At 47.1% G+C, this 71,877-nt stretch overlaps 3 protein-coding genes across 3 annotated transcripts; 2 read left to right on the forward strand and 1 right to left on the reverse strand.

Annotated features, from left to right (window-relative positions):
- Positions 1–24,151: 24,151 nt before the first annotated feature.
- On the reverse strand, positions 24,152–24,817 carry LOC143208167 (uncharacterized). Its single transcript, XM_076422314.1, has one exon. It carries the CDS (start codon positions 24,815–24,817, stop codon positions 24,152–24,154), a length of 666 nt encoding a protein of 221 aa, XP_076278429.1.
- A 4,871-nt stretch (positions 24,818–29,688) lies between these two features.
- LOC143208168 (uncharacterized) lies at positions 29,689–43,897 on the forward strand. The gene is made up of 8 exons (XM_076422316.1): positions 29,689–29,830; positions 29,902–31,300; positions 31,407–32,731; positions 41,519–41,625; positions 41,696–41,824; positions 41,876–42,852; positions 42,979–43,122; positions 43,237–43,897. The coding sequence occupies exons 1-8, from the start codon at positions 29,689–29,691 to the stop codon at positions 43,895–43,897; spliced, it is 4,884 nt and encodes a 1,627-aa protein (XP_076278431.1).
- A 3-nt stretch (positions 43,898–43,900) lies between these two features.
- LOC143208169 (uncharacterized) lies at positions 43,901–46,213 on the forward strand. The gene is made up of 3 exons (XM_076422317.1): positions 43,901–43,971; positions 44,129–44,299; positions 44,392–46,213. The coding sequence occupies exons 1-3, from the start codon at positions 43,901–43,903 to the stop codon at positions 46,211–46,213; spliced, it is 2,064 nt and encodes a 687-aa protein (XP_076278432.1).
- The last annotated feature ends 25,664 nt before the right edge of the window (positions 46,214–71,877 follow it).

Consider the following 71,877-nt stretch of genomic DNA (forward strand, 5'->3'; position numbering starts at 1 on the left):
ATAGAAAGAAGAATTGTGTTCTGTGCGATATATGTACATACTGTGACTCGCAAAAATTTTCGGACGCTCTAAAAATGATAACTTTTTTAATATTGTACTATACGATTTGAACTTTTTGGGAAGCTAGAACAATTAGTTTAGTACAGGATGTGAAAATAATTTTTTCAAAAATAGCAACTGATCGGAATTGTAGAAAAAATGAGAGACACTTGGGGAAACTAAAACACCTGGCAGAAGACTGTGAAGGGGTAGAAAGAATTAACATAGGTATAGAAAAGATAGTACAGGAGAACTATACAGGTACAGGTACAGGAGAGTATAGAGAAAAAAAGGAAAGAATTAATCACAAGGGATAATCAAGAGAGAGGCAGGATTAGCGGGGAGACATTGGGATAGATCAACATAGACAATAGGGTATTTGATGTGGCATGGGATATGGATGGATGGGTGGAGGAACGGATGAACGGATAAATAGAGGGATGAATGGCTTCGAGAATTATAATCCAAGTCCAATTTCTGGGCCACGAGGCTGAAATAAATAAATAAATACGTTTTTACTTACTTACTAAAAATTGCATTTTACAACATCTTTATATGGGCCGACATTGAAAATTTAAAAAATACGTTTTGTAAATCTGTGTCAATTAAACATATTCCGAAAATTTCGTCAAAATCGGTCGACGTTGCAATGAGCTACAAACGTTTTAATATAAAATAATAATTCTTACAAAATATTCTGTTATTTTACACCGATATACCCGACCCGACCCGTATCATGTTACAATGTTTCACTCCACTCCACGGCGACCGAAACCCTCGAGCTTCACTTCCCTTTCCTCCGTTCGTCATCATAGAATAGTGTTTCCTGAAAATTGTATGTCTCTGGCCAGACTCGAGTTTTCGACATTTATAGCAAGCTTGCTATAATCGTATCTTATTTGTCAAAATTTAGTTTTCCATTTAAAATATTTTGTTGTTAAAACTCATTAATAGTTTTAAATAGTACTTGAAAAATATTTAAAATGATACTGAAATATTGGAATATTACAATTTGGAATGAAGGGTCTAGCCGGACGAGGTAGTCCTCCGAATTATTTAAACAGCCGTTGCGCCATTCAATTTTCGGTCAATTTTCCCCATTTACTTGCATTAATTTAATCATATAATTGCATTTAATTGAAATTGATATTTGAGATTTTTTCCCGATTTTTTGGTTCAAAATGTTAATTACACAAACTGAACAACACGCAAAAATTCGACAAATGCAGATTTATTAGAGAAACTGAAAAATAGCATTGATCATATTTTTAGACTAGCAACATACCAGAACTTTTTTTACGACAGCGCGTAAACGACAAAGAGGGACTTTTCAATGACTCCAAGAAAAATGAAATACTTAATGACTTCGAAAAAAATAAAGAACTTACTGACTCTGAGGAAAATGAAAAATTTAATAACTCCCAGTTAACACTCAGTCTTCAATGCCTCTTAAAAATGCAATTAATCATGTAGGGATTGATCAGGTGTTTCTCGCTATATTAAAAAATATTTACAAATCCTTTGACAAATTCTGCTTTGTGGCGTCAGGATACTGCTTTCGATATTCCATCACAGTTTGTATAGTATACATATAATATTTCTCCTATTTCTTTCTAGATAAAATTTTATTATGATCCTCCACTAGTTTAACGCCCCGTTCAGCGGTATCATTGACCACCTTCAGTCCATGTTTCAGTCAGACTACTTATTATTCATAATAACTTCTTTTTCCGATATTAGAACTATTTTTGCCACGTTATTATTAGCTCGCTTTCTTGTTCTTCTGTAGATTGGAGCGTATTAATGAATTTATTTATATAATATCTCTGTCTGTTATGTATACATATATGAAAAAACTCTTCAAACAAAAGTTGTAGTATATAAGGAGGTGGATATAGTATCAAAGAAAAAAAATTTTTTCAAAGTCATTATTTAAAGTTTTCAAGGTCACGGATGTTTTTTCTATCAACAACTGTTTATGCTATATATGGATTCTTAAAGAGAAAAAAGACAAATTCAACGATATATCATAACGTCTATTTATGTCATGATTTAAAAAATTCTCATTTTCCATTAAAAACTCATTTTCCCATGATCCAAACGGCCCCAAAATTTTTCCAGACCATTTTCTCAACATTTGTCACAATTCTGGTTTACGGGACCAAAAAAATTTCATGGTCGAAAAATATGGTCCACCCTAATGTTGCATATACGTAAATTACGAGAAGCAGTAAAGAGTGCTTAACGTCGAAGAAGAAAATCCGGGTAACTAAAACTTAATATGTTGTAACGGTTCTGCTTCCGGCGAGATGCGTTTGCCACGGTGGTCGTGTCCTCTCGTGCGGAATAGCTCGCCGAGCCAGGTTCGTTCACTGGCGAGAGAATCGACGGAAGCTGAAAATGACTCAGTGCGCGGGGCGAGAAATAACGACGACGGATTTGTATATTTTCGGGCCTCACTACAGGTACTTTCGCGGAACCGGGTATAACTGGTGCGTGAATCTATCGCGGTTCGCGAGCCGCGGCGCGTGATCATCCATTCGCGTAACTGGTGCGTGTGTTTACCGGCGTCGTGAGATCGGGGCGTCGCGGCGCGTGCCCGGCGATCTGTACGGACAACGGCTCAGGGTACGGGCGAGGATGGTGCAGGAAACCCTACCACGAGTCGGGACGACCTCGTGGAGGTTCTACGATAGACGAAAGGGATGCTGTCCCTTTCATTTAAACGTCTCCGTGGCTGACGGAGTTCTCGAGGTGCTGCCTCGAGATACTGGGTTCGGCGGCTGGCCGAACGGCAGAAAAGATGCTGTCTTTTCCGTTCAGGATACAGGCGGGATTGGTCCGGGAAACCCTACCACGAGTCGGGGTGGCCTCGTGGAGGTTCTACGACAAACGAAAGAGATGCTGTCCCTTTCATTTGAACGTCTCCGTGGCTGACGGAGTTCTCAAGGTGCTGCCTTGAGAGGCTGGGTTCGGCGGCTGGCCGAACGGCAGAAAAGATGCTGTCTTCTCTGTTCGGCGAGTATGCTGTACCCGCCGTGGGAACTGTCGATGTCGAGGAGGCCGATGCTGTCGGCAGCTCGACGTCGAGAGCGTGGGAATTTTCAGGAAGAGTGAATAGCGATACGTACCACTATTCTGGGGAAGGTTCCTAGCTGCTGGCCAGGATGGAAAAGAGGCCCGTGCCTCGTTTGCATCGCCTTTTATAGGCCTAGGACGCTGGTGGGGGAACTGGTACGGGGGAAGCGGACGTGTGACGTCGTGTTTCCGTGTCCGTCAAGATGGCCGAGTCTCGACGTCCGTTTCCCGCCGAATGTGTTTCGGAGCGCGAGACTGTACTTCGTGACGCGGTATATGTATACGATGTGTTCGGCGGTTCTCGGCGTCGGTCGGCGGTGTTCGGCGTGTGTCTCTTAGTAACAGGCCTGCACCGTACAGGTCTGTTACACCCCCCTCCCCCTTCAGGACAGCGACAAGTAAGAGAGCGAGGCCCCATTTATTGAAAAAAAAAAAAAAGAACTGTCGTATCCGTGTGTACATGTGGCGGCGCAGTATCGGTCCCTTATATCTAGGGGTAGGTAACGAATTGAAACGGCACTGGGTTGGACAACACAATAAACATATATATTTATGTATACATAAACAAGCGATGCTACGTCGTTACTTAACGTAGTTATCTTCAGTCTTCGCATCAATTATCTTAGGAAAACAATGCAGATATCTTTGGTCTTCCGGTCGGCGCCGCGGCCCCCCGCGTAGTGACAGAGAGAAAAACAAAAAAAAACGCAGGGTTCTTTTGCGTGGGGCGTCCGCGTCCGAGTGGTCGTACCTTGCGTGCTCTTCCCCGGCGGGGAGAAGGGTTACCGGTGCGCGTATGTACCTATACGATGCCACGACGGAGAAAAAGAGGAAAGAAGAGGAAAAAAAAAATACTGTTTGGCGCGGTCAAAACGAGAAACAAAGTTAACGACCTATTCGCGCGGGTCCGCGTTCGAGCAGTGTGATTTCGCATGCCCTCCTCCGGCTGGGAGGCGGGGTTACGGCGCGCGTTTATAACTATAAGTGACGGGTATACAAATAAGAGAGAGGAAAAAAAAATATATTCTTTGGCGCTGTCACGGGCGCAGTCAACGAAAACAAAATTAACGAGCTATTCGCGCGGGTCCGCGTTTGCGCGGTTTTAATATCCCGTGCCCTTCTCCGGCTGGGAGAAGGGGTTACGGCACGTGTCTCGACCGGTTACGGGTGATTACCTATCGGCGTTGTCTCGGCGTTTACACCGTCGCAGTCGTCCATCCGGTTCGAAAAACAGCATCCACCGTTCCTCTTCGAGGGATGCGCGGTATCGTTTTGACTGCACGCAACGATTAGGTACCTCTACGTACCGGCCGGTGGGCAGCTGGTACCACGTCGTGGGACATGGTGCGTAGTTCCCGGAATACGTGATTGGGCGAGGGGCCCCCGGAGCCCTTCGCCAGGGTGCCACCGGCTGTCCTCCGTTCCCCGGCCGTTCCTCGTCCGGTAGTCCTGGGTTCGTTGCCGTCGCCAGGATTGGCCGGATCGTCCGTGGCGACCTCCCCCTGTCGGTCGCCTCCGTCGGGGCTGCTGCAGGTGGTGTTGTTGGTCCCGGTTGTGTGCGGGCGGGCCCTGTCTGTGGGTCGGGTCGGTGCTGTCGACCCGTACCCACCGTGTTGGTGGTTGTGCTTGCCGGTTGGGCACGCTGGTGCGCGGGAGCCTCGGAATCCCTTGGTTCGGGGATCTCCGACAGTTTCGGCTGGCCTGCCGTTGCTGCTCTCGGGGTGGTCCCGGTTGCGGTTCGCGCCCGCTGGGGCCTTGGCTGTAAGGCCGTGTGGCGCCGCGCCCTGGAGGTCGATCGGCTCCTCCGTTCGGCCTTGGCCGGCGATGGCGTGTTGAGCCACCACTTCGCCGGTTCTGGTGGTTCGATCCGGTGCGGCTGGATGGACGGCGGATAGCCGACCCGTTCCCGGTGGTCTTCGATCGTCATCGGTGGCGAGATGCTGCTCGTTACGGCGGGCGCTGGTCGTGCGGCCACGAGCTTTATCGGCTTGGGAAACCACGTGACCGCTCTTATCTTTGGTGTAGCGGGTTTCGGTCGTGTGGCGGCCGTCGTCCCTGGTGCCGATGTGGCTTCCTTTTCCGCCTTCGTGTCCCCTGCTGTACTTGTGGGCCCCGCGGTAGATGGTCGTTTTGGCGTGGCCACCGGCTGGGGCCGGGTGGCTTTCCGGGCCGTCACTTCTACCTTCCGCTCTGCCGCAGTGCGTGTGCGCACTACGTGGCGGCCGGTGGGCCCCTCTTCTCCCCTGGCGGTGGTGCGTGTCCGCACCGCTTTTCGTACGGAGGATTCCGTCGTTGCCGATGCTGTCGGCCCGCCGGTCTCCGTCGGTGTAGCTGTGGTCACTGGCGTCCGGGTCGCCCACTCTGGGATGGTCGGCGTGGGTGGTCTCTCGTCGACGTTCGACGGCTCGTCGAACAGGTCGCGGAGGTCCCCGTAAAAATCGTCCATCTTTTTCCCCGTGCTGGCGTGTCGTTGCTGCTGCTGCGGTGGATGCTGCGGTGTTGGAGCTGCTTGCCTATGACAGAGATGAACAATGTTTGTTATTTTCCGTGGTCGGCCGCGTCGCCGTGGTGGTGGCGCTCCGCCAGGGTCGGTGTTCGAGGCGGTCCCCTCTGCGGCGCCCTCCGCCGCACTCTCCTCGTCCTCTCCGGACCCCTTGGTGCCCCTCGCATGGGGTTTCAGGTCTTGCACGTGGATGTGTCGTGCCCACTTCCCCTTAGTGTCCCGGAGGTCGACGATGACCGGTGACACAATGCGTCCGACCGTGTACGGACCGCTGTACTTCGGAGCGAGTTTCGCGGCGATGCCGGCCCCTTTGTCCGAGAGCGTATGTTCTCTTTTCCAAACGCTCTCGCCGACGGCGGGTTTCCATTCGCGGTGCCGCAGGTTGTAGTGTTTCTCCTGGCGACCGAATGCTTTGGCCAGGTGCAGCCTGGCCAATTCCTGAGCCTCACGGAGATTTTCCCACCTCTGTGTTGCTGGTTCGGAGCTGTCTCCAGCCGGGTGGTCGTAGCTCCCTCCCTTGGTTGAGGTACGCCGGACTGTACCCTGTTGACTCGTGCCATGCCGTGTTAATGGCGAATCGTGCTTCGTCCAGCTTCTCGTCCCATCGCTCATGGTGGTTCTCGGTATATTGAGCGAGCATGGTCTTAACGACCTTGTTGGCCCTCTCGACCGGATTACAGTGGGGCGAGTACGGTGGCGTGCGTCGATGTTGAGTTCCCGAGGCTCGCAGCATTTCGGTGAAGGGTTTGCCGATGAACTGGCGTCCGTTATCAGTGATGATAATTTCTGGTGCTCCGTGTCGGAGGACGACATCCTTCAGAATGGCCGCGGTGACGGCGGCGCTGGTGGCTTTTCGGAGTGGCGTGAGTTCGACCCACTTCGAAAAACGATCGAGAGCAACAAGCAGCCATATGTGTCCCCGGCGTGAACGTGGCAGAGGGCCGACGAGGTCGATGGAGACCGTGTGCCACGGTTGTGTCCCAGGGTTTGCGTGCATGTGTCCCGCTGGCTGCTGTGGTGCTGTCTTGTATTGTTGACAGCTCGAGCAACAGCGAACATGGCGGGCCACCTCCCTAAACATTCCAGGCCAGTAGTATCTTTGTGCCAGGCGAACAATTGTTTTTGCTATGCCGAGGTGTCCGGCGGTGGGGTCGTCGTGGTGTTGGTGGAGGAGGGCCTCCCTTTCCCCCGCCGGCACGCACATCTTCCAGGCGTTGCTGGCCGTTGGTTCGTTGTAGTCGAGCTGGTGTAACAGGTGTCGAAACAGTTTCCCCTCGCGTATCTGGTAATCTGGCACGGACGCGGGGTTTTGGCGGAATGCTTCGATCTTTTTCTGGTACCACGTGTCGGTGCGCTGTTTCGACTGGAGCAGATTTACATCTGGTACTGGAATGTTTCTGGAGAGCGCATCGGCGACGTAGTTGAGTTTTCCGGGTCGATATTCAATCTCGAAATCGTACTGCTGCAGTTCGAGGGCCCATCTTGCGAGCCGTCCCGTCGGGTTGTCGATCTGCTGCAGCCAACGGAGTGCCTGGTGGTCTGTCACGACGGTAAACTGGTATCCTTCGATGTACGGTTTCATCTTCCGTATGCCCCATACGACGGCGAGGCACTCTTTCTCCGTCGCACTGTAGTTCCGCTCGGTCATACTGAGGGTGTGGCTCGCGTAGGCGATGACCCTTTCTTCGTTCCCCGGGCCTTGGGTGAGGACTACGCCCAGACCGTAGTCGCTGGCGTCTGTTTGGAGCGTAAAGCGCTCCGAGAAGTCTGGGCACGCCAGTATCGGGGCGGCAACGAGCTTCTGTTTCATTTCCTGGAACGCGGCTTCTTCGGCCTCGGACCACTTCCACTTTGCGTTTTTGCGCGTGAGTTTGGTCAGTGGTTCCATAAGTTCGGCGAAGTTGGGCACGAACCGCCGATACCAGGACGCCATCCCGTGGAATCGTCGTACGTCCCGGATGTTTTTTGGCGTCGTAATTTTAGCGATCGCGTCCGTTTTTTCGGGATCGGTGCGTATTCCTCGTTGGTCGACCACATGTCCCAGGTATCGGAGGCTGTCCACGCAGAAACGACACTTATCTGGGTTCAACCTGAGTCCGGCGGCCCGCAGGCGTTTGAAGACCTCACGCAGATGCTGCTGGTGGGCTTCGAGTGTCGGGCTGACGGTAATAATGTCATCTAGGTACGCGAATGCGTAAGGTTCTAGTTCGGGGCCGATGACTCGATCTAGCAATCGCTGGAACGTCGCTGGCGCCGAGTGCAGTCCGAAAGGCATTACTTTAAACTGAAACAATCCTTTCCCTGGTACCGTGAACGCCGTCAACGGTCGGCTACTATCTTCCAGCGGGACCTGCCAATATCCGTTCTTTAGGTCGAGCGTTGTCAGGAACTTGGCGCCTCGCAATTTGTCGAGTGTCGCCTGTATATGCGGTAGTGGGTACGCATCCTTTTCCGACCTCTCGTTCAGTCTGCGGAAGTCAACACAAAACCGGGGTTTCCCGTCCTTTTTCTTGACCACGACGACGGGGGAGCTCCAAGGGCTGCTGGAAGGCTCGATCACCCCGTCTCGTAGCATTGCTTCGCCTTCTGTGTCGATGACGGCCTGCATCGCGGGGTTCCGGGGACGGTACCGTTGTTTTATTAGTGTTTCGTCTGTCAGTTTAATCCGGTGTTGGATGAGCTTGGTCCGGCCGGGCACTGATTTAAACCGCTGCATTTCGGTGGCGATGAAATCGTCCAATCGTTCACGGTCGCTGGCACTGGGAGTGCATAAACCCGTCTCTGCGACTTGTCTTGTCTCGGTGATATATGCCACGGGCCAGGAGGCAATGTCGGCCGGTGGCTGTAATCGAATACCCAGTGCGGCAATTGTCTGGATGCCCAACAATACCTGCGGTCCCATCTTCGGTAGTATGGTGAACTCGTGTTCCCACTCGTATCCCATCGTGACGAAAGGTAGTCGCAATGTGCCCGTGGGGCGTGTGTTCGACCCGTCAGCCAGGCCGATCAGGCCGTTTGCAGTCCGTGGGGCGATGCCCTGTTCCCGGGCCCATTCCTGTACTTCTTCGTTGACACATGATAGTTGTGCTCCTGTGTCCAGGAGGGCCTCTACCTGTCTGCCAAGGATCAATATTGACAGCAGTGGTCGGGGGGTATAATTTATTGTGGGGGCCTGCGGTCGCTCGATTGCGCCGCGCCCCTCGGCCCGTTTCCCGGCGTGTTTCCGGCGTACTGGTTACCTGGTGGGTGACACTCCCGGGTAAGCACTCCATCTCGGCCGCACCGTGCACAGAACCGTCGATATATGTTGCGGCACTCGAAGCGGTTGTGGCCCCGTTGCTTGCACCGCCAGCAGTGCGTAACGGGGCTGTATGTGTCGTTCGCCGGGTTGACTGGGCTGGTTGGTTGCTGGCCGGCGTTGTATGCGGCCGCCACCCCTGATGCGCGATGTTCCGGGCCGGCTTCGTAGGCGGAGCCCCGGGCGAGAGGCTTCTGCATTTTATTCTTGCGCTCGAGGGCCCTCTCGATGCGTTGGACTTGGCCCAGTAGATCGTCCAAGTCCTTGACGTGAGCCGGGTTAATTACGACCGTGTGCTCCGGCAGCATGTTTTCATACACTGTTTCCAGGTAGTCGGTGGTCGGTATATCGGCCCGTCGCATCAGCGTGATGAGCGCGTTCATGTATTTCTGGAACGGCTCTCCCGGCTTTTGGACACGTTCGCGGGCCTCCCGTTCCCGCTGTAGCTGCGTCTGCTCCGCGGCGAAGTTAGCGATGAACTTCTTCTTGAAGTCCGCCCACGTGGCAATCCCGTGTTTGCTGTTACGGTACCAAACTTGCGCGTCTCCGCGTACAAGCTCGGTGACTCCCCGGAGTAATTCCGCGTCGGAGAGGCAGTACGTCTCTTGTAATTCGGCGAGACGTTCGATGAACGCATGTGGGTCTTTCCCGTCCGTAGTGCATGCCCACTTTCGCATGCGGTCCATGTTCCTCCCGGGGTCGTCTGGTGATTCGACGGTGATGAACGTTTGCGCGGGTGTTTGCGTAGACGGCCCGCTGGCCGCTGGTTTCGGTTCGTCCATGCTGAACAGTCGTTCGGGCAGACAAAACAAGTCCTCCGTCTGTGCACGGATACAATTTTCCCAGTGTTGACGGAGTGCCTCCGGGGTCTCGGGGATTGATATGCGTAGGCGTCGCAGTTCGGCGAGTATTCGTTTCACTTGTATTCTGGTGACCTGTGCAGGGCGATGTGGCATGCCCTGTCGGCTGTACTTGTTCCTGGGTTTGCGCGACGCGTTTGAATTCTGTCCGCGCGGTCGCGGTAACGCCGAGCGCCCCGAGATGGCGCGCACTCGCCCTCGTGTTCGTCGGCACTGTCACTGGCGATCGGCGCTAGATGTCGCGGCACTGTCACACTTGTCCGGTTTCACTGGTCCTCTGGATCGAACGCGAGATGTCGCGCGCGCTGCATCACTTCCGACCGGTGAGGTGTCCGCACGCTAACCTCAAAATTCTGCCACGTGGCCGTTATTCCGACGCGTGGTTTTCGCACCAAGTCCCTGTTCGGGCGCCATGTAACGGTTCTGCTTCCGGCGAGATGCGTTTGCCACGGTGGTCGTGTCCTCTCGTGCGGAATAGCTCGCCGAGCCAGGTTCGTTCACTGGCGAGAGAATCGACGGAAGCTGAAAATGACTCAGTGCGCGGGGCGAGAAATAACGACGACGGATTTGTATATTTTCGGGCCTCACTACAGGTACTTTCGCGGAACCGGGTATAACTGGTGCGTGAATCTATCGCGGTTCGCGAGCCGCGGCGCGTGATCATCCATTCGCGTAACTGGTGCGTGTGTTTACCGGCGTCGTGAGATCGGGGCGTCGCGGCGCGTGCCCGGCGATCTGTACGGACAACGGCTCAGGGTACGGGCGAGGATGGTGCAGGAAACCCTACCACGAGTCGGGACGACCTCGTGGAGGTTCTACGATAGACGAAAGGGATGCTGTCCCTTTCATTTAAACGTCTCCGTGGCTGACGGAGTTCTCGAGGTGCTGCCTCGAGATACTGGGTTCGGCGGCTGGCCGAACGGCAGAAAAGATGCTGTCTTTTCCGTTCAGGATACAGGCGGGATTGGTCCGGGAAACCCTACCACGAGTCGGGGTGGCCTCGTGGAGGTTCTACGACAAACGAAAGAGATGCTGTCCCTTTCATTTGAACGTCTCCGTGGCTGACGGAGTTCTCAAGGTGCTGCCTTGAGAGGCTGGGTTCGGCGGCTGGCCGAACGGCAGAAAAGATGCTGTCTTCTCTGTTCGGCGAGTATGCTGTACCCGCCGTGGGAACTGTCGATGTCGAGGAGGCCGATGCTGTCGGCAGCTCGACGTCGAGAGCGTGGGAATTTTCAGGAAGAGTGAATAGCGATACGTACCACTATTCTGGGGAAGGTTCCTAGCTGCTGGCCAGGATGGAAAAGAGGCCCGTGCCTCGTTTGCATCGCCTTTTATAGGCCTAGGACGCTGGTGGGGGAACTGGTACGGGGGAAGCGGACGTGTGACGTCGTGTTTCCGTGTCCGTCAAGATGGCCGAGTCTCGACGTCCGTTTCCCGCCGAATGTGTTTCGGAGCGCGAGACTGTACTTCGTGACGCGGTATATGTATACGATGTGTTCGGCGGTTCTCGGCGTCGGTCGGCGGTGTTCGGCGTGTGTCTCTTAGTAACAGGCCTGCACCGTACAGGTCTGTTACACCCCCCTCCCCCTTCAGGACAGCGACAAGTAAGAGAGCGAGGCCCCATTTATTGAAAAAAAAAAAAGAACTGTCGTATCCGTGTGTACATGTGGCGGCGCAGTATCGGTCCCTTATATCTAGGGGTAGGTAACGAATTGAAACGGCACTGGGTTGGACAACACAATAAACATATATATTTATGTATACATAAACAAGCGATGCTACGTCGTTACTTAACGTAGTTATCTTCAGTCTTCGCATCAATTATCTTAGGAAAACAATACAGATATCTTTGGTCTTCCGGTCGGCGCCGCGGCCCCCCGCGTAGTGACAGAGAGAAAAACAAAAAAAAACGCAGGGTTCTTTTGCGTGGGGCGTCCGCGTCCGAGTGGTCGTACCTTGCGTGCTCTTCCCCGGCGGGGAGAAGGGTTACCGGTGCGCGTATGTACCTATACGATGCCACGACGGAGAAAAAGAGGAAAGAAGAGGAAAAAAAAAAATACTGTTTGGCGCGGTCAAAACGAGAAACAAAGTTAACGACCTATTCGCGCGGGTCCGCGTTCGAGCAGTGTGATTTCGCATGCCCTCCTCCGGCTGGGAGGCGGGGTTACGGCGCGCGTTTATAACTACAGTAAATTCTCTATAAACGCGAAAATCTTTCAACGATAAACGCGACAAAAATATCCCCTCCAAACTAATACACTGACTCGGCTCGGTATATCGGTGTGAACCACTACAAACGCGACGCGGAGAGTCGCAGTCGTCGGCACAGTTCAAACGCGCCCGTGAGTCATCATAACGTTACACCACAGTCAAACTTCTTCATTTTCCATGATTCTGTTATGGGATTTTCACTACCTTATTTCTGGCATTTTTCTGATTAAACTGATACCAAACACGATATAATTTAAGCAGAATTTAGTGGTTTAATTGACGATGAAAGTTTCGAGCGCAAGGAAGGACAGCGTATGTGAAAGAAAGAGACGCAGAGTCGCAGCGCGCCGGCACAGTTCAAACGCCCGTGAGTCATCATAACGTTACACCAACAGTCAAACTTCTTCATTTCCCATGATTCTGTTATGGGACTTTCACTACCTTATTTCTGGCATTTTTCTGATTAAAATGATACCAAACACGATATAATTTGAAAGAATTTAGTGGTTTAATTGACGGTACGTACATATGAAGTGACTTTAGAACATGAAAAAGAAAGAGAAATTGCGATCTCGACGCTATGCAAAGATTAAAAAACGAGAAAAATTACTTTATAAAATATGCTGAACTGTTTTATATTTTTATTATTTAACATTCGGTTTCGCAAATATAAAGACGCGATGAACTATGACCGATCATGTCGCAAAACCGAACACCGTGTCAAGTCACGCGCGTCGCTTGCTCCATTACAATTTTTTGATAAGAAACAAAATTAAATAAATCTTGAATAAATCTTAAGTACATTACTTAAAACAGTTCAAAAACTACAAAAAGTGTGTCTTTTCCTGATGCATGCAAACGCTCCGATTCGATAGTTTTCCTTCGATGGTATTTAAACTGTAGAGGTTTAAATGACGATGGACGTTTCGGGCGCAAGGAAGGATAGCGCGTATAGAAAAGAAAGAGACACGGAGAGTCGAAGTCGCCGGCACAGTTCAAAGGCCCGCGCGTGGTCTCGCTTTACACGCGCTGTCCTTCTCTACGTTCGGCTCGGCCTTTGAAGCTCGAAAAAAGTAGGACCACGATCGAAAAACGAGACAAAATCCCCCCGGTGCGTTCGCGTTTATAGAGAATTTACTGTATAAGTGACGGGTATACAAATAAGAGAGGAAAAAAAAATATATTCTTTGGCGCTGTCACGGGCGCAGTCAACGAAAACAAAATTAACGAGCTATTCGCGCGGGTCCGCGTTTGCGCGGTTTTAATATCCCGTGCCCTTCTCCGGCTGGGAGAAGGGGTTACGGCACGTGTCTCGACCGGTTACGGGTGATTACCTATCGGCGTTGTCTCGGCGTTTACACCGTCGCAGTCGTCCATCCGGTTCGAAAAACAGCATCCACCGTTCCTCTTCGAGGGATGCGCGGTATCGTTTTGACTGCACGCAACGATTAGGTACCTCTACGTACCGGCCGGTGGGCAGCTGGTACCACGTCGTGGGACATGGTGCGTAGTTCCCGGAATACGTGATTGGGCGAGGGGCCCCCGGAGCCCTTCGCCAGGGTGCCACCGGCTGTCCTCCGTTCCCCGGCCGTTCCTCGTCCGGTAGTCCTGGGTTCGTTGCCGTCGCCAGGATTGGCCGGATCGTCCGTGGCGACCTCCCCCTGTCGGTCGCCTCCGTCGGGGCTGCTGCAGGTGGTGTTGTTGGTCCCGGTTGTGTGCGGGCGGGCCCTGTCTGTGGGTCGGTTCTCGGCGTCGGTCGGCGGTGTTCGGCGTGTGTCTCTTAGTAACAGGCCTGCACCGTACAGGTCTGTTACAATGTACTACATTCCACGTTATTAGAATAATTGTAGTTTAATTATGATACATTTTATATCCACATTTTTTATTTACACCTAGAAATGCCACTGTCTCGGAAGGAAATGGACATTCGAGAGAAGCAATGAAATTAGAGCATCATTGCGAAAAAGATGAGTTTGCAATAACCTCAATATACATTTTATGAAATTCTATTATAATTATAGTTATGACTGTATTTTTTAATAAATAAACTAGCGTATGCTAGTATAAAATCAATTTATATATATTATACAATTTATTTTATTATTTGTTTGACAACTAATAAATCTACAAATTGTTTCATAAACTAATAAATACTTCCCGCATTTTCGTATTCTCCAATCAGTCCAAATAAGTACCATCAATCTGTTCTTATATACCAATTTTTATTAATGCAGTTATGACAGTAACAAAACGTTTCTATTTAAAATGAATACATATTTTGAACATAGTTTTTACATTTTTAATTTTTTGGAAAGTTAAAAAATGTAATTAAAAAAGAAATGAAAAAGAAAAATAAAAAAAAATCCCCGCTGTACGGGGACTCGAAGGCTAGCTCCAGATTGCGATTCTTACGCTCGACGACGCGACGGCTCGACAGCCTTTCAGTTTCGTTTCCGTGTTAAGCAATACAACGTGGCAACATGGCAAGTGCTAAAAATAGTTTGTGGTTGGCGCAGGCTGGCGCAAGTGCACGAGCAGCGCACACGGATATAGTAAAGGTACACTGGTGAGTGTAGCGCGCGGGCGCGTTGCTAACACGATACAGTGTCTTTTACACCGACGAAATGCCGTCGGTGGCCTCCTGTTTTTCACTCCAGTCAGAATATATCCTAGAGGGCGTAAGAGAAATATTCGACCACCGACGAGATACTATTAAAGACTGCCAGCCCCTGTGTTATTCAGCGGGACGGGTAACCGGGCGCAACGGGCGCGGGAATAACGTGAAAGTTACAGTAATCTGATATACCACATCGCTAAAAATTCGAAATAGTGCCAAAATAGTGCCAAAACATCGTCTGAAATATGGCGGAGAATGTAACATTTAATAATAATCGATATGGTTTCGTGATAATTCGCATTTTCACCGATGCATCGCGACGAGAATCGCCTCAGTGGTCTTCTTTACCGACAAAATGCTGTCGTTGGCCTTCTGTTTCTCTGGATGGAGCCAGAATATATCCTAGAGGGCGTAAGTAATACCGAAAAATTCGAGTCCCGCCAACTCCCATAAGGCTGGCAGTCTTTAATAGTATCTCGTCGGTGATTCGACTAACAGTAAAACACGGACCTAAGGACTGAGCGTAACCCGCGAGGGGTATGGCGAAAGACGGAAGGGGTATCAACTTGTCGGCCATCTTGTGTGGGTGTGGGCTCGGCGCTGCACTCGTCCAATCACGAGGCTCCGCGCCTGCGCACAAGCTTCTAGAGAGCGAAACGCTCTCGCGAGCCGTTGTGCTCGACCTGTTCGTTTCTCGATCTCACTGAGTTAACACGTGTTGTTCTACGCTCCTGCATTTCATTAAAGCATATTCTTGTTCACCACGTTGTGGTTTTTCCGTTCCACCATTGTACATTAAGTCGGGTTATTGTATCTTTGTGTTGTGTGAACTTCACCGCGAAATAAATCGAGGTGAACGGTGATATCCTGGAACATTTAGTTTCCTCGACGAAATCCCTCGTTGACCGTGTCATACTTCGTGAGAGTGTAGGCTCACGGACAAGTTACCTACACTGGTGACCCTCTCTCTCTGAGTTAATTATCGGTACACCGCGTGAGAAGAGACGGTGGAAGATCCAGTCACTCCACATTTGTGACCCCTTCACCCTCTCATTTCCACATTGGTGACCCCGACGTGATCTATTGTCGTGGGCATCTACATTGGGAACCACGACCGTTCAATCGGACATCACGCAACCGACGCATTTCGCATCTGGTTGGTCATCGTGGGAGGAAGGAGTTCCAGAGTTCCTGTTCAAGGACACCGACACGACGTGCGGCGTGGAATTTGCAGTACACCAGGAAGCGAGCATCTGGAGGTCATTGCGGCATCCAGCTACCACGTTTTCCTGCATCAAAGGAGCGAGAATTCCGCTGGCTGTTCGGTCCAGCGAGGAAGGAGCTGCTTTCACGGCCCTTGGCGTGTTCTTGCCGCCATTAAAGAGATCAACGAACAGCACTTGGCGTGTCTTTCAGCTTTGAAGCCACTTAAATTTTGGGTGAGACAGTCGCCATTTCTTGGCAATAAAAGGTGTGTTTCAGATTTAAACCGAGACAAAGGAATTGGGCGGCCATTTTGTGTTCCCGCTCGTGTCTCGTGCACGTACTTGGAAAGGTCGACGCTGTTGACGTTTTACCTCAGTATCGTGGTTGCCAAGCAGTTTTTGCGGTGGCAGAGGACAACATTTTGTCTTCAGACTCTCTTGGCCTGTTGCCAAGCGGTTCTGTTCCTGGTCAAGGTCAACGAGGCGGTTCTCACAGCATCGTTGCCTGTTGCCGGGCAGACCAGACCTTGAAGGAGGTTACCGGTGTTTACAACGTCTCCGGTGCCTGTGGATTTGGCGTGTGCCATATAAACTCATAAACATTTCAAGTTCTTGCGAACCTTCGTGTGTGTGCGTTTCCTACTGTATAGCTATTCGCGTGCGTGTGCCCGCGGTGCTCTTTCAGGTTAGGTTACGTCGTCGTTGACAGTTCGCGCGTGTTGCGCGATCACACAGTTCGCGAATTTTTTTAAAACTCGATAATTTCGCTATCGCGATTTTTCTTTTTTTAACACTCTCGCGTGATACCTCGAGCGTCGCGAACATTTTCAGATTGCTCCGAAATTCCGCGATCGATATCTTTCAATTAATATTGCGAGCAACAAGTACAAGTGTCGCATGTGACAACTACTTGTTTTCTTATTCGCAAAGCATTAGGAGTGATATTGTAACACGCCTGTGCGTGATATCAGGGTATTGTATGTGCTACGCATTTGCGTAAGGGTAGAGATAGCTTGATAAAACCGGTGTTAGGGTTTTAACCCGTATTTCGCTTCTGGCATTTTGCTTTCTAGGCTGCGACATGTCTAGTTCAGACCGGAACACAGACTCTAATGCTGCGTTGGCGGCACAGCTCGAAGAGACGCGCCGCGAACTCGCGATTATCAGAGCCTCAATGGCTAATTTAGCTTCTACTAGTGGTAGTTCCGAAGGGGTTACCCAGGTCGCAGTAGCAAAAATACCGAAAATTCCCACTTTCTCTAGGAAGAATCCGGTACTCTGGTTCCACCAGATCGAGGCGTCTTTGCGCCGTGCAAATGTCTCTTCTGAGACAGCTAAATTTGACTATCTCGCCACTTCTCTTGATGATGATGCCATGGATAACATCAGCGATATTGTGGTTAAAGAACCTCCCTACCCTGATATGTTCACTAGAGCTAAGGCTAGACTCATCAAAGTCTATGCCTCAACTGATGAGGAGAATCTTCACAAACTCTTAAGAGGACAGGTCAATGTTGACTGTCGCCCATCTCAAATATTACGGCAATTGCGTGATTTGAACGCTGCCTGTAGGTGCACGGATACAGTGCTTAGACAAATAATTTTGGAACAGCTTTCCGAGCATCAGCGTGAGGTGTTAATAGCCACAGAGTTTAACGATTTAGACAAGGTTGCTGAAATTGCAGACAAACTTGTGGCAATTTCTGGCAGTCCTTCAAGGGTGTGCGCTGTTTCCAGCGATTCTCCCACATCTAAATCTTCTTCTGGTTCCTCCAACCCTATTGACAATAGGTTTCAGAGAATAGAATCTCTTCTGAAGGCAATTGCCTCAAAGTTAAATGCCCATTCCGGGCAGGATAGGGGAACGCGTCGTGCCCCTTCTGCGGCACGATCGCCGTCGCATTCGCGACAATTCAGGAGCAAGTCTCCTTCATCTTCTCAAAGGAGGTCGAGTTTATGCTATGCGCATTCTCGTTACCCCCTCAACCCTACGTCTTGTAAACCGGGTTGTCCGAAATTTGCGGAATTCTCCGCTGCAAAAAACTAGAAGCTCCCTCCCGTACGGAGACGGTGGGTAGTGGAGCACTTCATTCTAGACGTCTTCATTTAAAGGACAGGATCTCGGGTCAGAGTTTTCTGGTTGATACTGGCGCGGATATTTCCCTGCTTCCGGCGGATCCTAAGATACGCCGCAAGCCGTCAGAATTTAAATTGTTAGCGGCCAATGACTCGAGAATTGATACCTTTGGCGAATCATTTCGCATCCTAGATTTAGGATTGAGACGCGAGATTAAATGGAACTTTGTCATTGCAAATGTTCCCTCTGCGATTATTGGAGCGGATCTCTTATACCATTATGGTCTAGCTGTTGATCTCAAGAGACATTGTCTTCTTGATAAGGCAACCAAGGTAGTCTCGGTAGGTGAAATTAAACATTCTACTGTTCACTCTGTTCACACGAGTGCTTTGAGATCCTCTTGCCCGGCAATTTTGTCTGAATTTCCAGAAATCACGGGAAGCTCCATTCCGGTGCCACCCTCTTCGTCGGAAGTGTTTCACCACATCTTGACGAAGGGGCCACCGATTTCTTCGCGTCCACGCCGGTTGGCGCCGGACAAACTCAAGGCTGCTAAAGCCGAGTTCAAAGCCTGGGCTGAGGCCGGCATTTGCCGCCCCTCAAGTAGCCCTTGGGCTAGTCCCATGCACATGGTGCAAAAGAAGGACGGCTCCTGGAGAGTCTGTGGAGACTACAGACTGTTAAATTCGGTAACAATTCCCGATAAATATCCCACGCCGTACCTTCATGACTATAGCAACAATTTGGCAGGAAAGACCATATTTTCTTCGTTAGACCTGCACAAGGCGTTCAACCAAATTCCGCTTGCGCCGGAAGATGTGCAAAAAACCGCTATAACCACGCCATTTGGCCTTTTCGAATTCATGTTTATGACGTTCGGATTGAGAAACGCAAGTCAATCTTTTCAGCGCTACATTAATCGAGCGCTGGGGGATCTCGACTTTGTTTTCATCTACATTGACGACATTCTTGCCGCATCGTCGTCGGAGGAGGAGCATTCGGCTCACCTCCGCATGGTTTTTGACTGTCTAAGAAAGTTTCATCTTAGACTAAATGTCGATAAATGCATGTTCGCAGTTCGCGAACTGGACTTCCTGGGTTATACGGTCAATTCTAAGGGCATACGCCCCACGGCTTCCAAAGTTGAAGCTATACTTAGCTTCTCGAAGCCCAAGACAATCGTCGAATTACGACGCTTCTTAGGAATGGTAAATTTCTACCATCGGAACATTCCGAATGCGGCAGCCTGTCAGGCACCGCTAAATTCATATTTTATTGAATCTAAAAAGAATGATAAAAGAGAGATCAATTGGTCCAGCGAGGCAGAAGCAGCTTTTGAAAAAATCAAAAAAGATTTTGCACAAGCCACTCTATTAGTGCATCCGCGTGCCGGGGCAGATCTTCGGTTAGTTACCGATGCTTCCGACTTTGCCATTGGGGCGGTTTTGGAACAAAAAAATTCCTCTTTTGGTATTAGCTGCTCGGCCTGGGAGCCCCTCGCCTTCTTTTCTAAGAAACTCACTCCAGCGCAACGTAATTATAGCGCATACGACCGTGAGCTGACGGCGTTTTATGAGGCAATCAAATACTTTTCATATTTACTAGAAGCGCGTCAATTTAAAATTGTCACGGATCATAAGCCGTTAACCTTTGCGTTTTCTCAGCGTCCTGTTAAGGCCTCCCCACGTCAGCTACGTCAGCTTTCTTATATCGCGCAATTCACGACGCTCATAGAGCATGTCAAGGGTCCTGACAACATTGTCGCCGATGCGCTATCACGGGTGGAGTCACTCAGACTTCCCTGTGAAATTAATTTAAAACAATTAGCTAAACTTCAAAAGGAGGACGATCAACTGGCGAAATTACGCAAGTCGACCGATCATTCCTTGGTGCTCAAGGATATTTCCTGGGGCCCAGAGCACCACACCGTCAGCTGCGAAATTTCGGCAGAGGCCATTCGGCCATATATTCCACCGACGCTGCGACGTACGGTGTTTAATATCTTTCACATGCCGGTGCATCCAGGTCCTCAAGTGACCGACAAATTGATCAGACACAGATATGTGTGGCCTGATATGCACCGCGACATTCAGCGCTGGTGTAAGGAATGTGTTGACTGTCAACAATCCAAAACAGCCCGGCATGTAAAGATGTTGCCGGAAAAGATCATTGCGCCTGATGGTCGATTCGACCATATCCATGTGGACATAGTCGGTCCGCTCCCTTTGAGGAACGGTATGCAGTATCTCCTAACGATGACTGATCGTTTTTCGCGTTGGGTCGAGGCTGTTCCTCTGTCTGAGACGTCAGCCCAAACAGTTGCCCGCGCATTTTTTGACACTTGGATATCTCGTTATGGCGCGCCGAAAGCCACAACGACAGACCAAGGCGCCCAATTTGAATCGCGACTCTTTACAGCGTTGCTGTCTTTAATAGGTTGCGACAGAATCAGAACTACTGCATACCATCCTTCCTCAAACGGTTTAATCGAACGCTGGCATCGGCCCTTAAAAGCGGCATTAATGTGCCATCGCGACAAAGATTGGACGCGCTCGCTATCTACGGTCCTGTTAGGCTTGCGATCACACGTCCGTTCGGACACTAACGCGTCCCCCGCGGAATTTGTATTCGGAACGACGTTAAGACTACCTGGAGAATTCTTTCTTCCGGACGACTTTACGCCGGACCCGAATATATTTATTGAAGAGCATCGCGAGCACATGCGACAGGTACGTCCTGTTCCGGCGGCGCACCATAATAAATCTCGCGCGTTCGTTTATAAAACGTTATATGAATGTACGCATGTATTCATGCGAAACATGGCCAAGAAGGCCCTGGAGAGACCTTATACGGGACCTCATCGGGTTCTTTCTCGTCTTTCCGACCGTGTTTTTACAATCGACGTGAATGGCACGTCGAAAAATGTGTCAATTGAACTCTTAAAACCAGCATATCTGGTTAATCAAGATCTTGACGACACGGTCGTGAACGACAACCTTGCTGGCGGCTCGGCCCCCGCCACGCTAAGAACATACTCGCGGAAAACTATCTCGTTCAAGAAATGAACAAGATCGTTTTCAGCAGTGGTTTCATTGCCTGAGCGTAGGAATGGTTTAAAATTATCATTGTAAATGCAATAATTGCATCTTTTACCCCTGTTAAATTTGTATCGTGCCATTGCACTAGGGGGGGAGTGTGTGGGCTCGGCGCTGCACTCGTCCAATCACGAGGCTCCGCGCCTGCGCACAAGCTTCTAGAGAGCGAAACGCTCTCGCGAGCCGTTGTGCTCGACCTGTTCGTTTCTAGATCTCACTGAGTTAACACGTGTTGTTCTACGCTCCTGCATTTCATTAAAGCATATTCTTGTTCACCACGTTGTGGTTTTTCCGTTCCACCATTGTACATTCAGTCGGGTTATTGTATCTTTGTGTTGTGTGAACTTCACCGCGAAATAAATCGAGGTGAACGGTGATATCCTGGAACATTTATTTTCCTCGACGAAATCCCTCGTTGACCGTGTCATACTTCGTGAGAGTGTAGGCTCACGGACAAGTTACCTACACTGGTGACCCTCTCTCTGAGTTAATTATCGGTACACCGCGTGAGAAGAGACGGTGGAAGATCCAGTCACTCCACATTTGTGACCCCTTCACCCCCTCATTTCCACATGGGACCACACTGTGGTGCGCTCTATAGACGACTTTAAGTACTAGTGTAGCGTCTGTAGCATGTGGTTTGTAGAATATACGCGCCTCGGTACGCCAGAACCATTTTGTGCCAGTACACGTGCGGTAAAGTTGGTGAATCGTCGTGGCCTTGTGTTTTCTGCGCGTAGATACACATTAATTTGTAACAATGCCAGTGTGTTGTGGAAGATTCTGTTCCATGCTAAAAATGTAGTCACCGACGAGATACTATTAAAGACTGCCAGCCCCTGTGTTATTCAGCGGGACCGGTAAGTGGGCGCGAGTGGGCGCGGGGATAACGTGAAAGTTACAGTGATCTGATATACCACAGCGGTAAAAGTTCCACAATCGACGAGATATTCGTCAAGTGGAAGAAGAATGATATAGTAGCAGAGAGTATATGAGAGTGCTCACGCCCGGGGATTGGCCGTGCCGCTTTTGTCTCCACATCATGTTTAGCCTGGAACAGCTCCTACATCATCTTTAGCATGGAACAGAACCTTCATCATCTTTAGCAAGAAACAGAACCCACTTTACTGGTAGCACATCTGACGACATCTGTGTCGCTCGAATATTTCTCTTACGCCCTCTAGGATATATTCTGACTGGAGTGAGAAACAGGAGGCCACCAGAGGCCACCGACGGCATTTCGTCGGTGCAGAAGACACTGTATCGTGTTAGCAACGCGCCCGCGCGCTACACTCGCCAGCGTACCTTTACTATATCCGTGTGCGCTGCTTGTGCACTTGCGCCAGCCACAATCTATTTTTAGCACTTGCCATGTTGCCACGTTGTATTGCTTTACACTTTACACGGAAACGAAACTGAAACGCTATCGAGCCGTCGTCGAGCGTATGAATCGCAATCTGGAGCTAGCCTTCGAGTCCCCGTACAGCGGGGATTTTTTTTTATTTTTCTTTTTCATTTCTTTTTTAATTACATTTTTTAACTTTCCAAAAAATTAAAAATGTAAAAACTATGTTCAAAATATGTATTCATTTTAAATAGAAACGTTTTGTTACTGTCATAATTGCATTAATAAAAATTGGTATATAAGAACAGATTGATGGTATTTATTTGGACTAATTGGAGAATATGAAAATGCAGGAAGTATTTATTAGTTTATGAAACAATTTGTAGATTTATTAGTTGTCAAACAAATAATAAAATAAATTGTATAATATATATAAATTGATTTTATACTAGCATACACAAGTTTATTTATTAAAAAATACAGTCATAACTATAATTATAATAGAATTTCATAAAATGTATATTTAGGTTATTGCAAACTCATCTTTTTTCGCAATGATGCTCTAATTTCATTGCTTCTCTCGAATGTCCATTTCCTTCCGAGACAGTGGCGTTTTTAGGTGTAAATAAAAAATGTTGATATAATTATATCAATTTTAAAAAATGTATCATAATTAAACTACAATTATTCTAATAACGTGGAATGTAGTACATATTAAGTTTTAGTTACCCGGATTTTCTTCTTCGACGTTAAGCGCTCTTTACTGCTTCTCGTAATTTACGTATATGCAACATTAGGGTGGACCTTATTTTTCGACCATGAAATTTTTTTGGTCCCGTAAACCAGAATTGTGACAAATGTTGAGAAAATGGTCTGGAAAAATTTTGGGGCCGTTTGGATTATGGGAAAATGAGTTTTTAATGTATGTATATCTTTATTGTTTCCCCTTAAGGTTACAATTCGTCTATCATTCCTCTATTACATTCACTCATTCTTTCTTTCTTACAAATTTTTCTTATTCTTCTAACTTATTAACTACCTTATATCTATCTTAACCTATACGCTATCGCTATAGAGAGAGAGAGAGAGCAAGAGTCATAATATATTCCATATACATATACACATATACATATATACATACACACACACACATATATATATATATATACATGCATATACATTCTTTCTAATATAATATCATATGCACATATAAAACATATAATGCATAATATTTTATTCATTCTTGTTTTCGGCTTTCCTTTTCCGTCCGTACCTCTCCCATTCCCCTCCTTTCATTCACATTCTCTCTCCAATCTTCCACCTTCCTCATCCACTCTTCCCCATTTCCCTCGTCATCCAACACCTCACACATTCTCTCCTGCCATCCATTCTCCTCGTCCACTCTCATGCACACTTCCCACATATGGTCCCACGTCTCTTTTTCCCATCCACACACTCTACACACTCTCAGCTCATCCTCCAACCAGTATCTATCCCCCCTCATTTCATTTCCTAATCTGAATTTTGTCACCCTTTGCCATCTGCTCTCCCCCCATCCCTTTTTCAAATAACCCGGTAACCCCTCTCCCTTTACCATCCCATACCATTTATTAGATCTTGAGTTTGGTATGACTTTTTGCCTTTTCTTTTCCCTTTTTAACTTCCTCGCTTATCTTTTCTTTTCTCTCCTCTAACCACTTGTTCATCTCCTCCGTATCCCACCCCCTTCCTTCAAAGAAATCCCCTCTCTCCTTTTCCCATCCATCCCTTATCCCTCCCTTTCTGTCTCTTCTCCTAATCTCTTCCCAACATATCCTTGCCAACTACCCCCCTTTTCCCTCCGCTAGCTTTTTCTCGTAACCCCACGCCCTCAATCCCGCCCTTCCTCTTAACAGTTCCCTTTGCAGCTCCTCCCTTACCATGTATCCCGGTGTTGTCCTCCCCACCCCTAATACCCATTTTAGGTACCTCTCCTGTAACTTTTCGATGCCTTCCCTCTCTTTCCACCCCCATATTTCTACCCCGTAATTAATTACCGACCATATTAATTTATCAAATAGCCAAATTCTCCTACCCCAGTCCTTTCCAAATCTTCTTTTTCCAATTCCCCATACTTGTCTCATTATCGCTGCCCCTTTCCTTATCCTGTCCTCCACATGTGCCTTTTGCCCACCATCCCTAGATAATGTGTACCCTAGGTACCTATATTCCCCTACCTCCTCAATCGCTTTGCCCTTCCACCTCCATGTCACTTTTTTCCATCTCCCCCCACCCTTTCTACATCTCATCACCTTCGATTTCTCCGCATTCAGTTGCAGCTTTTTCCCATCTAAATATCTTTCTAATGTTCTTATCATCCCCCTCATCCCTTCCTCATCCTCTGCCAGCATGGCTATATCATCTGCGTATGCCAACGTGTATACCTTTCTATCCCCTAACCTTACTCCCCCCCATCTTCCCTTTTCTAGTTCCTCATCTATGTCTGCCATCAATAAGGTAAACAACAGTGGGCTCAGCGGACACCCTTGTCTGACCCCCCTCTCCGTCCAAAAACTTTCCCCTTCCTCCTCCCCCACTCTCACTTTATTTTTCGTTTCTCTTAACATTTCCTGGCATCTCCCTTATCGCCCTTTCTAAGGTCTCCCTATCCACGGAGTCAAACGCCGCTTTCAGATCTATAAATAATATTGCTAGCCTCCCTTTTTTCCGCTTCACCTGCCTGTTTATCAGATAATTTAAAACATATATGTTGTCTATACAACCTAACCCCTTCCTGAAACCTGTCTGACTTGCAGGCAGCATCCTTTTTTCCTCCACCTCTTCCCTCAATCTTTCTGCCAGTACCGCTGCATAAATCTTGTATGCCGTTTGCGTGAGAGTCACTCCTCTATAATCCTTTACTTCCCTACTGTCTCCCTTCTTGGCTATTGGTACTACAATACCCTCTGTCCAGTCCTCCGGCCATCCCTCCCCCTTCAAAACCTTATTACATATATTCCATATCCCCTCCTCTAACTCTTTCCCTCCATGCCTCCACACTTCATTTGGAATCCCGTCCCCCCAGCCGCTTTCCCTTCCTTTAATCCCTTTATTACCCTGGCTACCTCCCACTTTTTAATTTCCTCCTCTTCATCCTTCCCTCTTCTATCGACTCCCCCTATTCTCACCCTCCATGATACTCCTCCTAATACATTTTTAAAGTGATTGTCCCATTCGTCCATCTTTATTCCTTCCTCTATTCTCTTTTCCCTTCTCCTTTCCCTATTCACTACTTTCCATACCTGTCTCTCTGTTCTTATATTCTCCACCTCTCTCTCCCATTTTTCCCTCTCTATTCTCTTCTTCTCCTCGCACAACATCCTATATGCCCTCTTCCTTTCTTTATATTTCTCACCCTCCCCCCCCTTCTTTTTCCATTCCCTCAATTCCTCCCTCACCTTCCTTTTTTCTTCTATGCATTCCTCATCCCACCAACCTCTTCTCCTACCTTTTTCTTTTTTCCCCATGGCCCCCACTGTCTCTTTTATTTTTTCCCTTAGTCCTTTCCATTCTTCTTCTACTCCCCCCTCCCCCTGCCCTCTCTCCCCAAATCTTTCTCTGAATTCTTTCCCCTCTTCTTCTGTCCAGTACCCCCTTATTTTCCCACTCCCTCCCCAATCTTTCCTCTTCTTCCCCCCTCTTTTCCCTTTCATCCACACTATCAGTGGTAGATGATCTGAATCCACCCTTTCCCCTATCTCCAACCTTTCTACCCCTTCTCTTGTTCCCTCATTCCCTAACACATAATCTATTACCGAATTCCCTCTCGCCCCTACATAAGTCCACTCCCCCTCTTCGTCCCCTTTCACATTCCCATTCAAAATCTCATTTTCAATTCAATTCTCATCTTTAGACTTCCTACTCCCCCTCCCCTCTTTCTCCTCTTCCTCCTTTCCTACTTCCCCCCCTTCCCTTCCCGTCCTCGCATTAAAATCCCCCCCTATAATCACCTTTTCACTTGTTTCCCTCCCCTCCATCCAATCACTCAATTGCTCTATCTTCTTTTCCAAGTCTCCATTTACATAAACTCCTATCACCTTCCACCATTCTTCTTCTAACTTCACCTTAACTGTCATCAACCCCTCTCTTATTCCCCCTTCTTCTCTTTCTATTTCTATCTCTTTTCTCACTCCCATTAACATACCCCCTTTTGCCCTCCCCCTTTTTTCTACTCTCTTCGCCCATTGTGTTTCCCATATATATATATCCTCTTGGCAACCTATTCTTTATCTGTTTCCACCCCTTTTCCTCTACCCATGTTTCCATTAATACAATTACATCCCATTCCTCCAAATCTTTCCAGAATTCTGCATCCTTATTCCCCATCCCTGCCACATTCCAAAACACTAACTTGTACCCTGTGCTTTTTCTCTTTCCCCCTCCCCTCTCTCCCTCCCATTTCCCTTCCCCCTTCCCCGTTTCCCTGCTCTTCAAATCAATCTTCCTCTATTTCATTCCATCTCTTCATCCTTCCATTCACCCACATTTTCATGTATCCTACCTGTACGTTCTTTCCTTTCACTCTCTCATTCTGCGCTTCCCTTTCTATATTCCACTTGGCCCTCCTTTCTTCCTCCGTTAGGTCGTCATCTAACCATTCTTTCCTACCTTTCACATTTCCCTTTCTTTGCATTACTTTCCTTTTTTGTTCCATATCTACCATTTTGACCCTTACCATCCCACTCCCATCCTTCCCTACCTTCCCTAACTTCCCTAACTTCCCTATCTCTTTTATTCCCTCATCTTTGACTCCCATTGATTCCCATACCTTTTTTACTTCTTCTTTCAAATCTTTTCCTTCTATCTGTATCCTTCTGATTATTATATTATTCCTCTTCTCCTCTCTTTCTCTCCTATCTTGCATGATTTCTATTCTCCTAATTCTCCTCCTATTGTCTTCTCCTACTCCTCCTCCTATCCCTCTTTCGCTATCTTTATTTCCCTCTTCTTTTTTCCCCCTCGTCATTTCTTCTATTCTCCCCTCTACTTTTTCTACCCTTCCCTCTATGCTTCCTATCCATTCCTTTATCTTTTCCCTTTTTGCCTCTTCCTCCCTTCTCTCCTCCCTCCACTTCTCCCTTTCCCTTCTCCATTCCTCTATCAACCTTTTCCCTTCCTCTCTCTCCCCCTTCAACTCTTCCCTCAATCTCCTTACCTCCCCCATTAACCCTCTTAACATTTCCGCTATTCCCTTAAATGCCCCTTCCTCATCCCTTTTGTCTTCTTGTGGTGACCTTTTTGTCGTATCACTCCTTTTGAAAACCGCTTTCTCATCCTCCCCCTTACCTTCTACTTCCCCTATCCCCCTTTCCCTCCCCACGCTGTCTATACTTTCACTGCTAAACCACCGCTCTATGTTAGCGTACTTCCTAATCTTCCCTATTCTACCTTTCTCTTCTTTATCTACCTCCCTCACCTCCTCCTTGTCTTCCCCTCTTCCCTCATTAATTTTCTTCTATGGTTCTTTCTTTTTCTCCTCCTATTCCTTCTCAAACTTCCCGCTTCCTATTCTATCTGTCCCCTAGTATCTCTATCTCCCTCTAGGTAGCGCCACCTTCACTCCTGTGTGGGGATCGTGGATTCCCTCTCCCCTGTTTCGGTCGAATGGGGGTTTAGACGACGCGGTGAGCGCGCCTAGCCACCCGCCATGTTAGTTCTCTCGTTACTGGACCGCCGAGGCACGACGACGTAGACGTCGGAAAAGCATCGAAGTGTTCTTTGTTCCTGGCCTTTCGAACTTACGAAGACATATCCTTCTGAACCTCCGCGAGTAGGCGCGGTGAGCCCTTATTCCTTGAGAGGCGTTTAAACCTACATTGGTGACCCCGACGTGATCGGGTTGCATAGTGGTTCGAATTTCGACATTGTCGAACGGCGGCCATTAATCGGCCACGAGGATTCCAGCCTCGTGTGTAATGAGAGCAGTCGCACTTCTGTGCGTCATCATTCAGCAGTTCTTGCTTTGCAAAACACTCCGTGGGATTGTTCCTGCTGCAGCTGGTTCGTGGTTCCGGCTCAAAGTCTCCGTTGGAGGAAATTTTGCATCGTGGGATGCGTGAAGCCACCGACACCGGCGCCTTTCGCTGATCAGCGACGGAGAAGCGGTGCTGAGAGCGGCGACGAAGAAACATCGTCACCGGTGCCTTCCTGCATTGCGTACGGCGCATCAAAGTGTCGGGTGTGAAAAGTGGTGCGAGCACGTGTGTCGTGCGTGCCTGTGGTGTGAAACACGTGCGTTTGTCGGCGGACCGTTGGCTCGTGCTTGCGCGCGCGCGTTTTCTCGGTCAAAATCCGTCTTAGGACGCCATTTTGTAAGCTGTGCGTTCGTGTTCGTTCCGCGCAGCGACGTTCGTGTTAAGGTCAAGTCTGTTTGCGAGTTTTTTTCTCTAGTATGTCGATGACGTAATACCGCCATTTTGGGTTGGTACTCGCGCAGCTGCGAGGTCCGCGACCACACCATTTATATGCGTTCTAGATCAAGCGATTACGCGTGTTCATCGCCAATTTTAGTAGTCCTTTAGCGCATTTGTTCTGTTCGGTAAATTTAATTCGACGCGATGACGAGCGCAAATACCAGTACAGGTAGTAGCGCGGATGGAACATCCCGCGTGGACAGTTATCGGGTTCCGAAAATTCCGCCATTTTATCGCGCCGATCCAGTTCTGTGGTTTGTGCAGGCCGAAGGGACATTGCGCACGGCAAATACAACCTCTCAGTTTACTAAAGCTGCAGCGGTGCGGGATTTAATTTTGATTACCCCGCGTCCGGCAGATATTTACGATCGAATCAAGCAGCGGATCGTATCTACGTTCGGTCCGTCTCCGGAGGCGAACCTGCGAAAACTATTAAAGTGAGAGGTCCTTTCGGACGGTAAACCCTCTCTTGTTTTAAACCGTCTCCGAAATCTGAATGACGGCAAATGCGACGATGCGGTCATACGTAGCGTGTTCTTAGAACACCTCCCGGCGGGCCATCGGGCTATCTTCGCGGCGACAGGTTTAGATGACCTCGACATGTTAGCGAGCGTCGCGGATAAAATTGCAGAGTCGGCAGGTCCTTCTGACCAGTGCATAGCCGCGGTTGAACGTCGTGTGCCGTCGACAGACTCTCTTGAGAGCGCGGTCAAGGGGTTGGCTGCCGAAATGGCCAAAATGCGTACGGACATTAATAGAGTACTGCGAAATCGCGACCGTTCGGCGGCCCCCAGTAGTCGAGCGCGTTCTACATCAAGAGATAGGTCAAGGTCTCGCGGTATGGCGGGTGGACCTAGATTGTGCTTTGCACATAAAAAGTTCCCTGATAATCCCAGGTGGTGTAAGGAATGGTGCGACAAGTTTGCAACATTCAAGTCGGGAAACTAATTGATCCTTCCGTGGCTGAGACGGGCGCTGGAGGTTCTCGCGGGTCTTCCCGTCTCCACATTCGTGATCGTATTTCAGGAACGTCGTTCCTAATTGACACTGGTGCGGACATATCACTGGTTCCGGCGAATCCAGCTATTCGGGTAAACCGACTGGGTTCAAACTTGTCGCAGCCAATGATACCACCATTGATACATTTGGCGAATCGTTTCGCACATTAGATTTAGGTTTGCGGCGTACCATAAATTGGAACTTCTGTATAGCCGCGGTGCCTCGCCCAATCATTGGGGCGGATTTATTGAAACACTATGGTCTGCTGGTCGACATTAGGTCGAATCGTTTGATCGATTCAAACACCAACGTGTTTGCGGCTACCACGCCGCATTTTGCAGCGAGCGGTTGTATAGGCTCGATTTTACCCTCTTCGCGGTTCGCGATGATCATCGCGGAATTTCCCGATGTGTTTGGCGCGTCTCCGATAGCGCCAACGAAATCTGCAGACGTGTTTCATCATATACTAACTACTGGTCCTCCAGTGTCCGAGAGGCCTCGTCGCCTCAATCCTGAAAAATTAAAAGCCGCCAAGCACGAATTCAAAGCGCTTGTTGAGGCGGGTATTTGTCGTCCTTCTTCTAGCCCATGGGCGAGCCCCATACATATGGTCTTAAAAAAGGATGGCACATGGAGAATATGTGGGGACTATAGAGGTTTAAATTCTAGGACCGTTCCGGATAAATATCCGACCCCCCACATATACGATTTTTCTGTCAATCTTCATGGGAAGACGATATTTTCGTCTCTCGATCTTTTCAAGGCCTATAACCAGGTCCCAATGGCCCCAGAGGATGTGGAAAAAACGGCTGTGACAACGCCCTTTGGGTTGTTTGAGTTTCTATTCATGACCTTCGGTCTGAAGAACGCTAGTCAGTCATTCCAGAGATTCCTTAATAGGGTATTAGGTGACTTAGATTTCGTCTTCGTATATATCGACGACATCCTGGTGGCCTCAAGCTCGGAAGAAGAGCACGCTGAACACCTCAGAGTTGTTTTTCAGCGGCTCAATGAGCACTATTTGCGTGTGAACCCGAGCAAGTGCGTTTTCGGGGTGTCCGAAATTGAATTCCTCGGGCACACCATCAATTCAAGCGGCATCAAACCGCTAGCTTCCAAAGTCGAAGCCATTAACAATTTCCCAGAGCCTAAGCGGGTCGTTGACCTTCGCCGATTCCTCGGCATGGTAAATTTTTACCGTAGAAATATACCTCGTGCGGCGCATCTTCAAGCGCCCCTAAACGAATTTCTTCATGAATCTAAAAAAAATGACACGAGGGAAATCATATGGACAAGTCGTTCTCGCGAGGCATTTGCCAAAATCAAGGAAGCACTCTCCAAAGCGACTTTGTTAGTGCATCCGCGTGTGGGTGCTGATCTTAGGGTCGTAACTGATGCTTCCGACTTCGCCATGGGTGCTGTTCTCGAGCACAGGAGTTCCAAATCACATTGGGAGCCTCTGGCGTATTTTTCGCGGAAGTTTTCCCCAGCGCAAATGAGATACAGCGCTTATGATAGAGAGTTGACCGCCGTTTTTGAGGCAGTCAAACATTTCAGAGACTCTGTAGAAGGTCGACCGTTTTCGGTTCTTACCGACCACAATCCGCTCATGTACGCGTTCCTACAGCGTCCTGAAAAGGCTTCAAGCGAGACAGTTATCATACATCGCCCAGTTTACGACGAGCATTTTGTATATTCCGGGTTCGGATAACGTCGTGGCCGATGCATTATCAAGGGTAGATGCTCTTCGAATGCCACTCGAGGCTAGTCTCGAGGACATCTCCGAGGGGCAAGCAGCTGATGGGCAACTTAAACTCATCTGCGCTTCTTCAGATCACCCGCTCAAATTAAAGAAGCTGCTCTGGGGTCCTGAACACATTCCGATTTATTGCGAGATTTCGGGGGAGGCGATCCGCCCATATATTCCTGGCAATCTACGCAGGGCTGTGTTCAATCTGTTTCATAATTTCGCTCATCCTGGAGCGAAAGCCTCTGATAGGCTTATCCGGCAACGCTATGTGTGGCCGGACATGCATAAGGACGTGGCTCGCTGGTGCAAGCTCTGTTTGAGCTGCCAACAATCTAAGGTGTCTAGGCACAATAAGCACCGTCCTGAACATTTCGTACCTCCGGACGGCAGATTCGATCACGTCCATTTGGACATAGTTGGTCCCCTGCCAACTTCGGAAGGTTTTTCCTACCTCTTAACGATGGTAGATCGTTTTACCCGTTGGGTGGAAGCTGTACCTATGAAAGACTGTGAAGCTATATCTGTAGCTCGGGCGTTCTTAGAAACGTGGATATCTCGTTTCGGGGCCCCCAAAGTCGTGACCACCGATCAGGGTGCTCAATTCGAGTCCCGGCTGTTCTCAGCACTCCTGTCGCGGACTGGATGTCACCGTGTGAGGACAACCGCCTACCATCCGCAGTCGAATGGTATGATTGAGCGTTGGCACCGCGTGCTCAAAGCGGCCATTATGTGCCACGCCCGCGAGGAGTGGACTCGTGTCCTCCCCATCGTGTTGATGGGATTGCGTTCTCACGTGCGGTCGGATACGGCGGCGTCGCCTGCTGAAATGTTGTTAGGAACGACGTTGCGTCTACCGGGAGAATTTTTCCTTCCCGACAATATCATGCCCGACAGGAACGTGTTTTTAGAAGAGTTCAAAAAGTTTATGCGGAAAGGACGCCCGGTGCCTGTGATACATAATTGTAGGGCGCGCGCGTTCATGTTCAAAGAACTGCGAGATTGCACGCATGTTTTTCTCCGCAATTCAGCGAAGAAATCGCTCGAGCGACCGTATACCGGTCCGCACAAAATCGTAAGAAGAATTACGGATCATTTGTACGAGATCGATGTAAATGGTGATCAGCGCACTGTCACCACGGATCTCGTGAAACCGGCATTTTTTGTTCCCGATCATCTGGGGGACGTGCCACCGAGTGCCCCTGGTACTTCCGACCCTTCTGGCCGGAAGCGCGTTCCGATTCGGACTTACGCGAGAAAAAGGGTCACTTTTGCACCAGCAACGCGTGGGTAGTATGGCCATTCGCGTATTGTATGAATCGCTGCCCTTGTGGGTATTTTGTAACACGCGTTGCAGTTAAAACAGTAAATTGGAGTCAGATGAACGGCGGAATATTCGCCCAGCTCTGGTGCAGAGCGTGTGCAAATTTTGCACTACGACGATGTAAATATTGTATATAGAAACTTGTGAATAAAGTGTCGTTGCACTCGGGGGGGGAGTATGTGGGGATCGTGGATTCCCTCTCCCCTGTTTCGGTCGAGTGGGGGTTTAGACGACGCGGTGAGCGCGCCTAGCCACCCGCCATGTTAGTTCTCTCGTTACTGGACCGCCGAGGCACGACGACGTAGACGTCGGAAAAGCATCGAAGTGTTCTTTGTTCCTGGCCTTTCGAACTTACGAAGACATATCCTTCTGAACCTCCGCGAGTAGGCGCGGTGAGCCCTTATTCCTTGAGAGGCGTTTAAACCTACACCTGTTCTCTTTTCCCGCGCCCACCTGTCAACTGCCACGCGAACCTAACCTATTACCCCCACTCACTTTTCCCTTCCCTACTACTCTTTCTCCGACTCCCTCACCCTTGGCCCTTTCACTCCCACCTATCCCTACACCCTACTCACCCCTCCCCACACTTTTCTCCACTCACACTCTTTTCACTCCACTCTTACACACGGAAATCTCGCTCAATCAATTATGCTCATCAACCTTTCATACGACCGGAAACGGAAGTCCAATGAGTTTTTAATGGAAAATGAGAATTTTTTAAATCATGACATAAATAGACGTTATGATATATCGTTGAATTTGTCTTTTTTCTCTTTAAGAATCCATATATAGTATAAACAGTTGTTGATAGAAAAAACATCCGTGACCTTGAAAACTTTAAATAATGACTTTGAAAAAATTTTTTTTCTTTGATACTATATCCACCTCCTTATATATATACTAAAACTTTTGTTTGAAAAGTTTTTTCATATATGTATTGCGACGTTGTCCCTTTTTCGAACGGTTTTATGGCCGACGAAAAACGGTCAACCCCGAGATTTTATAGGCTCTGTCCATTTTCGAGTCACCCGATATATTCGGTACGAAATTCGGATGTTTATTTTCCTTACGATAGCTAGCGCGCGGTCCTTCGTCGCCAAGGCCTTCGGTCGCTCGCGTTGTTTACTTTCCGCGTCCGGACGCTCTATCTCCCCGTACGAGATCTCTTGTTACGCTCTGTCGCCACGCGGCTCGAAATTGTCTCTCGAAAGTCTCTTTGTTCTCGATAACCCTGACTCTCGAATTTGAAACCGTTGCCACACAGTACGCCTATTGTTCCTATTACCTTGAAGCGTTCTTGCTTCAACAAGGCCGCGAAGAAAAAAAACTTTTTACCGATCGCGTAAATATTCTGTTCACGAACAAAGACGTGTACGACGAAATTCTAGGCTACGAAATTCTGGCCCAGCACCGTAAGACGTACTCTCCCGTAATACAATTTATTACAATTTCACAATTATTACACGAAAATCAGTAAATCATGGCAATAAAATTGCTCGTCAATTTTGTACACAGAATATTTCGTGCTGGCTCTTCGGAATCTTCCTCGCCAGACTCGCAACGAATCGAAATCAAAATTTTTCGCTTTCGAATTGAGTGTGTTTCTCGTGTCTCACTGGGTCGGCTCGAACAGTCTCTTTCGAACGTTCGCGATTTCACGATTCTACGAGAATACGACCTCGAGATTCCCGTAATTTACCACGATCAGGTAGTACCGTACGCTACCTGCGAGAGTCACCCGTTATTTTCCTGTGCCTCTCTCCGTTGTCGGGAAAAACCCTTGCGAGAGAGAGGTCCCTGTTCGGGCGCCAATTTGCGACGTTGTCCCTTTTTCGAACGGTTTTATGGCCGACGAAAAACGGTCAACCCCGAGATTTTATAGGCTCTGAGACCGGGCCGTGCGCGGCCGTGCGGACACGGTCCTCTCGGTGCAAAGGCGGAACTCGGTGGAGGCTTGAACGAACAACGCGACGATAGTTCGGGCGCCAGGTATTGAGAAAATACCACGCGAAACACGATGGTGACCTCGAACTCGGGGAAGCCGAGTCCGAGAGTCAAGCCTCCACGAAACGCGGTCTGAAATAATGACGCGAACGGCCAGATGATTCGAGCGCAGGAGATAACGGGGACAGCCCTCACGGCAGGACGGATCTCGCAGGTGAAGAATCAACAAACGGAATTGGCTCTTAATCTTTAATGGTCACGAAAGTAAAAGATACAGGCGAGCGGCCACGAGGCCGCGAACCGGGAGCCCGCGCTCCTTGTACACTTTAGCGGAAGATGATCGTTCGCTGAGCGCGTTAGTCTATCGTGATTCTATCGCGGACGTACGATGCTACGGTACAATATTCGATTTGTTCGTCGATACCAGATTCCGCGAGGCGCGGAAGAACGGCGCAATTCCTACGACTGTCGCGAGAGTCCGAGGCGAAGCGAAATTGCCGACGTGCGATGGATAATCCACGGCCGTACGCGGGATTCGAGGCGCGTAGACCGCCGCGGTTCACGCGTAATTCCGCCTACGCTTCTACCGTCGCCGACTATCCGAACCGAAGACTATTCGAGACTTATTCGATACCGACACAACTCCCGAGGAAGACTTCCGATTTACGCAATTAAGGGAACTCTTGTCGCGAAGGCTCACAGAGTCCTTCAGAAGGACGCGAGCGAAGGCTCGAGGCGCCCTGCGCCTCGGCTCTTACGAAATCTCCGAGGACGAGACGAACACGTGTCGTCCTCGCGCGAATAACACGAGCCACCACGATTAACGAATCGAGGAATCACAGAATCGACTTACCGTTGACGATATTTGTTCGAGCCGTTCACCAGACTTCTGGACCCTCGTAGTAGGTCGTTTCTCGTTACAATTTCCGCGTTGAAAGGAACCCGGAATAAAGCCACCCGCGACGCGATACAACTACGGTATTTGCGGGATTCGGTAGTCGGAAAGAACGGTATTGATGGAGCGTAAATACGACTGTACTCAAGGAGTCTCGGTGCGACAGTGGTTCCTCGATCCGCATCGACGGAACGCATCGATCCTGGTTCCCCCCACTCTGAGCGTATTGCCGAATTTTCCGATAGGTGCCGTACGCAACGCGACTAGGTTGTCGCAGGATCGCAACTACGAAAAAGTCCTAGGGCCCCAGACTTTACGCGACCACTTAATTTACCGCGACCTTTGAATTCCCGCTCGCCCTCGGCGAGCGGTTCGCATAATCCTCGGCAGCCAATTCGACACACCACCCACGCTGAGATCCTAGTTGAGCGGGATGAGACGGCGGCGGGACCCGTGAATGCTGCTGTTCGCAATAGGATCTCTTCGTCCCACGACGGCGCCTCCGGGTTTGTTCGCCCGTGTGTGATGGCTTGTTTTGCTGCTTCCGGCGCCGGATTTGTTCGTTGGCCATCCTTTTATTCGGTATTTGATCCTTCGGCACCTTTTCGGACTCGTACGCTTTCTTTAGGATCGATAATTGCCTGAAACGTCGTACTCCGTACGCACAACAGATGGCATTAGTACGGTGCACGAAATCGGAAGATTTTCCTCTCGGAGTGCTCTTATGGCCTGCGGGTGGCTTACGTAACCGAGAAAGGTCGGTCCGGTCCACACGTAATTCGGCTGTTTGACCGAGTTCAAACGGCGAAGTGACGTCTCACGCTTGCAACGTCACAGTATACATAACTGACAGAGATATTATATATAAATAAATTCATTAATACGCTCCAATCTACAAAAGAACAAGAAAGCGAGCTAATAAAAACGTGGTAAAAATAGTTCTAACATCGGAAAAAGAAGTTATTATGAATAATAAGTAGTCTGACTGAAACATGGACTGAAGGTGGTCAATGATACCGCTGAACGGGGCGTTAAACTAATGGAGGATCATAATAAAATTTTATCTAGAAAGAAATAGGAGGAATAATATATGTATACTATACAAACTGTGATGGAATGTCGAAAGCAGTATCCTGACGCCACAAAGCAGAATTTGTCAAAGGATTTGTAAATATTTTTTAATATAGCGAGAAACACCTGATCAATCCCTACATGATTAATTGCATTTTTAAGAGGCATTGAAGACTGCTTGTTAACTGGGAGTTATTAAATTTTTCATTTTCCTCAGAGTCAGTAAGTTCTTTATTTTTTTCGAAGTCATTGAAGTTTCCATTTTTCTTGGAGTTATTAAATTTTTCATTTTCCTCAGCGTTATTAAGTTCTTTATTTTTCTCGGAGTCATTAAGTTTTTCATTTTTCTTGGAGTCATTGAAAAGTCCCTCTTTGTCGTTTACGCGCTGTCGTAAAAAAAGTTCTGGTATGTTGCTAGTCTAAAAATATGATCAATGCTATTTTTCAGTTTCTCTAATAAATCTGCATTTGTCGAATTTTTGCGTGTATTTCAGTTTGTGTAATTAACATTTTGAACCAAAAAATCGGGAAAAAATCTCAATTATCAATTTCAATTAAATGCAATTATATGATTAAATTAATGCAAGTAAATGGGAAAAATTGACCGAAAATTGAATGGCGAAACGGCTGTTTAAATAATTCGCCGTGGAGTGGAGTGAAACATTGTAACATGATACGGGTCGGGTCGGGTATATCGGTGTAAAATAACAGAATATTTTTTGAGAATTATTATTTTATATTAAAACGTTTGTAGCTCATTGCAACGTCGACCGATTTTGACGAAATTTTCAGGTTCTCTTTGGTGAGAAAAAAATTTGGGCAAAGTTTGAAATCGATCGAAAAAAAGGATCACGTGGCGCATTTAAATTGAAAATTTTGAAAATTTTGAAATTCATCGTAACTATAAAGTATTATATATCGTTGGATTTGTAATTTTTTTTTAAATAAGAATATGGAAAAATTATATGACCTTAATTTTAAAAAAAATAACGATGACCTTGAAATTTCGAAAATTCCATTTTAAAAAAAAATTTTTTTTGTGCCATTATATTTACCATATTGAACAGTGCAACTTTTTCCTCTGACATTTTTTCGTATAACCACAAATAACAGAGATATGTAATTTTGTATTGTACTATTGTACTATACATGTGAATGAATATTTTGAATATATTCTACAGAATAGTGATTAGGAACTATTTCTTATATTCTAATGTAAGACTATCCGCTTTTAAGATGGAAAGGACAGAGCGGGTTACCAAATAATACGCCGATCAATGGTGAAGCCGCTCGCCAAGAATGCATTTTATTAAATGAACAGACAAACAATACAAAATCTAGAGAGAGAATCCAAACTTGACAAGTCACTGGAAGAACGGGTCCTCAGACCCGAAGTGGCTGTTAGGACCCGCGCTGCCAGCGTATTTTATGACGCTACCCCTCTGGGTTTTCCCTGGGAGGGAGGTAGCTGTGTGGTTCGCCTGTGCTGCGGACCCTCGACGTTCGATTTACATGTTTTTCGCTATTGTTGTTTTCGTTGCGTCAGGATATTGCTGGCGGTAATCTTTTACCATTTGCAGTACCAACTGCTTTTCTTCCTCATTGCGAGCTAAAATTTGATTGTATGTAATCCTGTATTAGCTTAACGGCTCTTTCTGCCGAATCATTGACCACAGGTAAAGCGTTAACTATATCTAAACTTAGTTTGTAAGAATCTTCATCTTGCCAAACTACTGGATCTTTTTTTAAAAATTCTGTCAATATATTAAATCTACTAAAAAATTGTCGACTTTCGTCTGATATAAAACCTGAAATGTCCTCTTGCATGTGATCGGCCACATTAGTTGGTAAAATGACAATTTTTTTATAATAATCGCCGCTACTAAAAGATCACTACTTGATCAAGAAACTCTTGTTCCTGTTGATCTTGTATCTGGGATCGTCGTTTACAACTCTTTTGTAAGACCTTTCACTTGTGGTGTAATGACTCCAATTTCTCGACGCAGCGACTGTTTAACTGAACTGGAATTCTGGCCTTTTCCCACAACACCTCCACTTCTTTAACAACAAGGTGTGCACTAGACCGAAGGTTCAATTTCACTTTCCGCAAATTATAAAATAGCACTCCTAAAACTTGTCGTTTCGATGGCAACTTAGCGTCAATTATCTGATTTTCATCATGTTCTAATAAGAACAGTTTTTCGCGACTTCTACTCTCCATTGGGCTTCTCAATTTATATAGAAATTGAGTAGTCTTCCTGTATGACTACTGTAACGTCTCGCGTCTGCCAAATCTGGATTGAACGACGATGATCACGAGTCCGATTTTGTAAGTTGAGGTGATAGTTGATCAAAGACAACACTTGAGGTTGTATGTTCGCTTACTCGATACTGATGATTACAGTTCGTTAGCTCAGACAGATCTAATCGGTGGTTCTCTGATACATATAAATCTTACTTCGGTGTGGATGTCGTTTGTTTGAAAAAGCGTGATGATTGGTTGATGGAGTTGAAAGTAATTGGTGGAAAAACTTGTAAGGATAGGAGTAGGAATAGGGGTGGGAGTTTAAGTACGGGTTGTTATAAAATTTTTAACGAGGGTTTACATCTGTTTCCCGGGTGTGCGCTTATGAATTTCAAGATAGGTAAAATTGTAAAAAAGTGGACTTAAGGTCCACGGGGTACATCTGGAGGTAACGTAATAAATTATATTCGGTCATAGGTAATAAATGGATATGTTTAAATATCTGTTATTTGTGGTTCTACGAAAAAATGTCAGAGGAAAAAGTTGCATTGTTCAATATGGTAAATATAATGGCATAAAAAAATTTTTTTTTTAAAATCAAATTTTCGAAATTTCAAGGTCATCGTTATTTTTTTAAAAATTAAGGTCATATAATTTTTCCATATTCTTATTTAGAAAAAAATTAAAAATCCAACGATATATAATACTTTATAGTTACGATGAATTTCAAAATTTTCAAAATTTTCAATTTAAATGCGCCACGTGATCCTTTTATCCGATCGATCTTAAATTTTGCACAAATTTTTTTCTCACCAAAGAGAACCATTCTGGGGGGCGTCGTGAAAAAAATTCGTTGGTCAAAAAATAAGGTCCACTCTAATGTACATATATCGCACAGAACACAATTCTTCTTTCTATTAAATCGCATTTCTTAGGTCAAACAATTGCGTTTTGTAATGTATAATAACATGTAATAATAAAGTGAAATGTAATAACGTTAAAAATTACTTAATATACACCCGCAGTAAAATCAATAAGTATAACTTTCCTCCTCACAGCAGAAACGTCGAAAAAATTTTGACAATGATGTCCCACAATAAAAAATCTGAAAAAAATTGACGACACTGCCTGCTGTAGTACTTTATCAAGGAACCAAACAATAAAAAGCATGTTTTCATATTTTCTAGAAATCTGCATTTTTCCGATTTTTGGGGGGTTTTCAAAAAATCTGAAAAAATTCTATAAAATGCGTCTTAGGATCCAAAATATGTAACATTTTTTTTAGAATTTTAGAACGTATTTGAGACCGGAAAATTGCGCTCGACTATGCAACAGGCCTAACGGTTCTGGAGAACCGATTACACTGTCCAACACCAAATTTGTTGTCAATATACTGTTGGGTCCTCCTTATAGAGTTTTTTGCGCTGATTCCGAATCTGTTCTTAATTTTTCTCCTATACGCACAGTTTTTGAAAAACATGGCTTTGAAAAAAAAACATATTTTTCAACTTTAAACAAATATTGTGGTTATTATAAAAGATATTGAATTGTTCTTTACAGCAAAAGATTCTGTAGACTTTCCCGAATACAGTGATATCCAATATTAATACATTATGATTGTTTAAACATGTTTAAACAATGATTAAAGACGGAGAGACACTACTTTTGCACCAATTTTTGAGGATATTTTTCAATTTATCTCAAAAAATTAGGGTCCAGCGGAAAATCGAACTATACCACGCGATAGAGCAGACTTTTATCTTGAGAAACCACCCTTTCAAGTTTGTAACGTCGACGTTTTTTTCGAACCAGAAAACAAAATATCTTCGCCCGACATGAGTCACCAGTGGCGCGGCGAGGCGGCCTTCGTCGCCGATTTTCAATTGTTACTTCCAACAATTGCGTCCGTTGCCGGTTGCGGCCCGCGCTTATTCTTATGTTTTCACTTTTGGCCCACTGCAGTCCGCGGGGGTTGCTCATCACTTATTTAAATAAATAAATTTATATATTTTTCTATTTGTGAATTATATTATTCTAATAATTTATTGTGAAAATAATTGTTTAAATAAATAAAAACAAATAACAAATTTGTATAGATTATAAAAATCTATTTATTTTAACAATAAATTATTGAAATAACAATTTGTTCCGGAATCGACCATTCCACGGTTCGATTGTCGAGCGTCCGAATACAAACGCGGCTCGATCAAAACAATCGATCTCTCGCCTCGATCGATAGCGCCGCGCGTACCCGTTACGATTACGGATCGAACTGTCGTAACGTCCTTTAGCACTCTCGCTAAACACGGTGAACAAAGCAGACGTAATTTTAGCACGCGACGAGATCCGTTTCCTGAAGTTCAAACGTACAACTTTATAACCGCGCCTATCGCGTTTCGGGTGAATCGTGAACTAATTACGGATCGGTATCTATCGCTGTCGCGCTAATCGCAAAATTATAGCAAACAGTGATTGTAATTCCGCGAGCAATAAAGACTCTTTGGTGTGACCAGCAGCCGGCTTCTTCACCCGCCTCACTGCATATCCTTGTCAGGATAGTCCTAGTTATCCGCCCCTTCATCGCCTACGCGCAAACATTGGTCCTTCGAGCCGGATTGCAGTAAGTGAAGTGAAAAGGAACAGTCTCGGTCTTTGACGACGGTTGGGCGATCCGTTAAAATTCAAAAAAGTTGAAGGACACAACACACGTCGGTCGCGAGCGAAGAAACATGGATAGCCTCACGACGCTGCTTCTTCAACAAAGCGACGCCGCTCGTATTGTCGCGCGTACCCTTGAAAACTTCAAGAAACTCGGCAAGGCAAAATTAACGGTCGCCACCGTTCAAAATCGGATCACCCGGTTGAACTAGTCTTTCGCGGAATGCCAAAATCTGCATAAGCAAATCACTGCTAAAGCGACGGAAGCTGAACGTTCCAGTTTGGACTATTTCACGAAGGATTGGTTCCTTTCGGTGCACGATACATTCTTGGAGACATCGGACTATATGGCGGAAACTCTTTCCCGGCTGGCACCTGCTGGCTCCTCAAAATCGACGTCTCCCTCAGAAGAATCTATCTCGCAACCTCATGACGTCAACAATCGACTACCAATCCTCAATCTCCCGCAATTCTCTGGAGTCTTCGAGGAATGGGAAACCTTCAGAGATCGATTCCGTGCCATGGTCATCAATCGCCAAGGTCTGTCCGATGTATCGCGGTTTCAATATTTATTATCGTGTTTGAAAGGCGAGGCGAGCGACTTAGTCGAAAACATCGCGATAACCGATGCGGGTTATACCGTCGCGTGGGATATCTTGGTCGCGAATTACGACAACACGCGTCTGTTAGTGTCAACACACCTAGAGACTCTGTATGATTTGCCACACGTGCGGTCTGATTCGTCCGATCAGCTGCGAAGCCTTCGCGACAAAGCCAACAAGGCGAGGAAGGCCCTCATTAATCTCGAACGTCCTGTGGACCATTGGGATGACGTACTGGTCTTCCTCGTCACGAAAAAACTAGACGATGAGTCGCGAAAGGCGTGGGAGCTGGAACTCGGCAATCGTACAAACTGTCCGACATTTTGCGAGCTCGATGAGTTTTTACAATCGCGAATACGCGCGTTGCACACGATCAAGCCGTCCACGTCGGGATCGGCATCTCGGAACGCAAACGCGGCCGCAACTAATTGTAAAGCAAGCCGATTTCGAGCGACGTCATTGCACGGTTCCGCCGCCGCGAACAGCCCGTGTGCCTTATGCAACGCGAACCATCCGCTCGGACAATGCGCGTCGTTCAAAAGCAAATCCGCGGCACAGCGTTTCGAATTCGCAAAAAGGACAAATCGGTGCATCAATTGATTAAGTCCGCACCATCCAACGAGTAAATGCACGAGTCGGTATAATTGCTCCACATGTAAAAAACGGCATCATACGTTGCTACATTTCAACGACCCGACTGCGTCATTAAACAGTACCGCGTCATCGCACGGCGCTGCGTCACCAACCGATCATGACGACAGCGTCGTTACGTCACAGCTCGCGTCTTGCTCCGTCCCGCGTATCACTGCCAAACAGCAAGTGTTGCTCGCAACTGCCAGGGTCGAACTGCGATCACCGTCAGGACGGACGGAAAAAATTCGTGCTCTGATTGATCAAGGCTCGGTCATTTCTCTAATTTCCGAGAATTTAACACATCGTCTCCGACTCCCGCGCTCTCGCGTTTCTGTTAGTATAACGGGAATCGGGAACAATGCGGTCGCCTGTCGCTCATCGACAACGTTTACCATCGCGTCGTGCAAAACGGAGTCCGTATACTCCATGACAGCGTACGTCTTAAGCTCGTTGTCAAATTATGTACCGCCTCGCGTGATTACCGCTGTAAGTCTCCCTCATATTCGCGATCTGGAATTGGCGGACGATAACCCTTTTGACTCGGCTCCGATCGAGCTGATTATCGGTGCAGATCAATACGGGTTACTTCTTTTGGATGGGTTGCGAAAGGGCACGGTGAATGAGCCTACGGCTCAAAACACCACGTTAGGCTGGATCCTTTCCGGTCCCGTGTCGTCGTCCACGTCCCATTCTCCTACTTCCGTCGCGAGCTTCCATTGCAACGTTTCGTCAAATCTTGATGTTGAACTTCGACGATTTTGGGAAGTCGAAGAGTTACCGTTCGTCACGCGGCTCTCGCCCGCAGAACAAAAGTGCGAGGAACACTTTCAACGCACGCACACTCGAGCTCCGAACGGCCAATATATCGTTCGTTTGCCCTTTATTGAAGGACCTCCCATCGATATTGGACCTTCACTCTCCGCGGCAAAGACCATGTTCCTACGACAGGAACAGCGGTTACAACGAAACGCGCAGCATTCGGAAGATGTTTGCGCGTAGGCGATGAAGGGGCGGATAACTAGGACTATCCTGACAAGGATATGCAGTGAGGTGGGTGAAGAAGCCGGCTGCTGGTCACACCAAAGAGTCTTTATTGCTCGCGGAATTACAATCACTGTTTGCTATAATTTTGCGATTAGCGCGACAGCGATAGATACCGATCCGTAATTAGTTCACGATTCACCCGAAACGCGATAGGCGCGGTTATAAAGTTGTACGTTTGAACTTCAGGAAACGGATCTCGTCGCGTGCTAAAATTACGTCTGCTTTGTTCACTGTGTTTAGCGAGAGTGCTAAAGGACGTTACGACAGTTCGATCCGTAATCGTAACGGGTACGCGCAGCGCTATCGATCGAGGCGAGAGATCGATTGTTTTTCGTACGAGCTTCATTCGGAGACTCAGTATGCGAAATGCATGGCTGGACCGATTCTACCGTTACCCTCGCATGGATTAGCCAACCACCTTCGCGTTGGAAAACGTTTGTCGCGAACAGAGTGGCAAACATCCAGGAGCTCGTGCCAACATGTCAATGGCACCATGTTCAATCGGAAGACAATCCTGCCGATTGCGCCTCCCGCGGTATCAGCGTTCCGCAATTCGTTGACCACTCCTTATGGTGGCACGGCCCGAAGTGGCTCAAATTGCCTTCGACTTCGTGGCCCTGCAAGACCTCGTTAGTCAAAGCCACAACTTCGTTGGAGGAACGGGTTCCTATCTCTCTTCATACCGTTCCGTCCCCAGAAGTGTGGGATCTAGCCACGCAATTCTCAAGTTGGACCAAGCTTCTTCGCGTAACCGCTTATGTCTTACGCTTTATTGCAAAACTGCGTCCAACTAATAACCCTTCCATGTCGTCCGCATCGGCAGTAGAAGGTCATTCGGAGACTAGCCTAACTCCCAGTGCACTGCTTACAACAGAAATTCGGCGAGCACGAACGTACTGGCTCAAAACTATTCAAAGAACGGTACTCCCAATCGAATTTCAACATTTGCACCAGAAGCTCCCTCTTCCGCGACGAAGTCCATTGAGTTCCTTAAACCCGTACCTCGATTCGGAAGGACTGATTCGCGTTGGCGGGCGGCTTCGGAATGCGGCAGTATCCGAACAAACCAAACACCCGATTATCCTTGCTTCGCATCCTCTCGTGTCGCTGCTTATCAGCCACCTACACCTAAGTTTATTACATGCAGGCCCTCAGTTGATACTAGCTAAAATGCGACAAGAATTTTGGCTTTTACGCGCTCGTCCTATCGTGCGCCAAGTTCTCTATAAGTGCGTCGTATGCACTCGCCAAAACGCTAAAATTCCGTCCGAATTGATGGGAGAACTTCCAACGGTACGCGTTACTCGCTCCGAAAGGACGTTCTTACACTGCGGCGTGGATTACGCGGGCCCTATCCTTGTCCGAACTACCCCAGGTCGCGGACACAAGTCAACCAAAGCGTATGTCGCGTTGTTTATATGTATGACAACTCGCGCGGTACATATCGAATTGGTGGGGTCCTACACCACGGATGCATTTCTCGCATGCTACAATCGCTCCAGTTCGCGTCGCGGCTTACCGGTCGCTATGTATAGCGACAATGGAACCACGTTCCAGGGCGCCGATAAGGAAGTGACCGCGGTATTCCGAGCCGCTACGCGCGATCCGAACTTGTTGAATAAACTCGCGAGCGATCAAGTCAAATGGCACTTCATTCTCCCCTCAGCTCCACACTTCGGCGGGTTGTGGGAAGCCGGAATTAGAAGTATGAAGTATCATTTGAAACGCGTTATCGGGTCTCACACTCTAACATTCGAAGAGCTTACTACCGTCTTATGTCAAATCGAGGCGTGCATGAATTCCCGTCCGATCGCACCGTGCTCGGAAAATCTGGAGGACTATACCGCTCTGACACCGGGTCGCTTTCTTATCGGTACAGCGATCACAACCACTCCAGCCGTCACTCTCCTTGATGTACACGATTCGCGTTTGACTCGTTGGCAGCTCCTAAAAAAGTTGTCGGAAAGTATTTGGAAAGCATGGTCGAATGACTATCTGCACTCGTTGCAACAACGCGCGAAATGGCGCACCGCGAGTCACCTCGCGAAGGTGGGTCGTGTCGTCCTTCTCCGAAACGCCCTTGCACCTCCGTGCAAGTGGGAACTCGCGCGGATAGTCAAATGCCACCCCGGATCGGACAATATTACTCGCGTAGTGACCATTCGGACTGCCAACGCCGAGTACAAACGACCTATCGTTAAGCTATGTTTCCTCCCCGTGGATCTAAACACTAGCGAAATCCATGATGCGACGAACGCGGACGAAACATAGTTCGACACGACCAACTGTTCTATCACGGCGGGCGGTCACATTTGTATATAGGTAAATTAAGCATTCTAGATTCTATAAGTTTGTATATATTGCGTTTCATTTCAAAATTTCGCGACGATCTTCGATTACCGACTGTCAAGCGGGTGATTCGGCTGATACTCTTTCGTCGTATCTCCCGTCATTGTTATCGGATGCACACATCCGAGGCGGGCGGTATGTTCCGGAATCGACCATTCCACGGTTCGATTGTGGAGCGTCCGAATACAAACGCGGCTCGATCAAAACAATCGATCTCTCGCCTCGATCGATAGCGCCGCGCGTACCCGTTACGATTACGGATCGAACTGTCGTAACGTCCTTTAGCACTCTCGCTAAACACAGTGAACAAAGCAGACGTAATTTTAGCACGCGACGAGATCCGTTTCCTGAAGTTCAAACGTACAACTTTATAACCGCGCCTATCGCGTTTCGGGTGAATCGTGAACTAATTACGGATCGGTATCTATCGCTGTCGCGCTAATCGCAAAATTCTAGCAAACAGTGATTGTAATTCCGCGAGCAATAAAGACTCTTTGGTGTGACCAGCAGCCGGCTTCTTCACCCACCTCACTGCATATCCTTGTCAGGATAGTCCTAGTTATCCGCCCCTTCATCGCCTACGCGCAAACACAATTCAAATAATGAATATATGGAAACAAATTATAAAAATTTATTTATTTAAACAATTATTTTAACAATAAATTATTATTGAAATAACAATTCAAATAATTAATATAGAAACAAATTATAAAAATTTATTTATTTAAACAATTATTTTAAATTATTAAAATGGTATTTCAAACAATAAATATAGAAACACAAAATAAAAATTTATTTATTTATAAATTGTTTAAATAATAAATATTAGGTCGAACACAATATAGAATACACAATGACAGAGAACCGAAATCCGGAACCGAAATCCTGAACCGAAATACATAATATCGGTTCTCCAAAATCGTAACCGTAACCGATATAAGCCAGAACTGCCAGCCAGTACCGATATTCTCGTAACAGTTATAAGTGTTATAACATATAGTGTTGTATAAAGCTCGAGTCTTCGAAGCTCCAGAGCTCAGTCTTAAAGACTTCTTCTAAATCTTCTTCTATAGAAACTTAGTCTTTAAGACTGAGCTCTGAAGCTTCGAAGACTCGAGCTTTATACAACACTAATAACATAACATCATTTCGGTTCTTAATAACTATTTCAATCAGAACCGAAAAATAACAGTTTAAACAGTTATTTTCATAACCGTTCCAATCCCTGTCTGTAGCGTAGATTTACCACTATTTTAATACACTATACGATTTGAACTTTTTTTGGAAACTAGAGCAATTAGTTTACTGCAGGATGTGAAAAGAAGTTTTTTAAAAAATTGCAATTGATCAGAATTGTAGAAAAAATACTAAAAGTTGCGGTTTACAACTTTTTAATGTGGATCTATCTATACTTCAAATTTACAAAATACGTTGTATAGATTTGTGTCAATTAAACATATTCTGAAAATTTCAGGGTAACCCTAAAGTTATTCTTCTAAATTTTCGTAGAAAAAATTGGTTTTCAATTTGGTTTAATTAATAATAACTGTGCCTAAAAATATGAAAAAAAATTGGAGACAGTATTGATGACAGTAAGTACTTCATCACTTCGATATAAAATCTGTTTCTTCGAAATCTTCCGGCTTTTTTATTTTTTACAACTAGAGTTTGCAACAAAAGCTCGGGAAAAATTAAAATACTTCTATGAATATAATTTATATTATTAGAGATTTGTATATTAGTTACATATTTTATATAAAACAATATAAATTGTATGTCCTAATCCTGGCCAATGATGATGTACGATCTGATCCAGTCTAAAGATTATGTAGGATCTGATCCAGGCTAAAGATGATGTAGGATCTGTTCTAGGCTAAAGATGATGTAGGATCTGATCCAGGCTAAAGATGATGTAGGATCTTGTCCATGCTAAAGATGATGTAGGATCTTGTCCATGCCACCGACGAGATACTATTAAAGACTGCCAGCCTTATGGGAGTTGGCGAGCCTAGAATTTTCCGGTGTTCTCTTACCCCCTCTAGGATATATTCTGACTGGAGTGAGAAACAGGAGGCCACCGACGGCATTTCGTCGGTGCAGAAGACACTGTATGTATCGTGTTAGCAACGCGCCCGCGCGCTACACTCACCAGCGTACCTTTACTATATCCGTGTGCGCTGCTTGTGCGCTTGTGCCAGCCACAATCTATTTTTAGAACTTCCCATGTTGCCATGCTTTACGGCTTACGGAAACGAAACTGAAATTCGACTGTCGAGCCGTCGAGCGTATGAATCTCAATCTGGAGCTAGCCTTCGAGTCCCCGTGCAGCGAGGATTTTTTTTTATTTTTATTTTTCATTACTTTTTTAATTACATTTTTTAACCTTCCAAAAAATTAAAAATGTTAAAACTATGTTCAAAATATGTATTCATTTTAAATAGAAACGTTCTGTTACTGTCATAATTGCATTAATAAAAATTGGTATATGATCGAGAACAGGTTGATGGTATTTATTTGGACTGATTGGAGAATACGAAAATGCAGGAAGTATTTTTTAGTTTATGAAACAATTTGTAGATTTATTTGTTGTCAAACAAATAATAAAATAAATTGTATAATATATATAAATTGATTTTATACTAGCATACACAAGTTTATTTGATCTTCTGTCTTCCTATAATAAAAAAACACAGTCATAACTATAATTATAATAGAATTTCATAAAATATTGAGGTTATTGCAAACTCATCTTTTTTCGCGATGATGCTCTAATTTTATTGCTTCTCTCGAATGTCCATTTCCTTCCGAGACAGTGCGTTTCTAAGTGTAAATAAAAAATGTTGATATAAAATGTATCATAATTAAACTACAATTATTCTAATAACGTAGAATGTAGTACATATTAAGTTTTAATTACCAGGATTTTCTTCTTCGACGTTAAGCACCCTTTACTGCTTCTCGTAATTTACGTATATAGACATTAGGGTGGACCTTATTTTTCGACCATGAAATTTTTTTGTCCCGTAAACCAGAATTGTAACAAATGTTGAGAAAATGATCTGGAAAAATTTTGGGGCCGATTGGATGATGGGAAAATGAGGCGCAGCAAATTTGAAAATTTTGAATTTTTTAAATCTTTACATAAATAGACGTTATGATATATCGTTGAATTTGTCTTTTTTCTCTTTAAGAATCCGTATGTAGCATAAACAGTTGTTGATAGAAAAAACATCCGTGACTTTGAAAACTTGAAATAATTACTTTGAAAAAAAATTTGTTCTCTGATACTATATCCACCTCCTTATATACTACAACTTTTGTTTGAAGAGTTTTTTTATATATACATAACTGACAGAGATATTAAGGGGCGTAATTTGCATTATTCGGAAGCATACAACTGCGCATATAGCTATTTTCATAGCTACATGCTGCCGAATAATGAAAATTACGCCTCGTAATCGAAAAAATAGGACTTTTGAGGCAGATAGCGCCCTAGATCGATGTTTTATCTAGCGTTTTTGACTAGTGAAAAACCCCGTGTTTGTATTATCGAGAAATGAGTAAATGAATATCTTGCAATCCTGGAAGTCTCTCTACTACCTTAACTAAATTCATTAATACGCTCCAATCTACAAAAGAAAAACAGTTAAAATATCGGAAAAAGAAGTTATTATGAATAATAAGTAGACTGACTGAAACATAGACTGAAGGTGGTCAATGATACCGCTGAACGGGGCGTTAAACTAATGGAGGATCATATTAAAATTTTATATAGAAACAAAGTGGAGAAATAATATATACTATACAAACTGTGATGGAATATCGACAGCAGTATCCTGACGCCACAAAACAGATTTGTCAAAGGATTTTTAAATATTTTTTAATATAGAGAGAGAAACACCTGATCAATCCCTACATGCGATTAATTGCATTTTTAAGAGGCATTGAAGACAGCTTATTAACTGAGAGTTATTAAAGTTTTCATTTTCCTCAGAGTCAGTAAGTTCTTTATTTTTCTCGGAGTCATTAAGTTTTCCATTTTTCTTGGAGTTATTCAATTTTTCATTTTCCTCAGTGTCGTCAAGTTTTTTCATATAGTCCAGTCGGCAGGTCGAAAAAAGGCGTCTACCTGGAAAGTATTCCGAACTTAATGAAATTTTGACACGTCATTTAGGGGTACTCTGGGGTGTCGAATCTCAGTTTTCGACCTCGAGGACCCTGTGCTAACTTGGGGAGGGGGAAAAAACCACTACTTTTATTACCTTGTTTTGGTTTTTCGCCTATCGGGCTCGAGTCGGGTACGCGATACATCAGACACATCGGGAAGCTTATGACTAGACTGCGGATTTTATGCATGTATGACAAAAATGTACACGTTCAATTTAAAGCAGTGGACATGTTAAAAATATTTAAGGACATCAACGTATTAGTTTCAGCTTAATAGGATAATTAAAAGAAGAATACAATTTATATTTGGCTCATGTGCCGTGCAATCAATGCAAACATTTTTTATTTTGCATAAAGATCCGCAGTGTACTCATGACTCACCTTTGTCGGGCGGCTTCTAAAACAATAGAACAAGATCGCGCGAACGAGTTATCGCGATACCCGAGAATCAACTGTGCGTTCTTATGAAATAGATAATAATAATAATGGTACGTATTTCTTTCATAACTTGTCCATAATGTGATTTTTATATAAGTACATTAGGTATATTCGGCAGACATGTGCATGATCGTTATTTGTATTAAAATTTGAAATAATGCACGTTTCACGTGAAAAAATTATAAGAAAATATTTACAACGTGGTATGTAATAAGTTATGATAACTTTTCAGTGGGTGATGTTTTTATTAACTGTTAAGTAACCTACTTAACTATCATTAATCTTACACAAATTCTTAAAAGATAATATATAGTATACAATATAAAATAAAATAGAAATTAACTTAAAATAAAATCATATAAAATAAAAAACTAGAGGGTTATTGTTGCTCGCTCGCTTCGTTCGCTCGCGAGTAGGGTTGTTTTTGCTCGCTCGCTTTGCTCGCTCGCGGATAGGACTGCTCTTGCGAAAGGGTTAGTGGTACGCATGGCTAGTAGTACCTATAGCTATTAATGTTTTTTTTTATTTGGTGTGTGACTCTCCACGAGCCACACAAAGAACTTCCCGATTCGTTAGTTGCAGTATATTATTATCATTATTAAGTGTACGTTTTAAGAAGATTATACGTTTTCAGGGAAATTCAATAGTTTTCTACTTATCAAAATGTTTGCTATATGGCGTCACATTAAACCAACATCGTATGCTCGTTGCTCGCTTGGTTCCTTGTTATAGCATACTAATGTTGCAAAATAAATTGTCTTAATTAGTTTTTCGCAAACGATACAACTCCTCATTATCCGGGTTTGCAGTAGTGATCTTGGTTTTCTTCGATACTGTTAATTTAAATTGTCCCAAAATATATAAACTGCGCTCAATTTTGAAACTCTGCTCAGTGCTACATAGAATATTTGTAAAGTTCGCCTTTCTGATTTTTTAAAATCCAAACATACTTTCTCGTATGTTTGTCCCTGACTTTTATGAATCGTAATCGCTTCAGCAGGAACCACTGGAAATTGACTACGTGTGATTTGATATTTTTCCTCACTCGACATATTTACTTGATTCGATATTTTTATTATTGGTGTAAAATTTTGATCAATATTTGTGCATTTTTCATATAATCACGATAACGAGTTCTTACTTTCACTCCTACTCTGGCCAATTGAAAATCTAACCACAATATAGACGGAATTTTAGTATTTTCTTGAAAAGTAATAAATTTTAATATTCCGCATGTGTGCTCCATTAATCAATCCGTTTTCAACATCAATGTTGTAACGGTTGTCGATTCCGGCGGTAATCGGAATCGTCGCGGTGCTGACCCCTCAGTGTTTGGACAGCTCGTCGGACCAAGGTTCGTTAGCTGACGAGGGGGGTCGGCCGGTGCGGGAAGACGAGGTGCGAAGGTTCGGGAAGAATTCGGAAACAACAGTTACGTTAAGTGACGTACTATATTTAAAGACGGTAAACGAGTGTACATGTATAAACAATGCTGCTATTTAGGCGCGACGGAGGTGCATGGTAGCAGCGTGCATGCGTGAATCGGGGCGGTGCACGGCAGGCATCTCGGTAGAGTAATTCGGGCGGTGAATGATACTTAGCGGCGCGAATTCCGGTGGTTCGGCGGAGCGGAACGGTTTATCGGGACTCGGTGGCTTCGGCGGTAGCGGCGGGGCGTTCGTTGATTCGGCGGGGCCGGCGGCGGTTGTCGGATAGTTCGGTGTCTCGGCGGAATCGGCGGATGACTCAGTGGGGTGGTGGACCGGAAGGGTGCAACGGTGTAGTTTTCGACGGCTCGGCGGAGTGAAGGTCAGCGCGGGGAGTTCGACGGCTCGGCGAACGGATGTCGGGAGGACAGTCTCGGCGGCTCGGCGAAATGGACTTCGGTGTGGGAGCCTCGGCGGCTCGGCGGGACGGACTTTGGTGCGGAGGTTTCGACGGCTCGGCGAAACGGGCTTTTGGTGCGGGAGTCTCGACGGCTCGGCGAGATGGACTTTGGTGTGGAGGTTTCGACGGCTCGGCGAAACAGGCTTTTGGTGCGGGAGTCCCGACGGCTCGGTGAGACGGACTTTGGTGTGGAGGTTTCGACGGCTCGGCGAAACAGGCTTTTTGGTGCGGGAGTCCCGGCGGCTCGGCGAGAAGGACTTTGGTGTGGAGGTTTCGACGGCTCGGCGAAACGGGTTTTGTGGTGTGGGAGTCTCGACGGCTCGGCGAAACGGATTTCGGTGAGGATGTTTCGACGGCTCGGCGAAACGGATTTCGGTGAGGGTATTTCGGCGGCTCGGCGAAATGGATTTCGGTGAGGATACTCACCCTGGACAGGAGAAGTGTCGGCTTCCTGGTGATCGCTGTGACGGCTCGTCTCAAGCAGGACTACAGGAGTGGAGTCTAGAATACTTCTAGACGGAATGCGGTAATTTGTCTTGTTTGCCGCGGCTTATATATTATTAACATCGTGGTGAGGGTTGGTGGTGCGGTAGAGGGTTTGTACTGTTTTCGGTACGTTTCGGTCGCGTCCGCCCTTGTTTTGGGGCTGTATTCGAAAAGAACCGTTGGTGACAGGACTGCTCGGTGCAGGTCTGTTACAATGTTATTAATAATTATCATATAGTTTATATTAATTTTCAATTTAATCTCAGTTAATAATTCGTTTTGAACTGATTGTTTTTTTAAAGATTGTAATATAAATTTTTTTTGTACTTTCATCGATATTCTTTGAAAATGTATTCTCGCGAGTAGAGATGATTAACTCACTCTTGCATTGGGATAATTTTCGATTATTGTAAGCGGAAATATCATCGTAAGGTACAAAAAAAAATTAAAAAAAATTTTTTTTTTTAAATTTTAAAGTAATCGAAAAAAATTTTTTTGTGTAATTACGTTTGTTTCTTCGGTGGAAACTTTCCGTTCTCTCGTATAAATTGCATTGTTGAATGAACTTCTTTCGAAAAAACTAAAAAAACTAAAAAACTACTTGACCAAAATGGACCAAAATCTAATCAGCTCTAAGTTACAGCGGGGCATATCGATTGCATCATACATCATCCTGATCGCGTTGTTACTTTTTCTGAAAACGTTAACGAAAAATTTGATTACATAGAAACGGCCATACGCGCACACACACACACACACACACACATATACGAACATTTTGCTGAAAATAGCCTAAAATGACTGCAATGACCATGAAACGTGAAGATCTGCTAAAAAATCGATTTTCGATTTTCGGGGTCATTACAATAACTTCCTAATAAAATCGGGAAGTTAATTATATAGAGCCTATAGATAATACAGAATAAAATATAAACACGAAATATAATACGTATAATGTTTATATTTATATTTCGTTTTTAATTATTGCCATACTTTACCATATTGTAATCTTCTAGGTGTATTGTATAACTTCCGTAAAGACATTTTAATGATATTATCGATACATATCTAAGTTCATTCGGAGAAAATTCGTTAAAAAGCTAGAAATATTGTCTTTTAAGTTTTTCACATGAAACGTGCATTATTCAAGCTTTAATACAAATAAAGAGCAGGCACGCGTTTGGCGAATATACCTAATGTAGTTATAAAAAAACCAAGTATATTAAAAATCACGTTATAAGTAAAGAAAGAAAACCATTATTACCATTATCTATGTCATAAGAACGCAGAGTATTTGAATCTCGGATAACGCAATAACTCGTCCGCCCGAACTTGTTCGATTCTTTTCGTACCCGCCCGACGAATTCGAAGTCGAATCGAAGGGCCGCCGCCGGACTTTCTGCGACCCGACCCGACTCGAACCCGAACATCGAGCGGCCCGCACATCCCTAAATTATTGATAATTATAAATATATTATATTAAATGACCTATATTATAATAACCTATATTAGGTAATTATTATCACACTTTAAATAAGTAAATATGGCTCAAATTATGCCGTATTTAGGCTCATTTTAATTAGAAGGATCTCACAAATACGTTGGTAATTCCGTAAAAAAGATTGAAAAATAAAAAACTTTCCTATGTGCTGTGACGTGGCAGCTTTGCCGACGTCTGTCCGAACCCTTTTAACCGAGACCGGGTCACTCGCGAGCCGATACGAATCGAAGCGAGCGTAGCGATCGATCTCCCTGGAGACAACCGGCCTCCAGCGGCGGAAAATTTATCGCATTTGAATGTCGCGCCGCTGGGCGCGACACGGAGTTTCAGGAGCTGCTCCCTTGCAAGGGGAGCCGACACCTATCCGCAGCTGCTAATTGGCGAAAGCCATTACGGGAAGACGCCCGGCCGACCTATCACGCAACGGCGCGAACGAGGAAGACAACGGGGATTGGACCGAGCTCGGATTCACCAACCCGGAGATGCCGACGAGGAAATGACTTCGTAGGGATGTTCACCTGCCCAACCTTGCCGACTCTCACCCGGGAACAGCCACGAGAGCTCACCCGGAATAGCTCGGGTCCATCCCCTCGCCCTCGCAGCGTTATCGGACGCGGCCCCGAGAAAATGAACAATTGTCGGAGGCCCGGGTCCGAATTCCCTGAATTCGGCCCTGTAGCGAGGAGCCACGCGATAGGTCCGGCCGTCGTAGCAGCGAGGCTAGATGAGGAAGTAGTGGGGGACGCCCCGTTTCCGCGTTCCGAGCCGACGCGAAGTGTGTCACTAGGACGAAGGACCCAGTAGTAGCTTCACGTATCCTCTAACCGCGTTGTCGTCGAAAAAGTACTGTGCTACGACCGCCATTGTCGGGCTTTAGCCGTGCCGTTTGGTAAGTACCGGTCATATTGTTACGAATAAAGTTCTGTGATTGCTCGTGTTGGCTCGGGACGTCTTTTGGAAGGTTCTGTAACCTATTTGCGCGGGCTAAGTGCTTCGGCGCGTCCGGGGTCCGAGACGAGTGTTCTCGCGCCGGCGCCGAAGCAGTGTGTCGTAGCGATCCCGAGTGGTTTTGCGGGACGTACGAATTTCGATTGCGGCCCTTTAGATTCACGATCCTCGGAAGTTCCACGGTGGGACGACGCGACGCGCCCGCTTCGATCTCGCTACGTGTTTGCCGTCCTCGCCTAGTCTCTTCGCACTGCGACGCGTATTCTATCGGGGCTCGGCGGAAATCGTGCCTTTCCAGGCTTGTATCATTCACGCGGAATCCTGTGACCGCCGAGTCCGACGCGAACCGGGAATATTACGCGCGAACGACCGAACACCCGTCGAAATCGATCGAGATCGCGCCGGCGGCCATCTTGTTTGCCACCGGCTCTCGCCGGTGGCCTGTCGACGTTAATTCCCGAGATAATAAACGATCTTTGTCTGCCGTAAATGTCTCGGTTCATTCTTTCCCTGTGAGAAACGTTCCCGTCGCGGGGAATGCCCCGTCCTTCATCCCGCGTGTAACCTTGGACCCTTCTACCGCTATCCCAGGTCGCGCAATCCCCGTGTGTTCGGAAAAGTGATCCCTCGGGTTTGAATCCCGATTGTTTCGTGCGGCACGAGTGCGTGCCTGGCGCCCGTAGGTTCCATTTCGAGCGCTCGAGGGAGGACAATTTCGAACGCGCGAGTGATTGTTTGTCCCGGGAGTTTGTCAGGCCATAATTTCCCGAGTCCGGTCACCGATTCTGTCGAGAACCGGTGAACGGCGTGACAGTGCATTGATGTAATCGGTACGCAGCCTTTTGAACTGTGTCGGCTGCCTCGTACCTCAGTCCCTCTTTGTCGTTTACGAGCTGTCGTAAAAAAAGTTCTGGTACATATGTTGATAGTCTAAAAATATGATCAATGCTATTTTTCAATTTCTCTAAAAAACCTGCATTTGTCGAATTTTTGCGTGTTTTTCACTTTGTGTAATTAACATTTTGAACCAAAAAATCGGGAAAAAATCTCAAATATCAATTTCAATTAAATGCAATTATATGATTAAATTAATGCAAGTAAATGGGGAAAATGGACCGAAAATTGAATGGCACAACGGCTGTTTAAATAATTCGAAGGACTATCTCGTCCGGCTAGGCCCTTCATTCCAAATTGTAATATTCCAATATTCCAATATCATTTTAAATATATTCAAGTACTATTTAAAACTATTAATGAGTTTTAACAACAAAATATTTTAAATAGAAAACTAAATTTTGACATATAAGATAAGATTATAGCAAGCTTGCTATAAATGTCGAAAACTCGAGTCTGGCCAGAGACATTCAATTTTCAGGAAACACTATTCTATGATGACGAACGGAGAAAAGGGAAGTGAAGCTCGGGGGCTTCGGTCGCCGTGGAGTGGAGTGAAACATTGTAACATGATACGGGTCGGGTCGGGTATATCGGTGTGAGACTACTAATCAAACAACAAAGCTTTGTAACGGTTCTGCTCCCGACGGATATGTTGCCGCGACGTCGTACTCTCTCGTGCTGCGATAGCTCGTCGTGCCAGGGTCGTGAATCGGCGAGAGAATCGACGGAAGCTGAAATTGGACGAAGTGCGCGGGGCGTGAAATAACGACAGCGGAGTTATGTATTTTCGGGCTCACTATACGCACGTTCGCGAGCTAGGTGTGCGTACAAGTCGTGTTACCGGACCGTGCTTCTACTGGTGTTTACTACGTGGACATTTGTCGCGGCGCGTCGCGATCGCGTGCACCTGGTGAAAGATTTCGACGGTTGGGTTCGGAAGGAACGGTTCAGGAAACCCGGCCACGAGTTGGGAAACTCCTCGTGGCGGTTCTACGGCAAATGTAGAGGATGCTGCCCCTACATTTAATCGTCTCCGGATGCTGTCGGAGTTCTCGGGATGCTGCCCGAGACGGGTGTTCGGGATGCTGCCCGAACGACAGAGAAGGATGCTGCCCTCTCTGTTTGGCGTGCTTGCTGTCACGCCGGTAGGAAACGCCGGTGTCGAGGAGGCCGATGCTGCGGACAGCTCGACGACGAGCGTGGAAAAATAGGAAAGTACCAGTAACACTTACCGATACTTTGGGATGTGCCCAGGATGCTGCCCAGGCTGGAAAAGAGGCCCGTGCCTCGTTTGCATCGCCTTTTATAGGCGAGGATTCGTGGTGGGGGAATGGTGTGTAGGAAACGGATGTGTGACGTCGAGTTTCCGTCTTCCTCAAGATGGCGGAACCTCGGCGTCCGTTTCCCGCCGAATATGGCTTGGAGCGCGGGACCGCGCATCGTAGCGCGTCGTATACCGACGGCGCGTTCGGTGATCTTCGGCGTCGCTCGGTTATGTTCGGCGTGTGTCTCCTAGTGACAGGCCTGCACCGTACAGGTCTGTTACACCCCCCTCCCCCATCGGAACAGCGAACGTGCGTGAGCGAGCACCCTTTTATTGGAGAGAAACAAGAGAGAACACCGAATACAGCAGATGGTTGTGTCGTGACATCGTGTACGCATCTGAAACGCAGGGAATGGAGCGGGGGTTGTGAATAAGACAACACAAGGAATTGGTTTCCACACAGACAAACGTAGTTGGTTATATTCACACATAGTTAATCAAAATTTCAACACCATTACATTTATAGCCTGGTTGGACTGGTTCCCGTCGTCGTGCCGGCGGTTGTCGGCGAAGAGAGAAAAAAAAACAAACCGCAACTGAGTGATTATTCGCGGGTCACTACCTAACTATTAATGGTGCGAGGAAAACGGAACTCGCGTTGCAGAGCGCTGCCGAGGGAAAAAAAAAGAAAGAGCTTCTGGCGCTACTGTTTGGTCAGCCCGCGGTAGCTGCCGCGGTGCGTGACACAATGTATATAAAAAGTTATGCAGTATGAGAGGAACGACTACCGTTTATGACCCTCCCCGGCGCGGGGTTCGTGTTCATCTATGGCCCTGCCGTGTCTCGGCGCTTACACCGGCGGAGGCGCCCATCTCGCTCGAACAGGAGCATCCAGCGCTCGGTGTCGAGCGACGCTCGGTACTCCCTTCTCGCCACGAACCGCGTGGGTACCTCCACGTGGCGGCCGGTCGGCAGCAGGTACCATGCGGTTGGGCAGGGCGCATGTACCCCCGTGTAGGTTATTGGAGCGGGTGCTCCCGGCGCCCTCCGCCATGGTGCTACCGGCTGGCCGTCGTTCCCTGGGCGCTCCTCGTCTGGCAGTTCGGGGTCCCTCGTCGCCGTTGCCCGTATGGGCCGGATTACCTCCTCTGGTCCCCCTCCTGTCCGGACTGCCGCTGGTGTCCGGGTAGTCGTTCGCCCCTGTGTCCGGCTGGGTCCCGGTGTTGCACTGGGCTGGTGTGGGCGTCTTGTATCCCCGGTGCTGCGGGGATCGTGCGGTCTTTGCCCTGTGGGTGAGCGGGTCCGCTTCTCTCGCTCTCTTGACGCGGCGAGGGCCGATGACCGTGGGTCGGTGGCCGCGTCGGCCGTGTCGGTGGTCTTTGGTTTCGGTGGCTCGAAGCCCCCCGGCTCAGAGAGTTCCGCCTGATTCCGCGTCGCCCCTTGTGTCTTGTGCCCTCGGTTCGGCCTCGGTGACATGGCCGAGTGGCGTCGCGCCCTGGAAGCTGACCGGCTCTTTTTCTCCGCCTTGGGCACCAGTGGCTCGTCGGGCCACCATTTGGCCGGTTCTGGGGTTTCGATCCGGTGGGGTTGGATCGCCGGCGGGTGGCCGATTTGCTCGCGGTGGTCGTCTATGGACAGCGTGGGTAGCTGCTCCGCCGGGGTGAGGGCACTGGTCGACGCCGTTGCCGGTTGCGTGCCGATCACCCTGACTGGCCTGGGGAACCACGTGACCGCCCGTATTTTGGGCGTACCCGTCGTCCGCCGGACGGTGGTCGTCCCTTCTCCTGGCTTCGTGGCGGCGCCCTGTCTCCGCGGGGTGACCACTGGCTGTGGTCGCGTGGGTTTCCTCGCGGCCACCTCTATCTTGCGCTCCGCCGCTGTCCGCGTGCGGACTGTGTGCCGAGCGCTGGGGCCCTCGGCCCCCTTTGTGCCCGTGCGTAGGCGTACCGCTTGGCGCACGGCTGATTCCGTCGTCGTGGTTGTCGTCGGCATCGGCATCGACGTCGGCATGCTGGTGGTTGGCGGGGTCCCTCTGGGGCCACCGGTGGCCGTAGCTGCGGTCACCGGTGGTCGCATGGCCCACTCCGGAATCGTTGGCGTGGGTGGTCGTCCTTCGGTGTTCGACGGCTCGTCGAACAGTTCGCACAGTTCGCCGTAGAAATCGTCCATCGTGGTACGTGGTAGCGGCTGCTGCGAATCTTTTCCTGGACCTGCTTGCCTGTGACATAGATTAATATCGTTCGTTATTTTCCGTGGGCGGCCGCGCCGGCGTGGTGGTGGGGCTGGCTCTGGGCTGGTGTTCGCCGCCGACCCCTCCGTGGTGGCCCTTGCCGCGACCTCCTCGAGTTCCCCGGGGTCCGCGTCGCCCTTGGTATGGGGCTTTAGGTCTTGCACATGTATGTGCCGAGCCCACTTCCCTTTGGCGTCCCGGAGGTCGACTATGACCGGAGACACAATGCGTCCGACCGTGTACGGGCCGCTGTACTTCGGCGCGAGTTTCGCGGCGATGCCTGCCCCTTTGTCCGACAACGTATGCTCCCGCTTCCATACGCTCTCGCCGACCGTGGGTTTCCATTCGCGATGTCGCAAGTTGTAATATCTTTCCTGTCGGCCGAACGATTTGGCCAAGTGCAGTTTGGCCAGGTCCTGGGCCTCACGGAGGTTCTTCCACCTCTGTGCTGCCGGTTCGGTGTTGTCACCCGTCACGGGCTGTCCCGGTGGCCGCAGCTCTCTCCCCTGGTTGAGGTAGGCTGGGCTGTACCCTGTGGCCTCGTGCCATGCGGTGTTCATGGCGAACCGTGCTTCGTCCAGCTGTTCGTCCCACTGCTCGTGGTGGTCTCCGGTGTATTGCGCCAGCATGGTCTTAACGACCTTGTTGGCCCTCTCGACCGGATTGCAGTGGGGAGAGTACGGCGGCGTGCGTCGATGTTGTGTCCCGGCGGCCTGCAGCATTGAGGTGAAGGGTTTGCCAATGAATTGACGCCCGTTGTCCGTAATGATGATTTCCGGAGCTCCGTGTCGAAGGATGACATCCTTCAGAATGGCCGCGGTGACGGCGGTGCTGGTGGCTTTTCGAAGTGGGGTGAGTTCCACCCACTTCGAAAAACGGTCAAGTGCTACGAGCAACCAAATGTGGCCTCGACGTGAGTGTGGCAAGGGGCCCACGAGGTCGATTGAGACCGTGTGCCATGGCCGTGTCCCTGGATTCGCGTGTAGTTGTCCCGGGGGTTGTTGCTGTGACGTCTTATATTGTTGGCACTTCGTGCACCCTCGGACGTAGCGGGCCACCTCCCTGAACATTCCGGGCCAGTAGTACCTCTGCGCCAGTCGAACGATTGTTTTCGCTATGCCGAGGTGTCCGGCGGCGGGATCGTCATGGTTTTGGCGGAGGAGGGTTTCCTTCTCCCCTGCCGGCACACAGATCTTCCAGGCATTACTGGACGTTGGCTCGTTGTAGTCAAGCTGGTGTAACAGGTGCCGAAACAGTTTCCCCTCGCGTATCTGGTAATCGGGAACGGACGCGGGGTTCTGGTGGACTGCTTCGATTTTTTTCTGGTACCACGTGTCGGTGCGCTGTTTGGACTGGAGCAGATTTACCTCTGGTACTGGAATGTTTCTGGAGAGCGCATCGGCGACGTAGTTAAGTTTTCCTGGTCGATATTCGATATCGAAATCGTACTGCTGCAATTCGAGGGCCCATCTTGCGAGCCGTCCCGTTGGGTTGTCGATCTGTTGCAGCCAGCGGAGTGCCTGGTGGTCGGTTACGACAGTAAATTTGTAACCCTCGATGTATGGCTTCATCTTCCGGATGCCCCATACTACAGCGAGGCACTCTTTCTCCGTTGCGCTGTAGTTTCGTTCGGCCGAGCCGAGGGTGTGGCTCGCGTAGGCAATGACCCTTTCCTCATCGCCTGTGCCTTGTGTCAGGACCACCCCTAGCCCGTAATCGCTGGCGTCCGTTTGGAGCGTGAAACGCTCCGAGAAGTCTGGGCACGCCAGTATTGGAGCTGCGACGAGGTTCCGCTTCATTTCCTGGAAGGCCGTTTCCTCGGCCTCGGACCACCGCCATTTCGCGTTCTTCCGCGTAAGCTTGGTTAGTGGTTCCATCAACTCGGCAAAGTTTGGCACGAACCGGCGGTACCATGACGCCATCCCGTGGAATCGTCGTACGTCCCGGATGTTCTTGGGCGTGACGATTTTGGCGATCGCGTCTGTTTTCTCCGGATCGGTGCGTATTCCTCGTTGGTCTACCACGTGTCCCAGGTATCGGAGGCTGTCCACGCCGAATCGACATTTCTCTGGGTTCAGCCTGAGCCCGGCGGCCCGCAGGCGTTTGAAGACCTCACGCAGATGCTGCTGGTGGGCTTCAAATGTTGGGCTGACGATAATAATGTCGTCTAGGTAGGCGAAGGCGTAGGGTTCGAGTTCCGGTCCGATGATACGGTCTAGGAGTCGCTGGAACGTTGCTGGTGCCGAGTGCAAGCCAAACGGCATTACTTTAAACTGGAAGAGCCCTTTGCCGGGCACCGTGAACGCCGTCAGAGGCCGACTGCTTTCCTCTAGTGGGACCTGCCAATATCCGTTCTTCAGGTCGAGCGTCGTTAGGAACTTGGCGCCGCGCAGCTTGTCAAGCGTTGCTTGTATGTGTGGCAGCGGGTACGCGTCCTTCTCCGATCGCTCGTTTAACTTCCTGAAGTCGACGCAAAACCGTGGCTTCCCGTCCTTTTTTTTCACGACGACGACGGGCGAGCTCCAGGGGCTGCTGGAGGACTCGATTACCCCGTCTCGTAACATGGTTTCAACCTCAGCGTCGATGACAGCCTGCATCGCCGGGTTTCGGGGGCGGTACCGTTGTTTGACCGGGGTCTCGTCCTTCAATTTAATACGGTGTTGCACGAGATTGGTACGGCCGGACACGGTGCTGAATAACTCCATTTCTGCGGCGACGAAACTGTCCAGTCGTTCGCGGTCGGCGGTGCTGGGGGGGCGTAAACCCTTTTCGGTCTCTGGGGACGGCTGCGCTTCGGCGATGTACGCCACGGGCCACGTGGCGATGTCGGCCGGGGGTTGTATGTTAATTCCCAGAGCGGCTATTGTCTGTATGCCCAGTAGTACCTGCGGCCCCATCTTGGGCAGCACGGTGAATTCGTGTTCCCATTCATGTCCCATGGTGACGAATGGAAGCCGTAGTGTGCCGTTGGGACGTGTATTTGACCCGTCCGCCATCCCGACCAGGCCGGTGGTTGCTTGAGGGACGATGCCCTGTTCCCGGGCCCATGCTTGCACGTCTTCGTTAACGCAGGACAGTTGTGCACCCGTGTCAAGGAGGGCTTCTACCTGTCGGCCAAGAATTAGTATTGATAGCCGTGGTCTGGGTGTAAAGTTTATTACCGGGGCCTGCGGTCGGTCTACTGCGACACGCCCCTTGGCCCGTTTCCCGACGCGTTCCCGGTGTAGTTGTTATTCGGCGGGTGACACTCCCGCGTGAGCACTCCGTCGCGTCCGCATCGTGCACAGAATCGGCGGTACACGTTACGGCATTCGAAACGGTTGTGGCCCCGCTGTTTGCATCGCCAGCAGTGTGTAACGGGGCTATAGCGGTCGTTCGCGGGGGCTGCTGGTTGTTGGCCGGCGGTGCTCGTGGCCGCGACGTCAGGTGTGCGGTGTTCCGGGCCGACTTCGTAGGCCGGGCCCCGGGCGAGCGGCTTCTGGGTCTTATTCTTTCGGTCGAGGGCCCTCTCGATGCGTTGGACCTGGCTTAGCAGGTCGTCCAGGTCCTTAACGTGCGCCGGGTTTATCACGACGGTATGTTCCGGTAGCATGTTCTCGTATACCGTCTCCAGGTAGTCGGTGGTCGGTATGTCGGCCCGTCGCATCAGCGTTATGAGGGCGTTCATGTACTTTTGGAACGGCTCTCCTGGTCTTTGGACTCGTTCCCGGGCCTCTCGTTCCCGCTGTAATTGCGTTTGTTCCGCGGAGAAGTTCGCTATGAACTTCTTCTTGAAGTCCGCCCACGTGGTAATCCCGTGTCTGCTATTCCGGTACCAAACCTGTGCGTCTCCGCGCACAAGCTCGGTAACTCCTCGCAACAGTTCCGCGTCCGAGAGGCAGTAGGTTTCTTGCAACTCAGCGAGGCGTTCTATGAACGTATGTGGGTCCTTCCCATCAGTGGTACATGCCCATTTACGCATGCGATCCATGTTTTTTCCTGGGTCGTCCGGTGACTCGACGGTGATGAAGGTGTGTGCGGGTGCTTGCGTGGGCGTTGGTGCGGGCGGCCCGCTGGCCGCTGGTTTTGGTTCGTCCATTCTGAACAGTTGCTCGGGTACGCAAAACAAATCCTCCGTTTGTGTGCGGATACAGTTCTCCCAATGTTGTCGGAGTTCCTCCGGGGTCCCGGTGATTGACAGTTTCAGGCGTCGCAGTTCGGCCAGGATTCTCTTGACTTGTATCCTGGTGACTCGTGCAGAGCAATATGGCATGCCCCGTTGCCGGGCCTTGGTCCTTGGTTTGCGCGACGCGTTCAAATTCCGCCCGCGCGCTCGTGGTACCGCCGCGTACTCCGAGATGGCGCTCACTCGCACTCTCGGTCACCGGCACTGTCACTGGCGATCGGCGCTAGATGCCGTGGCACTGTCACACTTGTCTGATTTTCTTTCACTGGTCTTCCGGATCGAACGCGAGATGTCGCGCGCGATGCATCACTCCCGACCGGCGAGGTGTCCGCACGTTAACCTCGAAATTCTGCCACGTGGCCGCTATTCCGACGCGTGATTTTCGCATCGAGTCCCTGTTCGGGCGCCATGTAACGGTTCTGCTCCCGACGGATATGTTGCCGCGACGTCGTACTCTCTCGTGCTGCGATAGCTCGTCGTGCCAGGGTCGTGAATCGGCGAGAGAATCGACGGAAGCTGAAATTGGACGAAGTGCGCGGGGCGTGAAATAACGACAGCGGAGTTATGTATTTTCGGGCTCACTATACGCACGTTCGCGAGCTAGGTGTGGGTACAAGTCGTGTTACCGGACCGTGCTTCTACTGGTGTTTACTACGTGGACATTTGTCGCGGCGCGTCGCGATCGCGTGCACCTGGTGAAAGATTTCGACGGTTGGGTTCGGAAGGAACGGTTCAGGAAACCCGGCCACGAGTTGGGAAACTCCTCGTGGCGGTTCTACGGCAAATGTAGAGGATGCTGCCCCTACATTTAATCGTCTCCGGATGCTGTCGGAGTTCTCGGGATGCTGCCCGAACGACAGAGAAGGATGCTGCCCTCTCTGTTTGGCGTGCTTGCTGTCACGCCGGTAGGAAACGCCGGTGTCGAGGAGGCCGATGCTGCGGACAGCTCGACGACGAGCGTGGAAAAATAGGAAAGTACCAGTAACACTTACCGATACTTTGGGATGTGCCCAGGATGCTGCCCAGGCTGGAAAAGAGGCCCGTGCCTCGTTTGCATCGCCTTTTATAGGCGAGGATTCGTGGTGGGGGAATGGTGTGTAGGAAACGGATGTGTGACGTCGAGTTTCCGTCTTCCTCAAGATGGCGGAACCTCGGCGTCCGTTTCCCGCCGAATATGGCTTGGAGCGCGGGACCGCGCATCGTAGCGCGTCGTATACCGACGGCGCGTTCGGTGATCTTCGGCGTCGCTCGGTTATGTTCGGCGTGTGTCTCCTAGTGACAGGCCTGCACCGTACAGGTCTGTTACAGCTTAATTATTTATCATTATTTTTTTATAGGATTTTCCTTAACATATTTGGTGAATTTTGTTTCTTTTTATGAAAATGATACCAAAATTATATAATTCCGATGATATTTGCTTATGCAATGAGCGACGCAAGTTTCGGACACAAAGAAGGACAGCGTCGGGAAAAAAAGAGACGCGGAGAGTCCTTATTCTTTTAAGATTTCGACTTCGACTTCGTCTGCTAGCTCTTCGTCTCGTCGCACAATGTACTCATAAATGAATCATGTTTCAGGAAGTGGTTCAGTTCAGAATGAAATAAAATAATGTTACACGCACTTTTTAAATAGCGTCATATATGGTGCAAGAAATATTCGTATAGAGTCAAATAGAATTATTTTTTTAGACATCTTCGTACGAAATACCGCCTCTAAATAACATTGTATGGATAGGAGCCGTTGAAAATTAGTTTAATTAGTTAATACTTTTATCTTGTTACTACCTCTACTTTAATAATTGCAGTCAATAATGCTGTCGAGCATTACAAGTATGGGATAAATAAGTAAAAAAATTAATTTTCTGTTTCCTACTAAGGATCTTAATAAGAACGATTGAATTTTGTCATTACACAACATAACAAAATATTTTTTAAGAATCATTATTTTATATATAACGCAATAATGTTCAAATTACTTTTAAATTCCAATACATTTGTAGAATATTACGTAGTAATTACTTCCATTTTTCCTACATTTATAAACTATCGATTATATTGTAAACAATTATTACAATGGTGATAATAAGGAAAATAAGAATGCAATAAGAGAATTATATATAGTATTATAAGGCAATTACAGAATAGGTAATGTCAGCATTCTACTATATCATTCTTCTTCAACTTGACGAATATCTCGTCGATTGTGGAACTTTTACCGCTGTGGTATATCAGATCACTGTAACTTTCCCGTTATCCCCGCGCCCACTCGCGCCCACTTACCGGTCCCGCGGAATAACACAGGGGCTGGCAGTCTTTAATAGTATCTCGTCGGTGATAGTATTATAAGGCAATTACAGAATAGGTAATGTCAGCATTCTACTATATCATTCTTCTTCAACTTGACGAATATCTCGTCGATTGTGGAACTTTTACCGCTGTGGTATATCAGATCACTGTAACTTTCCCGTTATCCCCGCGCCACCGACGAGATACTATTAAAGACTGCCAGCCTTATGGGAGTTGGCGAGCCCGAATTTTTCGGTGTTTCTTACGCCCTCTAGGATATATTCTGGCTCCATCCAGAGAAACAGAAGGCCAACGACGGCATTTTGTCGGTGAAGAAGACCACTGAGGAGATTCTCGTCGCGATGCATCGGCGAGAATGCGAATTATCACGAAACTATATCGATTATTATTAAATGTTACATTCTCCGCCATATTTCAGACGATGTTTTGGCATTATTGCCAGTAACTTTCACGTTATCCCCGCGCCCGTTGCGCCCGGTTACCGGGCTCGCGGAATAGCACAGGGGCTGGCAGTCTTTAATAGTATCTCGTCGGTGCCCGCGCCCGTTGCGCCCGGTTACCGGGCTCGCTGAATAGCACAGGGGCTGGCAGTCTTTAATAGTATCTCGTCGGTGCTCTGGTGGCCTCCTGTTTCTCACTCCAGTCAGAATATATCCTACAGGGCGTAAGAGAAATATTCGAGCGACACAGATGTCGTCAGATGTGCTAACAGTAAAATGGGTTCTGTTTCCTGCTAAAGATGATGTAGGTTCTGTTCCATGCTAAAGATGATATAGGAGCTGTTCCAGGCTAAACATGATGTGGAGACAAAAGCGGCACGTAGTGATGGGCATTATCGACTAAATTCAACTATCGACTAATTACTATTTAGTTACTACATACTATCGAATATTTAGTCGATAGTTTTTAGTCGACTGACATTTCGTTTTAGTTTTATACGTCTAGATTGCGGGCTATAGTCTATGCCTACGTATAGATCTCATTTCTCACTCACTCTTACAGCATTGTACTGCAGTGCTCACTCAGTATTATAGGCACAGTAAGAGTAAATTGGGGTAAATATACCAGACAATAAATAAATAATTAATAATAATAAAAATTATTTTTTTATGATTTTTAATAATTCGATATCGCTAATGAGTGAATGTATTTGATAGTAAATCTTATAAAATTTATTCAAAACACCCTCCGTTAAAATTCAACCAATAGCTCGATAGTTTTCAGTCGTTTACAGGTTATTCTCGTATTTACTCTTATTCTCGATGTTCGCTAGTTAAATGAATAGTAGGACAGTATGGGACAGTACAGAGGTATTAAATTTCGTGATTGAATGATTTTGTCTTTATTTAATAATAAATTCATACACTATGTTATAAATATAAATGTACACAATTTATTTATATCACATATATAGTTTATATTGCATAAATAGCAATAAGATTTTAACATCCAATATGAATTAAAGTATTGAAATATCCATTACATATTTCATTACTTGCATATTTGCACGTCCTGTCATAATTATGTATTTCTAACCTTGTCGTTTCATCGTCTGACACTGACATTTGAAATTTCAAGATGGCGACGTGTAAACAGTCGACTGAAAATAGTAACCCCACCACTACTAAATTCAGTCGATAGTTTAAAAAATCAGTCGACTGAAAATAGTAGTTGAATACTATCGATTTAGTCGATAGTTTTTAGTCGATGGTGCCCATCACTAGCGGCACGGCCAATCCCCGGGCGTGAGCACTCTCATATACTCTCTGGTCCCGTCAATTATATCGGTACATTGCCTAGCTGCCTCAGGGCTCTGCTACATCGTCGCCTGGTCGCCTCATCATAGATACGTTACTGTTTTGGACGCGCATGCGCGAAAGAAGGTGACCCGTCTGGAATCACTGGTCGCGGCTGTAGTGCAGTGCTTCGATTGAGCCCAACTTTTTTGATACGATGGATGGCCGCTAGAGGCGCTGCGCGGAAAAACAGTAACGCATCTACTATTGGGTAGATGAAATGGGGTTCCTTGAGCACCCCGCAGAATTTTAAAAAATTTATATGATTTGAATCTGAAAAATGAATGTATAACAAGTGTATTTGTGTATATTTTGTAACTCGTAGGACACGTCCTGGAGTCTTTTTGTCCGGTAAGATTATTTCGATACATTCCCGCCAATATAACTGCCTCAGGGCTCTGGCCGCTCTGCTACCCAATGGTAGATACGTTACTGTTTTTCCGCGCAGCGCTTCTAGCGGCCATCCATCGTATCAAAAAAGTTGGGCTCAATCGAAGCACTGCTGTAGTGTTATGTTTCATCGATTCCTGATCATCACTGATGCCAAGGCTGTGGTACTGTGGTACTAAACCATACCACCACCATAGCTTACTATTGCCCCTCCGTTGTTTTCCAACGCGCCCGCGCGCTACACTCACCAACACACCAGCGTACCTCTACGGATACAGTAGAGTGATACGCTGGTGAGTGTAGCGCGCGGGCGCGTTGGAAAACAACGTAGGGGCAATAGTAGGCTATGGTGGGGGTATGGTTTAGTACCACAGCACCACAGCCCAGTGATGCCAGAATCATGGGTCGTGGGTTTTTTCCCCTCCGCTCGCTCAGCCGACTCGACCCCCCACTCTAACGCACCGTCGTCGCCAGGTTGCTTCTACTGCGCACGCGCTACACGTCTCTACTCTGTCCGTGTGAGTGCCTGTTCGATTGCACGCGCGCTACACACACCAGCGTACCTCTACTCTGTCCGTGTGCGCTGCTTGTGCGCTTGCGCCAGTCACAATCTATTTTTAGCACTCTCCATCCACATCCACGCCTGCTTGACGGAAACGAAACTGATTCTGAAATTCGACCGTAGAGCCGTCGAGCGTATCAATCGCAATCTGGAGCTAGCCTTCGAGTCCCCGCGTGCAGCGAGTTTTATTTTTATTTTTCATTACTTTTTAACTTCCCGATTTTATAGGGAAGTTATTGTAATGGCCCCGAAAATCGAAAATCGATTTTTTAGCAGATCTTCACGTTTCATGGTCATTGCAGTCATTTTAGACTATTTTCAGCAAAATGTTCGCATGTGTGTGTGTGTGTGTGCGTATGTCTGTTTCTATGTGATCAAATTTTTCGTTAACGTTTTCTAAAAAAGTAACAACGCAATCAGAATGATGAATGATGCAATCGATGTGCCCCGTCGTAACTTAGAGCTGATTAGATTTTGGTCCATATTGGTCAAGTAGTTTTTTAGATTTTTAGTTTTTTTCGAAAGGAGTTGATTCTACAATGCAATTTATACGAGAGAACGTAAAGTTTCCATCGAAGAAACAAACGTAATTACACAAAAATTTTTTTTTTTCATTTTTTTTAAATTAAAAAAAATTTTTTTAACTAAAAAAAAAATTTTTTTTTTCCTTACGTTAATGTTTCCGCTTACAATAATCGAAAATTATCCCAATGCAAGAGTGAGTTAATCATCTCTACTCCCGAGAATACAGTTTCAAAGAATATCGATGAAAGTACCAAAAAAAATTTATATTACAATCTGTAAAAAAACAATCAGTTCAAAACGAATTATTAACTGAGACTAAATTGAAAATTAATATAAACTATATGATAATTATTAATAACATTGATGTTGAAAACGGATTGGTTAATGGAGCACACATGCGGAATATTAAAATTTATTACTTTTCAAGAAAATACTAAAATTCCGTCTATATTGTGGTTAGATTTTCAATTGGCCAGAGTAGGAGTGAAAGTAAGAACTCGTTATCGTGATTATATGAAAAATGCAAATATTCATCAAAATTTAACACCAATAATAAAAATATCGAATCAAGTTCATATGTCGAGTGAGGAAAAATATCAAATCACACGTAGTCAATTTCCAGTGGTTCCTGCTGAAGCGATTACGATTCATAAAAGTTGTATGTAGCACTGAGCAGAGTTTCAAAATTGAGCGCGGTTTATATATTTTGGGACAATTTAAATTAACAGTATCGAAGAAAACCAAGACCAATACTGCAAACCCGGAGAATGGGGAGTTGTATCGTTTTCGAAAAACTAATTAAGACAATTTATTTTGCAACATTAGTATGCTATAACAAGGAACCAAGCGAGCAATGAGACTGCGATGTTCGTTTAATGCGACGCCATATAGTAAACATTTTGATAAGTAGAAAACTATTGAATTTCCCTGAAAACGTATAATCTTATTAAATCGTACACTTAATAATGATAATGATATACTGCAACTAACGAATCGGGAAGTTCTTTGTGTGGCTCGTGGAGAGTCACACACCAAATCAAAAAAATCCTACCCGCGAGCTCGCGAGGCGAGCGAGCAAAAACAACCCTACTCGCGAGCGAGCGAAGCGAGCGAGCAACAATAACCCTCTAGTTTAATTACATTTTTTAACCTTCCAAAAAATTTAAATATATATTATATGTATATTCGTAAGTTTGAACCCTTTATCTCAACCAGGAGGGTAATGAAAGGGTAAAAACTAATTATTGGTTTTTCCCACATTTTCCCTATTTAATGGTATACTTAAAAATTCTAGAAAAATTCTACAAAATTGTAGATATTATTCCTTATGATTGAGAATTTTTTCAGATTTTTTGCAAATAGTAAGTATGAAAAATCGTATAGCCGGATATAAGATGGTCAAAAGTGCTCATCCAAATTAATTTTTAATCACACGTTCAATAAAAATCACATCTTGAATAAAAAATTACGAAAAAATTCATGAACATTCTGCCTAATAGCATACACGCGATTGAGACCAATTTCAAACTTTTTGGTTGTAAATAGCCAATGGGTATAGCCGGATAAGATAGTCAAAAATGTCCGTGTAGCGGCCATCGGCACGTACATTTAGTAGCATTTGGCGTGCAAATGGTCGAGCGAATTTATGGAACCCGTTGGCACACAGCTGTTTTTGGGAATGCCGTTACTCGTCTTAGCGAGCGTTTTAGAGTCTTTGTTGTATCACGTTTTGGTAGTTAGACCCTGTTACCTTCGGCCCCAACAGTTAGTGCGGGTGCCGTAAATCTCGAGATTCCGAAGGGACCGCGAAGCTAGGCAGGTAGGCGATAGCCGGACACGTCATGAACCGCGGGCCCGTAGGAAATTCCGTTGCATTACCAAACTTCTGGGACCGCCCCCGCGTTCAGACAAAGCGCGCCAAGGGCGCAAGGAATAAGGGAGGCGCAAAGAGAGTCCCCGAGAAAATAGCCGATTGGCCGAAAAAGGCGAATACAGGCCCGGCCAATCAGGACGATTTGAAGAAA

This window comes from Lasioglossum baleicum, chromosome 4, assembly GCF_051020765.1.
Source record: "Lasioglossum baleicum chromosome 4, iyLasBale1, whole genome shotgun sequence".
NCBI lineage: Eukaryota > Metazoa > Arthropoda > Insecta > Hymenoptera > Halictidae > Lasioglossum > Lasioglossum baleicum.

Bases quoted from the DNA above. Each gene is read 5' to 3' on its own strand.
- LOC143208167 (XM_076422314.1), bottom strand. From the start codon at position 24,817: ATGGCAGACATAGATGAGGAACTAGAAAAGGGAAGATGGGGGGGAGTA.
- LOC143208168 (XM_076422316.1), top strand. From the start codon at position 29,689: ATGGTGCGACAAGTTTGCAACATTCAAGTCGGGAAACTAATTGATCCT. The intron at 42,853-42,978 runs GTGCATCAATTG...GTCATTAAACAG, and splicing joins TTCGCAAAAAGGACAAATCG to TACCGCGTCATCGCACGGCG. The intron at 43,123-43,236 runs GTCAGGACGGAC...CGTTTCTGTTAG, and splicing joins AGGGTCGAACTGCGATCACC to TATAACGGGAATCGGGAACA.
- LOC143208169 (XM_076422317.1), top strand. From the start codon at position 43,901: ATGAAGGGGCGGATAACTAGGACTATCCTGACAAGGATATGCAGTGAG. The intron at 43,972-44,128 runs GTCACACCAAAG...TTTGAACTTCAG, and splicing joins GGTGAAGAAGCCGGCTGCTG to GAAACGGATCTCGTCGCGTG. The intron at 44,300-44,391 runs GTATGCGAAATG...TGTCGCGAACAG, and splicing joins GAGCTTCATTCGGAGACTCA to AGTGGCAAACATCCAGGAGC.